This window comes from Zingiber officinale, chromosome 2B, assembly GCF_018446385.1.
Source record: "Zingiber officinale cultivar Zhangliang chromosome 2B, Zo_v1.1, whole genome shotgun sequence".
Taxonomy (NCBI): Eukaryota; Viridiplantae; Streptophyta; class Magnoliopsida; order Zingiberales; family Zingiberaceae; genus Zingiber; species Zingiber officinale.
In genome coordinates this window covers 138,870,092-138,942,180 of record NC_055989.1, presented here as the reverse complement: position 1 = coordinate 138,942,180, position 72,089 = coordinate 138,870,092, and the positions used below count along the sequence as shown (strand labels likewise).

Sequence of the window (72,089 nt, the reverse complement as noted above, 5' to 3'; positions counted from 1 at the left end):
CTCCCACATATTGAGGATTTCTTGTGGTAGAGCGTTGCTCCCACATGTGTGGTGTTTCCTGTGATGGAGCGTTGCTCTCACCCTGGAGGATTTATTCTTTGGTGATTTATGTTATTGATGATCAGATTTTTTTTCGATTTATTATTGGAGATCTTATGGATAGGAATGTCTGTGATACGGACATTATGTGTATTGGTTTTTGCCATATAGGCTTACAGTGCCTTAGATGTTTTCAGGGACTCGATGATCCTAGTATGTCGAGGATGTTTGGATAGGTATCTATTATCTTTGTGGACGATGTTGTGATCTATTACGGATTCGAGGTGAATCACGTACACTACCTTTGCATAGATCTAGAGATGATTCGACGAGAACATCTACATGTGATTATCAGTAGTGCTGGTTTGGATTGTCTTTTGTTATGATGTTTGGGACACACGGTCACCGGTAGGAGTGTACCGTGGTTCCACAGGAGATAGAGGTTGTTACCGTTGGGAGCAGCCGAAATCAGGGTAGGAGATCTGCAGTCTTTTGTGACTCGCAGGATATTACAGACCTTTCGTCGAGGGTTTCTTCCGCATAGCTATGCTACTTTCACGCGTGACCCTGAAATGCGTGAAGTTTACTTGGACTGAGGATTTCAGGACCAGCTTCTAGGAGCTGAAGCGGAGACTAGTGTCGGCTTTGATTTTTGGTTTTTACCTTCAGAAGAGGACGAATTTGTCCTCTACACCGACGCGTCTCTACAGGGTATGGGTGCTGTTCTGAGGTAGCACGGTAGAGCGTTCTTATATGCTTCTCGATAGTTGAGTGAGTCTGAGAAGAAAATACTCAGTTCATGATCTGGAGTTGGCCGTTATTATTTTTGCCCTGAAGATTTGGCGGTAATACCTGTATGATATTACATTGAGATTCTCACTGACCATCAGAGTTCCAAATATCTGTTCACTCAGTAGGAACTTAATCTTCGATAGAGGAGATAGATGGAGTTCCTGAAGTATTATGATTGTACCATTAGCTATCACCTGGGAAAAGCTAATGTGGTTACCGATGCACTTAGCTAGAGGTCCAGAGGGACTTTAGCTTGCCACCGAGTTGTGGTCACAGATTTGATTCAGGATTTCTCTGAGTTAGACATTGAGGAGCAGGGACAGACAGAGCAGGGTATTCTTGTTACCATAGTTGCTCAGTCGTCGATCAGGACGAGAATCCGAGAGACCCAGTTGTTGGGACCTCATAGGGCTCAACGTGAGGCAGAGTTGGTCCATATTATCAGACAGAGGATGTCAGAGGCATAAGACTGCCAGAAGTGTTGTGCTGACCGGAGTCGGAGACCCTTAGAGTTCTCCATTTACGACCAGTTATTTCTACGAGTTTCACCCACGAAAGGGGTGAAGAGATTGGCCTCAGAAGTAAGCTAGCTCCGCGATAAATTGGACCTTTCCAGATCTCGGAAAGGATTGGAGCAGTAGCTTATCGGTTGACACTATTGCCGTCCTTGGCAGGCGTTCACGCCGTATTCCACGTATCTACGCTAAGGAGATACGTACTCGATCTGATACATGTGTTGATAGATAATCTCAGTTCTCCTTTCAGCCTGACGTCACCTATGAGGAGGTTCCGGTATGGATTCTAGACCGGAAAGAACGTCAGTTGCGGAACAAGACTATCCGGCTGGTTAAAGTCGGATGGCAGGATCATTCGGACGAGGAGGCTACTTGGGAGCTCGAGGATACGATCCGAGCTCGATATCCCCATATTTTTATGTGAGATATGTGATTCAGTTTACCGTTCAGCATTTATACTTTCTATATCTGTTGTTAGTACTTGCTGATGGTAGATAACGAAATTTGGGGACCAAATTTTTATTAGTGGGAGAGAATGTAAAATACCGGAAAAAATAGGAAATATGAATAAGGGAATTTTTCGGAATTTTTGGACATTTTTCGGGAATTTTTCGGAGCTCGTACGGACGAGTTGACGGGGACAAAAACGGGGCTCGGAAAAGCCTGTTTAGGATACCCTGTTTTAATGAGGAAAAGTTTTAATTTTTCCTTTTCCTTTTCTTTTTCTTTTATTTTTCTTTTCCTCTGGTTTTTTTTCCCCGACGCCGAACTCGTGCCATTTCCCTTTCCTCTCCCACGCGTGCCGAAGCCGAAGCCGAGCCCTAACCGCCGGAGCTCTAACCGGCTACCCCGACGGTTTTCCTCTCTCCCTCATGCCTAATCCGTGACCAAGGGAAGAAGTCGACGCCACTCCACCCAACGCCGCCGGTCCAAAAAGTCCTAGCGCCTGTGCCCTAGCGCCCAGCAGTGCTCGGCATCTCCTGGCACAACCTGACCTCTCCCTCTCGGTGTGTTGCTGTCGCGTCGCCGCCGGCCGAGCTGTTCTCCTCAGTCCTACTTCTCCGGCCGACTTCTCCTCTCGGACTTGCGATCCCTTCATTTCTTTCCTCACCAGCGCACATCTTCGACCAGGGGCAGAGCCGAGCCCTAGCCTCGCCTTCTTCTGGTTTTCTTGCGTTGTGCCCTAGGTTTTCTCTTGCTGTTGGATCCGAACAAAACAGTAGTGAGGTGAGCAGCCTACCCTTGTTGGATTCTTGGTTTTGAATTTCTGTTTTTGATCAGGATAGTGTATCTGGTTTTGGGTCTCTTGCCGGTGCGTATCTGTTTGGGTTTAGTATCAGACAGGAGCAAGCAGTGACGAGTTCTTCTTGTGTCTCTGCTTGATAGTGCCGAAGACAATACCGAGCTGTGTTTTAGCCGGATCTTGGAGGTAAGTATGGTTGGTATTGGGATTATAGTGATTTAATTCTGTACTGTGGTTGAATCTCGAATCTGTTTTGTGATCTCCCCTATTTACCTCATTTTTTTTTGGTCCGAACAGGGTACTAGAATTCCAGAAGAGGATAAATTGCTATGGGGGTTTTCTTAGATCTGGCAGTCACGGCTTCCAGCAAAATTCTTTGATTTCCAACCAAGAACGGTTGTGGAAATTGAGGTAAGATGTAGTGCAGTGGTTTCTTTTGATGTAGCATGCATTGAATTGAAGGAAAGGTTAAGAAATGGAATTTGATTCGAATTTATTTTGTTAGGCCGGATGTATATATATATATATATATAGACCTTGATCAAATTGTATAGTGGAACGAATTAGGGTTTAGGAAGCTAACCCTAGTTGGTTAAGGTTTATGGATTAAGGTTTTGCCCTAATTTAGTGTAAAGGATTTTTATTTAGCTATTTATATGGTTGTAGCTAAATAAAATATATTTCTATTCGTGACACAGGATTTTGACGCGAGACGAGTATCTCGGAGTCAGATTGGACCTTTCTATTTTCGGAGGCGGGTACTTTTGACTTTTTGCCTTTGATATGCTTAGTAATGAAATTAACATATTGCATTAATTATGTCCTTTGTTTGTTTCGGTTAGTCACTACCCAATATCTGATACATGATTGATTGATTGCTTGATTTGCATCCCATGTATACTTTATTTGCTTATACATGCTTATAGTGGGTAGTGATATACCATGCTTCACCATGTTCAGGACCTAGGTTTTTATACCTTCTGTGTACCTTGATTTGATATGATTCTTTGACCTAGGGTGCACATTTCTATATATATGGATTAGGTCGATGTTTATATGGTTATTGCCATGCATCATTTGCATGATTGCATGTCATGCGATAGTTCGCTCCATTATTCTCGAGCACATCGCCAGTTACATGGATCTGCACACACCACCACCATGGGTTAGTGGTCGATTCAGTCGAGTGTGTTAGGGACTCTGTTAGGCACCGTTGGTCCGCTCATGGGTAGTGTGACACAACGTGTTATCCGACAGGAATTCCTCCCCGTCGTACCGGGAGTTGAGAGCATTGTGCTCCCCATCTATGATTTGGGGTAGGAGGATAGGTGTACTCGACAAAGATCCCGTCCACTCGGTCACCATCGAGTAGTGACGTCGAGTGCATTGTCACACCCTACCCACTCGGCCTCACTTTTGTATGAGATGATCGATGGCGTCGGGATCAGGACGCATCATTGGCATCATATGCATGATGCATTTATTGCTTGTGTTTGTGGTTGCTGCATTTATATGCTGCATATTGTTTGGATACCTATGTTTGACATGCATACAGGATTCCTATACCCCTCGGACTGTTTGACCTTATACTCAGGACCTGGTTAGTACAACATTCTCCTGTTTACTTCATATGCATATTTATATCTTTCTTATATCAGGAGACTGTACGCATGATTAGTGTTAGGTGTTATTTCTTTACTTTGCATATCAATTGTACCTGCTGAGTGTTGGACTCACCCCGCCCCCATTGTTGTTATTTTCAGGTTGATGCTGTCAGGAGGGAGTTCCAGTCGCTGGTCCCCACAGCACGTAGTGCTACTCCTCTGCTGGTTTTTTTGAGTTGTTTCATTCTAGCTTTTCGCTATCAGACTTTGTTTTAGTTTTTTTTTTGTTTTGGACTTACATATGGATATTGTATGGAATCTTTCCGTTGGATGGACTTTTAGTATGATTTGGATTTACTCTACTACATGCCTGCCTGGATGGCAGAAGAGGTAAGAAAAATCGGATTTGGGCTTTACGAGTGTAGTTGAGTAGGGTTGATTTCGAGTCAGAGTATTACTATGTTGTTTATTTTTATTAACTGCGTGGTTGTGACAGCCAGAGGCTGAATACATATATAAACTGCGTGGTGATTGATTTTATTTACTGTTGTTATTCCAGCCGCCTGTGGCTGAGGTATTTGTGAGATGTAGAAAAGTTTCAGATTGTCCACCGTACAGGGGAGATGCTGCCGAAATTTTCTCGGACAGGGACTCCTCTGGGGGCGTGACACTCTAAAGACAGTCGGCACGCCGATGCTTCAACCGGAGATAACAATTTCTCGACCTTACTCTTTTATTTACAAGTTTATTGCATGCTTGCTTTTTTGGTGCAAACATATTACTATGTTAGTGCTCTTTTACAACAACAACTATAATCTAGATGAAAAGATGAACTCAGAAGAAATCGTAGCTAATTTTAACTAAATTTCGACCACGATCCAAAGTACAAATTATGAAAAGGACTAGAAAAAAAATTTAAAATTACGGACCAGAACATCTAATCTCTCCGTTTATAATTTAAACAAACCACAAACTCCTCAAATATACACCATTAACTCCATATCTACTAACCACTAACTTCAACATTACACACTAACGCAACCACATATCTATTACTTCAAATTCTCTGTATTCTCTTTTTAACTGCACTTAATTAGCTATTTCTTTTATCAATCAGCCCACTAAAAAAAAGAATGATAGTTCATATCAACTAAACTCTTTACCTCGTTAAAAAACAATAATTATGTCAATTTCAAACGTCAAGCAATCCATTTTCAGATTATGTGAAAATAAGTAAATCAGTTCAACTTATAATCGATCGTTAAATGACTAGGATATAAGAATTTTTCTCAAGGACATGCATTAATTACAAATTGATATCAATCTCATTGTAATAAATTTATCATCCTCTAGCTAATTAGTAAATTAGACACCGAGTTGGGACACCAAAATTGAGTTTCTGGTAGATTAACCTAGAAGATTAAATTGATTGAAATTTTACCTATAAAGGTTGCGTGATCACTCGATCTTTTAGCCAAATAGATACAATTCCCTTGCGCCATATAATTTTCAATCAAATGCATTCAGATATCTTTCCATACAAAACTTCGATAAACAAAGAAATCGGCACACATCTTCTCCCATAAATTACTTTGTAAAGCAAGCTAGCCGGATATATATATATATATATATATATATATATATATATATATATATATATATATATATATATATATATATATATATATATATATATATATATATATTCTCCTGCGATGCAATTCTTGCGGTTTTGTTGCGGTACTTGCCACGTCAGAGGCCTGGACCGATCAGGCTCCAACCTGATCGGTCTGGAAAAGCCAAAAAAAAACCTCGCCAAACCACCGACTGCCGACCTTCCACTGGACGCCCGGCCACCGTCGGCCGGATCACGACCGGATTCCGGCCAGATGGCGGCCGGAATCCGGCCGTTTCGTGGCCAAAATCTGCCGAAAACGCTAGCAGACACAGCGCTACCGATTCTAGCCGCGATCGAAGGGTAGGGGGATCGGTCTGTGGACCGATCCACCTATAGCCTGATCGGTCCACAGACCGATCAGGCTTCGAAGGTTGATCGGTCTGGGGACCGATCAGCCTAGGGCCTGATCGGTCCACAGACCGATCAGGAGACTCCCAGACCGATCAGGTTGGAGCCTGATCGGTCCAGGCCTCTGACGTGGCAAGTACCGCAGCAAAACCGCAAGAATTGCACCGCAGGAGAAGATTTCTCTCTCTCTCTCTCTCTATATATATATATAGAAATGTTCTCCTGCGGTGCATTTCTTACGGTTTGGTGCGGTAGAAGTGATTTGGCATTCCACGTCAAAGCCAAAAAACGCGGCATCAACTATCTTCTCGTCTTCTTCGCCGACCTCGCCAACGGCCACTGCCGACCTTCCGTTGGACGCCTAGCCACTGTCAGCCGGATTGCGGCCGGAATTCGGTTGTGATCCGGCCGAGGGGTGTTCCGCCAGCGTTAAACGCCGATCACCGGCAAAGGCCGGGAGAAGCGTTCCCTGATCGGTCACCAGACCGATCAGGAAGGCAAGTCCGCAGCGTGCGTTTTTTTATTTTTCTTGGCTTTGACGTGGAAGGCAGTATATATATATATATGACGTATATATATATATATACGTGGACTAAACCGCACCGATGCCGCAGCATAAGCACCGCAGGCTAGCATTATATATATATATATATAGAAATCTTCTCCTGCGGTGCAATTCTTGGATTTTGCTACGGTACTTGCCACGTCAGAGGCCTGGACCGATCAGGCTCCAACCTGATCGGTCTGGGAGTCTCCTGATCTGTCTATGGACCGATCAGGCCCTAGGCTGATCGGTCCCCAGACCGATCAACCTTCGAAGCCTGATCGGTCTGTGGACCGATCATGCTATAGGTGGATCGGTCCACAGACCGATCCCCCTACCTTTTTCTGCCTATGATCGTTTCAGCAGACACAGCGCTGCCGATTCTGGCCGCGATCCGGCCGGAATCCGGTTGCGACTGGATTCCGGCCGGATCGCGGCCAGAATTGGCAGCGCTGTGTTTGCTAGCGTTTTCGGCAGATTTTGGCCACGAAACGGCCGGATTCCGGCCGACGGTGGCCGGACGTCCTGTGGAAGGTCGGCAGTCGGTGGTTTGGCGAGGTTTTTTTTTTTGGCTTTCCCAGACCGATCAGGTTGGAGCCTGATCGGTCCAGGCCTCTGGCGTGGCAAGTACCGCAGCAAAACCGCAAGAATTGCACCGCAGGAGAAGATTTATATATATATATATATATATTCTACTTAATTTTTTTTTAATTCTTTTAAAGGATGTTGAACCCCTGATCTGTCCACTACGAGCACTTTCTAATTTATCCGAATGATCGATAAAAAATTTTAATAGATGATCGATTATCCAAAATTAGATATTATCCAACCTAATTAATCTTTTACCTAATTAATCTTTTTTACAATTCTTTTAGATATTTATTTCTTATTTTATTAAATTAAACGGACGGAGTAGGAAACCATGGGGCCCCCTCTGCACCAATTTCCATGAGCTCAACGTGGACGAATTAAATTCCAAATTGACTCGTCGCCCACCACAAAAGACCAAACCAGGAGCTGCCAAAAAATCCAACGCGAGGCAGAAAAAGACCACGCGTAGCGTAATCGGATGAGGAAACGGGCGGTGGAGCTGCAACGTGGTCCTATATAACAATCTACGGATCGATGCTTCTCTTCAATTAGATTGAGATCGATCGAGAAGAAGCAGCTAGCGATAATGGAGGAGCAGAAGCCGGGAGGAATCCACGACTCCGATGAATCCACTCAGAATAGCGCAGAGATCGAAGGTCTTGCTCTCTTCGCCGTTCAACAATACAACAAGACGGCGGTCAGTCTCTCTCTCTCTCTCTCTTCTGCTTGTTAAAAATTCCTTTTGAAATGTTTTTGTCTTTTTGTAATTATAAACAAGAATTACTTCTCTGAATTTTGCTCCAACGTCGAGTAAACACTTTTACTGCGTTCAGAATGGTCCTCCAGTGGAGCTGGAGAGGGTGGTGAAAGTGAAGGAGCAGGTGGTGGCCGGTGTGATGTACTACCTCACGCTGGAGGTGAAGGAGGGCGAGGAGAAGAAGCTGTATGAAGCCAAAGTCTGGGTGAAGCCATGGATGAACTTCAAGGAGCTGCAAGAGTTCAATCCTGTAGAAACACAAAGTCAAGTTGATGCTGCTGCTGCTGCTGCTGCTGCTGCTGCTGCAGTAATTAATTAATAGTTCAGGTAAACAGCTTAAAATTGAAGAAATAATCCGAACATTACCATTAAATAAAAAATAAATAGGGAATTAATGATATCATATATCAAACGAGTCAAATGAAATATCATATTCAAAGTCATATTCAATGTAGTAGTTGATTTAATATGATGATGTATAATTTTGAAACTGATGCGTCTTCTGATTTTACAGGTGTGCAAGAATAAAGAGAGAGAGAGAGAAGAATCATTGTGAAATGTGTTGTGCTTATTTGTAATGTGAGACTGATATTAATTAAGTTTACTATTGTGAAAAAAAAAATGATCATGGCTGGATGTTTATTTTGTATGGAATAATCTTTGTAAAGAGACTTTATGTTATTGGTATGAACTTGACTGGAATAATCTTTGTATGAACTTGTTTCATTAATTGTCAAGATATTTTTATTGTTCCTAACTTTGTAGTGCAAATTAAGGAGAGCCATAGAATTGACTCGTTCCATTAAATAATTTAAATGAGTTGTGGGTCCAAGCAGACCGACCTATGGCAGACTTAGGTTGGCTCATCTGTTAAGAAGAATTTCTTTTTTCTCTCTAACACTCAAAACTAAAATAGAAAATTCAATAGGTATGTGTGTTGATCTGCTTAATTAATTCACAATTTAAATTTAAATTTAAATTTAAAATTTTTAACATTTTTTATATATTTTTAATTTTTTTTAGTGAATTTGTTCGCAACTGTTTAATCCGCAATCAACTTTGAGTTACGCTATGTTAATGGTTTTTGATGGACAAATTGTCCTTTTGTCTTTTAATCTGAGTTAGCCTCATTAATTATTTATGGGGTGACTGGTCTGATTCCACGAAAGTTTCTTACCGGCCATCAGAGTAAATTAGGAAGTGCACGCGACGGCTAGTCCAAAAATCCAGCATCATTTAATTACAGCTTCTATTTGGAGAAAAAATTTCTACAAATACACTGTAGCTAAGATTCAAATTATGAATATCTATGTGACAATCTGAATATCCTACAATATCACCATGGCCCGGGGACACAAATTGTCCTTCTACGAACTGACCGTTGACAGCTATAATGCAAATGATTTTATTTTACAAGTTCAAAATAATTTTATGGCCTTCCGAAAGAGTGGCGACTATCACACGATTTAAGTGCAATGGCAAAAGCTTTCCTTAATGAAGTTTAAAATAAATATTATTTAAATTTTTTAGTTCAAATGAATCACAAAAGATAAAACTAACAAGCGGGTTAGAGATCATCAACTAATCGTGATGAGTCGACGATGTGAAATAGACAATGGCTGTAATTGCATAAGGTTTAGGATGAACTCAATTGATTGGAACTATTTTTAGTCAATTAAACACAGGATAAAAGAGAGCCATTAGAAGCTTACTTATAAAAACCTTAGAGATTGTTTGAGTGGTCCAGGGCGCACAAAATTTATTGAGTTTTGTTGTAACCAAATGCACAAGTAAAAGATCACTTTAATTCAAGGGCTTGAAATCTAAGAGACTACAAGCTCTTTGTAATTAATCTCCCCTATTTAGTTATTCATTCTTTTCATTTCACTTTTTATTGAAAAGAGAACTATCTGTAAACTTGGATTGAAATGATACTATTTTGATATCATGCTCTCATTCCGATCTATAAAAAAATAATAATCTCAGTTAGTCTCATTAATTATTCTTGGGGGACCAATCTGGCCCCACGAAGGTTTCTCACTAGCCACCAGGGTAAATCAGGAAGTGCACGCAATGGCCAGCCGAGAAGCCCAACATCCTTTGATTGCAACTCCTATTCGGAGGAAAAATTTTTACAGATACGCCATAGCTGGGGATCGAACTATGAGTACCTGGGTGATAACCTGGATGTCTTACCAGGTTATATATATATATATAGATATTGTTATTGTATCAATCATATTAGTTATTTTTTTTTCTCTTCCCACCTCTAGCTAATACTATACATCAGAATGAGAGCCCCCGGAGCTATGGTGGTGTGGCAAGACATTCAGATTATCACCCAGGTACTCACAGTTTGATCCCCAACTATGGCGTATCTGTAAGGATTTTTCCTCCAAATAGGGGTTGCAACCAAAGGATGTTGGGCTTCTCGGCCGGCCACTGCGTGTACTTCCTGATTTACCCTGGTGGCCAGTGGAAAACCTTCGTGGGGTCAGACCGGTCACCCAAGAATAATTAATAAGACTAACTAAGATTATTATTTTTTTATAGATCGGAATGAGAGCATGATATCAAAATAGTATCATTTCAATGCAAGTTTACAAGTAGTTCTCTTTTCCATAAAAAGTGAACTGAAAAGACTGAAATGAATAGCTAAATAGGGGAGATTAATTACAAAGAGCTTGTACACACACATTGTGGATCGTACATTGTGTGCCCGTGCGTGTGTGTGTGTATGCTGTGGATCGTACATTGTGTGCTCGTGCGTAACAGTGGTCTAGTGCCTGGATTTGATTTTTTTTTTAATCATCATTTTCTTAAAGAAACACTGTACCTGTAAGCATATAAAATTTGTAATCTTGAATACTGTAACTCAATAGGGAAGCCTGAACCCTATAGGGAAAATCTTATTAACTTAAGTCCATTATAACCCAACCTTTAAATTCTAAAATTTTAAACCCTAAATATATATAATATACCATGTGACTATCTAAATTTTTTAATTTTGAATACTATAACCCTAAAGGAAAGCTATTTTAAACCATGATTTGGGAGTATAAAAGGCTTGCTTTATTGCCTTGTCTGAAGGAGTTATGGACAATAGAAATATCGTGAGTGACTCACCTTCAAAGGCCAAGCTTAGGCCGACTAAGCCACGGCTGGCCCAGCTGAGGCCGCCCAAGATGAGGCCATCCTTGGCAGGACCAGGACTGAGGCCAAGAGCTTGGCTGGCCTAGCTGAGGCTGCCCAAGCTGAGGCCATTCTTGGTCGCGGCTAGGGTTGAGGCCGCGAGCTTGGTCGGCCGCAACCAAGCTTCCAGCCAGCCTCACTGTTAGGACCGAGGCACGTCATCCACGCAGCCTAAGGCTGTGGTAGGAGAGGAGAGTAGATTGGCGACAAAATAGAGAAGGGGAAGTAAAAAAGATTACTGGTGCCAAAGAGGAGATCACGTTGTCGCCGAAGAGGAGAGGAGAGCAGATCGGAGGGGAGGAGAGGAGATCGACTGAGGGAGAGAGCGAGAGAGCACACGATTAGGGCTTGATAGGGGGGTCAACATTTTTGGAAATTAGAATAGCTACCAAAATTAAATTCGGTCACTAATTTACTCTAAATCCTAAAATTTTTACCCGCCACCTTAAATTAAATTAATGACCGAATTTAAACTTCAGTCCCTAAATTAGCGACCAAATAACATTTGGTCACTAAATCCTTATCCTAATTTTCAGCCCACCGCTCTATCCCTAATTTAGCCACCAAATTTTAGTTTCGATCCCTAAATTAGTGACTGGATAAATTTCAATCACTAAATCCTTACCCTAAATTTTCAGCTTGTCACACTATTCCGTAATTTAGGTACTAAAATTAAATCCGGTCCCTAAATTAGGGTAAAATTTAATCCGATCACTAAATTCTTACCCTCTAAACACATGTGTTATTCCTATTCAACATCCTAACCTCTAAGATATGGACCAAATTTATTTTCGGTTGCTAATTAGCTATAGAAATTAGATTTGGCCCCTAATTAGGGACATATTTTAATTCGGTCGCTAATTAGCGACCAAATTTATTTTCGATCTCTAAATTAGTAATCAAAATAAATTTAGTAGCTATTTCCATTGCTAATTGAGAGTTTTTTTGTAATGTTCTGAACCATAAGATATGAAGTATGTGCAGAGTCCTTATAGTACAAAACCTTTCAAGTGTTTGCATAGTTTTGTATTTGCTAGAAACATTTTAGTTTTAGATCATCATCCCCCCTTCTTATATCACCTATCATAACTTTCGCAATAATGAGACGATAAGAAATATTCGGTGCCAGAATATGTTGAATAATGGAAGGTGTATAGTCTTCCTCTGAAAATTTTTCGTTACACGTGTACGAACAGTTTTTTGTAACCTCTACAATAATGATAGAAACTAAGTGACCACTCTCATAAGAATTTTTCATTGCATGTATATATTAGATATATTGTTTGTAGAAATTGATACTAAAGAAAGGTAGTCGTCTTTATTGATGAATCCAAAAAAATGTTGTAAGAAAATAAAGAGTACAAAGTCTTATATAGTGAATTATCAGAAAACCTAAACCCTAAATTTAAAAGATAAAAGACTAAATTTCCCTCAAGACTAAAAACAAATAATTCTAATTATATAATCTAACATTGTTATTATCTGACAAGTTGTTGTGATTCCCTGATAATATTATCCCCTGGAGGTAATCTATCCAGATCTGTATCCGACCGACTATATGTAATAGGAGACTGGTAATAAAAAATAGGGAGCTATGTCCTTCCAGTCTAAATGACTATTAGGCTGATCGGGCTATATGCTGATCTTGTATTGTAGTAGTGAGAAATGAGTTGCCCTCTAGGTTTGAACGACACTGAGTCCGACCGACTGTATACTAAGAGTGTTTTTTGCTGGGAAGTGGGGAGCTCAACGTTAGGTTCATCTGACACTTTAGATCGAGTGGTCATATGTAATAAGACTTGCCCCTAAATAGTTATGCTGGGATCTAGAAGTTCAATCACATCTCATCCTAGCAAGTTGTATGCTAGGAGATTGCCTCTGTTGTGTGCTGAGAGGATACTTCTGGAGGATGAGGAGCTAAGTCCCATATGTCCGACCGACATTAGCGGTGTTCGGGTTTGTCTTGTATATCTTGGTATCAAGTGGAACGATAAGTCCTCCCAGTCCGGCTAGTCCTTGCGGTCGGTCGATTGTATATAGAGAGACTTATACCCAAAGAATGGGGAACTAATTCTCTTAAATCTGACCGACTACTGGGTCGACCAGCTTTATGCTGAGAGTCATATCACTAGTCCCTGTAAAGCCCTCAATTATGACAAAAGGTGATGTCTCATCCCAAGTGCCCTTCCATGTCCATTCCATGATATTTGGAAGTGAAGTAAATCATGGTGATCGAACGACGTCTCTTTAAATGAGAGGAATTTTATTTCTTAGTGGATTATTTTTTTTACAAATTTTATCTCTACTCTCTTGTGGTAATCTACCACCCAAGTATCAACTAGGTTATGCACGTGGGGCCCTATCAAGTCCTTAATAATCCTATAGTTTTTTTTAATTGACACCAAATATCCAGTTCTTCGAATTGACTAATTCTGAGGTGACCGTATTGGTCCCATGAAAGTTTTTCACCGACCATCAGGGTAAATCGGGAATCACTAATAGAGGCTCATCTAGATGACCAACATTCTTAGACCTACTTCTCACTAGAGAATTTTTTTTTATAATGTGCTATAATTGAGATTCAACCTTTAGATTCCTTGTTAACGAACCCATAGTTGATATTAGGGCATCCCCAATGAGGTGTTAAATGGGCATTATAAGAGCATCCACAATAGTGGACACCCTTAAGGAGTTCCTTCAATATCACGTCAACGCCACATCAAAAGTAAAAATCCCTATATATCTCTCTACTATCAAAAAGTCTCTTAACAACTTCTTCGTGGGTCTCATATTTTTTCATTATATATATTTTTTATCTCTCCTTCCTATTTTACCTTATATATAATTAATTTTTTTGAATTTAAATCCATAAATGGCTAACCCTCATAATAACATTAATAATTAAAAAAATAAATAAATATTACCATATATCAAATAAATAATATAATATTCTCACAATTAATAAATTATTTTTTTACTGATTACAACCATAACGTGCCTAGATATGTTCAACCAAGTCAGCTCGAAGTTGATGATGCAGTTGATTATCACATAACTCATAATTTCTCCGGAGGTATTCTTGGAATTCTTGGGTGGAGCTTTAAAATATTTGTGACGGAGGATCTCCTTCATCATCTGACCAATTTACTACTGCATCTCCCCCATTATTAATAATCATGTTGTGTAAAATAATACATGCATACATGATATCCTCCAAATTATCCTTGTACCATCGTACTAGACCTCTTATCATTGTTCATCGAGATTGGAGCACTCCAAATGCCCTCTCAACATCTTTTATGGTGGTCTCCTGTCGTTCCTTAAATAATTTTCTCTTGGGATCCTAGGGGCACTGAAAGATCTTGACAAAAGTAGCCCATTTCAGATAGATCTCATCAGTCAGATAGTATCTTTTTGTATATTGTGTATTGTTAACCATAAAATTAACCTCGGGTGCATTTCCTTGCAAAATGTTGTTAAATAAAGGTGATTTGTTAAGCACGTTGATATCATTATGCAATCCTGAAATCCCAAAAAAGGCATGTCATATCGATAAGTCTATAGATGAGATTGATTCAAGCACAACTTGCCAATGCATACAATCAAGACTACCCAACATGCCAAGGAAGTCATGTCTCTGTTCATGCATTTCAGGCAAGTGTTGGATATCAGTATCATTAGGTCTTCTCAAATATTGAGTCCCGAACACTTCAATTACACATCGATAGAAGTTGAATAAGCATTGGATGACAGTTGTTTCAGCAATCTATAGGTACTCATCATAATGATCATCAGGGACTCCATATGCCAATTGACGAATAGCCACCGTACATTTCTGAAGTGGCAACAAACCTTTTTTTCCTGTTGCATCGACCTTCCATTGAAAATATTTTGAATGATTTTTCAAGGCATTGACTATACGAAGGAATAACCCTCTTTGCATTCGCAATCGAACGTCGAAATATATCATCAGGATATACTGGCTCATCAAAGAAATAATCGTTAAAAAGATAAGCATGTCCGACTTCACGATCTTGATTTAAATACCATCTCCTCTGTGTTATGCCTGAAGAACTTTGAGCTCTTTGATGTACCATTTGTTGTTGCTCATATAGCTGGAACATTCTTTGTTCATCTATATCCTCTGCATCTTCCTTCAATTGATTTATCCAGAATTAGAGTATAGATTGATATAAATTTTTAGTCATTAACTCTTCTAAGATATTTTTGTGGTTGATAGAAATCGAGAATTGAGAAAATGATAAGAAGAATGAAATATTGAGAGTATATTTATAGAATTTTTTTTTTAAATAAAAAATTAATCGTTGAATAGTTGTTGCTCAACGGTTCAAATTGAACATTCATTAAAATGTTCACTAGCACATACTTTTTAAGTATTTAAATATTTTTATTTTTTTAAAAGAAAAACTAAAAAAATGAACGTTGAAACAGTAAAACTCTAGACGTTGTTAGGTGTGTATTATTTTTTTTATAATAAATATTTTAAAAATAATTAAAAAAAAAAGACAACGACGAAGCGGCTCTGCAGAGCCGCTCCGTCGCTATGGGAGGGAGTTTCCTCCCTCATGCCACGTCACCAGTGGGAGCTCCGAAGGTGATGCTCTAATGTCCATTTAACACCTCTTCTCGATTGTGAGTGAGCATTATAGAGAGAGGGGGAGTGTTCTCTCTCTCTTCTTTTTTTTTTGTTTTTTTTGTTTTTGTAAATGGTAAAAAATATATTAAAAAATTCAATATTATTTTTTAAAAATAGTAAAATTATTTTTTTAAAAAATTATTATTAAAAACAATAATAATAATTTAAATATTTTAAAACATATTTAAATTATATTCATTTAATATGTATTAATTTTAAGATGATTAAGTAAACTGTGTGACCCATAAATAATAAGTTTTAATGTTAAAACGAATATGAATGAAAAAATATGTTGTTATAATGAGTATATAGTAGTGGTCCCTATGCTTTTTAGTAAGATGATGGATATTCTAATGAGTTAGCGTTGTGGATGCTCTTAGAGTAAAATGCTAATTTATTTGATTTACTACCATTCAATGTGCAAAACAAGCCCAACTTGAGATACATTTTTCTTATTGGAAATACCAATAAAAAAAAGGTGTTACATTCATATAAGTTGTCATAGTCAAATACGTTTTTTTTCTTCTATGAGTTAACATTTTCTTCCTTGTTATTAATAGTCTCTCGCTATTTTTTAATCATTGTATTAATGAAGTGATGTATCAAATACAGCGAAAATAATAATTCTAAATTTAAATAAAATTAATATAATTAACTTCTAATTACAATTTTAGGTGATATTTCCCAAATAATTAAGATTCAATTTATATATAGGATATTCCAATCAAGATTGAACCACTAATTATAAAATTAGGGTGAGCCACCTGCTTTCTGGATTTACTAGGTTTTTAGATTTATTTGGTGAACTGAATGTGGGATTGGACTATCTAGTCTAGAATTAATCGGATTGTAAAATTTGGATACCTACTACTACTACTACTACTACTACTACTACTACTAATAATAATAATAATAAAGAAAAGAAAATTGGAATTTACTCGATGGTCGATGAAAAAATTTCCATGAGATAGATTCGATCCCTTTAAGATAAATGGAAGATAGAAATATCTAGGCATTTGAATTCTTAAAAAAAAAAAAAAAAAAAAAGGGAAATTTATCCTTGGGCCATGGTTTGATATTTGGATAATTAAAAAAATGTCAAAATAAAGAATATATATAGTAAATGAAGAACACCGTGCTTTCTAGATTCATAGGATATGTTGGACCCCCGTGGTTGTTTTGATGTGATCAACCAAGTTTAAGTTAGGTCCTGTTTGTCTGATCCCTGTGTCTAAGTGTGCAGAAGCTTAGGAGCACAGGAAGTCGAGCGGAAGACATAGCTAACGAGAAGGACGACATGGGAAGGGAGCCGACGGGCTCGGTGCGCCCGAAGGACGAGAAAGCTGCGGAAGAGTACACCGGTGGGCGTGAAGAACGTGCGCGGTGTTCGAGGGACGTAAAGTCGGGACAGAAGACTGCTCGAGGAGAAGGCCGGGAATTGGGTTCGGGTGAGCCCTATTCCGGTTGGTCGAAATCACCCAAACAAAACGAACTAGAGCAAGTCAACCGGGAGTTGACTTGACAAGTGTTCGGTCGACCGAATGCCATGATCGGTCGACCAAACCCCTATCAACAGAAGGCAGCCATTGGTGACACAGCAGACACATCAGCAACCAGCTATTGGCTGATCGACCGACCGGATCCTCTGATCGGTCGACCGAACCAGAGATAAACCCAAGACTCAGTCAAGCATTTTGATCTGGCCAGCTCAGGGAAAGACCGTTGGCTGATCGGTCGACCGAACAATGGGATCGGTCGACCGAACAATGGGATCGGTCGACCGAATGCAGGCTCGATCCATACCGTCTGCATCTGGACGGAAAGCTGGCCAAGTACGCAAGTTCGGTCGACCGAACCTGGGGATCGGTCGACCGATCCCTCTCGAGTCAAAACCTGATTATGAAGATCAGGTGATCTGATAAGCTCTGAAACCCCTATATAAAGGGGTCTCGAACAACAACGAAAAACAACAACTCTATACTTTCATTTCTTAGCAACTTCTGTGCTTTCCAATTGTGTAGAAGGCTTCTCCGCCTTCAGAGATGGAGACTCTACTAGTGCGTCTATTCAATCGCCTTGGATTAACAACCTTCTTGGTTGTAACCAAGTCAAAACCGCTGAGTCATCTCTTTTCTTTTCTGTTATTTATTTTATTATTCTTGTTGCTTTATCTTAGAGTTGAAAGTATGAAGAGGGTATACTTTAAATTTTTTGTTACAGACAATTCACCCCCCTCTTGCCGGTCTCACTGCACCAACAGGATATTTGTATCAATAGTGAACTACTAGTAAAATTGGTGTGAGCCACCATGCTTTCTGGATTTATTAGGATTTTTGATTTATTTTGTGGATCGAATGTGGGATTGAACTATCTAGTCTAGAATTAATCGGATTTTAAAATCTAGATACCTACTAATAATAATAATAATAATAATAATAATAATAATAATAATAAAGAAAAGAAAATTAGACATTCTCCTAGGGTCCATTTGTACTTTACAAATGTACTCGATGGTAAAAATTTATGATCAATGAAAAAATTTTCAAGAGACATAATCGATCACTTTAGGATAAATGAAAGATAGAAATATCTCAACATTTGAATTCTTCAAAACCAAAAAAAAAAAAAAAAAATTATCTTTGGGCTATGGTGTAGTGGTAAATGGTGGAACTAACTCACTAGATACATGGTTTGATATTTGGATAACTAAAAAAAAAATTAAACAATTTCAAATATTATTTATTATCGCCCAAACATGGAGTTTTTTTTTTTTCGAAAAATCCTCCCGAATTATATCATTCCAAGATTAACTAGATTGTGTGATCATATTCAGATCTTAATTAGATTGCGATTAAAATTTGAGTTGCAATCCAATTCAGATCTCAATCGTAGTTTGAATACCATAAATAACTAACTTAGATTTTGCAATCCAATTCAGATCTCAATCGGAGTTTGAATACCATATATAACTAACTTAGAATTTGCAATCCAATTCAGATCTGAATCGGAGTTTGAATACCATATATAACTAACTTAGATTTTGCAATCCAATTCAGATCTCAATCGGAGTTTGAATGCCATATATAACTAACTTAGATTTTGCAATCTAATTCAGATCTCAATCGGAGTTTGAATGCCATATATAACTAACTTAGATTTTGCAATCTAATTCAGATCTCAATCGGAGTTTGAATGCTATATATAACTAACTTGTCTCGGGTTGGCGTGTTGTCGAAGGAAACAGAATTTGGAAGTGGCGATGAAGAAGACGAGCAGAGGCCGTCAAAGGATCGCGATGGAGGCGATCGAGAATGCGGCTGCGCGGAAGGTGTGCTTCTCCAAGCGCCGCGCCGGCGTTTTCAAGAAGGCGGCCGAGCTCTCCGTCCTCTGCGGCGCCGAGATCGCCGTCCTCGCCTTCTCCCCCAGCGGCAAGCCCTTCTCCTTCGGCCACCCCTCCGTCGACTCCGTGCTCGCCCGCTTCTTCTCCGCCTGGCCTGCTCCCCCTCGGCACCACCCCCTCGCTGGGGCCCTGCTTCAGGCGCTAGGACGGCAGGAGTCGCAGCTCGCGGAGCGGCTCGAGGCGGAGAGGAGGAGGAAGGCGGCGCTCGAGGCGGCGATTTTCCGGCCTTGGGGCACCGTGGCGGACCTGCTGGACGCCGACGTCGAGGCGCTCGGGATGCCGGAGCTCGGCCTGCTGCAGAGAGCGCTGGAGTGGGTGCGGGAGGAGGCGGCGGGCAGGGCGGAGCAACTGGCCTTCGAGGCTTTGCAGCCGTCGAACGTGGCGGTCAACGCCGGTGTCTTTGTCACCGCCGACGCCCCCACGGGGGCGGCGGCTCCAAATTTGTTGGAATTTGGCTATGGCTTCTAGTGTTGTTAATTAACCACTTAATCTTGGTTATGTTTTTTAATAGTTTCTACATTTGAAAGTCATTTGTAAGTTTTTTTTTTTAAAAAAAAAATAGATTGTCCCAACTTCATCTAATTAATCATAAAGAAAGATGACCATCAAGGTTCGTTCTTTCTGAAAAATAAAGCAATTAGCATTCACTTGATAGTATTAATATATGATTTTATTATGATTTCACTCAATTCATGATTTTATATGAGTTTATTAGTCAATTCATAATTTTGATAACATTATGCCACCCATTAGTTTATTACTGATACTTTATGCTGATTCAATTGAGGTCAGATTATGTTGGTCAAAAGAGTCTTCGGCATCAATTGTCATGAGTCTCATCTACTGGTAGTAAAAAGTGAAATTGTCGCTTTGACAATACGACCTCCACGAATGACCTTTCTAGATAATAACATGACAGGGTGCGTCATCTCTCAATCTAGAAAAGTATTAGGATTTGATTGCTGATCAAGATAATTGTGTGATGTTTAGGTCTGTATTGATTTCTATTTTCAACATGCCAGATTGAACTTTCTCTAAACACTAGAATGAACAGAGAATGAGAAATCTCATCCCGAGATTTGAACTTAGACCTTAAGTTAATATTACCTCATATGCTAGCAATAGCGACTGGATTATTATAGCATATTTCAAAGTCATATTCAATGTAGTTGATTTAACACGATGATATATGATTTTGAAACTGATGGGTGTTCTGATTTTACAGGTGTGCAGGAATAAAAAGAGAAAGTAAATTCATTGTGGAATGTGTTTTGCTTAGATAACTGTTGTCTGCTCTTTGTAATATATGAGACTGGCTATTAATTAAGTTGGCTATTGTGACCAAGGAAAAAAAAAAACCTTTGTAAAGAGACTTTATGTTATTGGCATGTCACTATATGAACTAGTTTTATTAATTGTCAAGATATTTCTGTTGTTCCTAACTTTATAGTGCAAAGGAGAGCCATTAATTTGAGTAAGGTTTGTCAAATTGACTGCTCCGTCAAATAATTTAAATAACTTGTGGATCCAGGTGGACGGATACATGAAGGACTTAGGTTGACTCACAGATTGAAAAGAATATTTGTTCTTTTAACACTTAAAAAGTAGAAAATTTAATGCGTTTATAATCCCATCCATCAAATTCACAATTCAAACTTAATTTTTTTTGACTTTTATATATATATTTTTTATTTTCTGCCGCTCGGAGCTGACCCGATAGCCACAGTGCAAAGGATTTTTTTACAAATTCTAAATAATTTTATGGCTTTCGGAAATGGTGGCGACTATTGCACGATTTAAGTAAGTGCAATGGCAAAAGCTTTCGTAATGTTGTCGTTAATGAAGTTTAAAATAAATATTATTTAAATTTTTTAGTTCAAATGAGTCACAAAAAAATAAAGCTAACTAATGGGTTAGAGATCATCAACTAATCGTGATGAGTCGACAATGTGAAATAAACAATGGCTGCAATTGCATAAGGTTTAGCATGAAGCCAATTGATTGGAACTATTTTTAGTCGATTAAAACATAATAAAAGAAAGCCATTAGAAGCTTACTTATAAAAACCTTAGAGATTGTTTAAGTGGTCAAGGGAGCACAAAATTTATTGAGATTTTGTTGTAACCGAATGCTCAAGTAAAAGATCACTTCAAGGGTTTGAAATCTAAGACTACAAGCTCTTTGTAATTAATCTCCCCTCTTTAGCTATTCATTTCAGTCTTTTCATTTCACTTTTTATTGAAAAGAGTACTACCTGTAAACTTTGATTGAAATGATACTATTTTGATATCATGCTCTCATTTCAATATATAAAAAAAATAATAATTTTAGTTAATCTTATTAATTATTCTTGGATGATCGACCCGACCTCACGAAAATTTCTCACTGGCCACTAAGGTAAATCAGGAAATGCACGTAGTGGCTAGCTGAGAAGCCCAACATGATCCTTTGATTGCAACCCCTATTTGGAGAAAAAGTTCTTACAAATACGTCATAGTTGGAATCGAACTGTAAGTGTCTAGGTGATAATCTGGATGCCCTATCATGCCACCATAGCCCCGGGGACTCTCATTCCGATGTATAGTATTAGTTGGAGGTTTGGAAAGAGAAAAAATGACTAATATGATCGACACAATAAAATATATATATATATATATATATATATATATATATATATATATATATATATATATACACACTCTGTGGATCGTACATTGTGTGCTCGTGCGTAACAGTGGTCCAGGTGTCTGGATTCGATTTTTTTTTAAAAAATCATCATTTCCTTAAAGAAACATTGTACTCGTAAGCATATAACATTTTTAATCTTGAACACTATAGCTCAATAGGGAAACCTGAACCCTATAGGGAAAATCTTATTAACTTAAGTTCATTATAACCCAACCTTTAAATTCTAAAATTTTAAACCCTAAATACATATAATATACCCTATGACTATCTAATTTTTTTAATTTTGAATACTATAACTCAAAAGGAAAACTATTTTAAACATTGATTTGCGAGTATAAAAGGCTTGCTCCATTGCCTTGTCTCAAGGAGTGACAGATAATGGAAATATCGTGAGAGACTCACATTCAAAGGCCAAGCTTAGGCCGGTTAAGCCACGGTTGGCCCAGCTGAGGCCGCCCAAGCTGAGGCCATCCTTGGCTACACCAGGGCTGACGCCGAGAGCTTGGCTGGCCTAGCTGAGGCTGCCCAAGTTGAGGCCATTCTTGGCCGTGGCCAGGGTTGAGGCTGCGAGCTTGGCCGACCGCAACCAAGCTCATGGCCAGCCTCACTGCTAGGACCGAGGCACGTCATCCACGTAGCCTGAGGCTGTGGTAGGAGAGGAGAGTAGATTGGCGACAAAATAGAGAAGGGGAAGTTGAGAAGATTACTAGTGCCAAAGAGGAGATCACGCCGGAGGAGATCACGTTGTCGCCAAAGAGGAGAGGAGAGCAGATTGGAGGGGAAGATCGGGATCAACAGAGGGAGGGAGCGAGAGAGCACACGATTAGGGCTTAATAGGGGGTCAGCATTTTTGGAAATTAGAATAGCTACCAAAATTTAATTCGGTCCCTAATTTATGGACTGAATTTAAATTTGATCCTTAATTAGTGACCAAATTTAATTTCGATCACTAATTTACTCTAAATCCTAAAATTTTTACCCACCACCTTAAATTAAATTAACAACTAAATTTAAACTTTAATCCCTAAATAGCGACCAAATGTTACCAAATAACATTTGGTCGCTAAATCCTTATCATAATTTTCAGCCCACCGCCCTATCCCTAATTTAGCCACCAAATTTAATTTCGATCCCTAAATTAGTGGCTGGATAAATTTCGATCACTAAATCCTTACCCTAAATTTCAGCTTGTCGACCTATTCCCTAATTTAGGTACTAAAACTAAATCTTGACCCTAAATTAGGGACAAAATTTAATTCGATCACCCAATTCTTACCCCCTAAACACATGTGTCATTCCTATTCAACATCCTAACCTCTAAGGTATGGACCGAATTTATTTTTGGTTGCTAATTAGCTATCGAAATTAAATTCGGCCCCTAATTAGCGACAAAATTTAATTCGGTCTCTAATTAGCGACCGAATTTAATTTCTATCTCTAAATTAGCGATCGAATTAAATTCAGTAGCTATTTCCTTTGCTAATTGAGAGTTTCTTGTAATGTTCTGAATCATAGGATATGAATTATCTGTAGAGTCCTTATAGTACAAAACCTTTCAAGTGTTTGCAGAGTTTTGTTTGCTAGAAACATTTTAGTTTTAGATCATCATCCCTCCTTCTTATATCACCTATCATAATTTTCGCAATAATGAGACGACAAAAAATTTTCGGTGCTAGAAGATGTTGAATACTGGAAGGTGTATAGTCTTTCTCTGAGCAATTTTCCGTTACATGTGTATCAACGATTTTTTATAACCTCTACAATAATGATAGAAACTGAGTGACCACTCTCATAAGAACTTTTTGTTGGTGCAACATCCCTCAGGTCAAGGTTGACCTGGTTGACCAAGCTGAGTCTTGGTTTGGGTTTAGATGTTTGACAATAAGATATTGATTGAAGAAGAGTCAAGTAGGTCAAGGATGACCGGATACTTGACTGGGAAGTCCTAACTGGGATGTTAGGCAGGAGGAAAATCCTGGTGAGTGAAGCCAGGTGAAAGACCTAGTGAGTGAAGCTAGGCAATTGGGAAGTCCTAGTGAGTGAAGCTAGGTAGGAGAAAAATCCTGGTGAGTGAAGCCAGGTGAAAGACCTAGTGAGTGAAACTAGGCAATTGGGAAAGTCCTGGTGAGTGAAGTCAGGCAAGAGAAATCCAGATGGGTCAAGGTTGACCAGACATCTGGTGAGAGTCCAAGTAGGTCAAAGGGATTGACCGGATACTTGGCACGAGGAAGAAAAGTCCAAGTAGGTCTTAGGGAGTGACCGGATACTTGGCAAGAAGAGAAAAGTCCAAGTGGGTCAAAGGGATTGACCAGACACTTGGTGAGAGAGTCCTAGCTGGCCAAGGGTGACCGGATGCTAGGTCTTATGTACCAACAAGTCATGGTTGACTAGATGTTGGTTTAGGGGGCTTTGGGCTTGGTTTTGGGCAAAAACCAAGGTTTGGATTGATCCGTGGATTGATCCAGCAGGTTTGGATTGATCCGTGGATTGATCCAGCAGGTTTGGATCGATCCGTGGATCGATCCAGAAGATCTGGATCGATCCACCGATCGATCCGGTGAGTCCCCACGAACAGAACCTCTCTGGATCGATCCGTGGATCGATCCAGAGGTCCCAATCGATCAGTGGATCGATTGGGACGCTGCTGCTTCGCGCGATAAGTGCTGGATCGATCCGTGGATCGATCCAGAAGTTTTTCCAGAGCACAGAGGCGCTCTGGATCGATCCGTGGATCGATCCAAAGCCTCCCCAATCGATTGGGAGCAATCCAATCGATTGGGATTCGACCGTTGGCGTCGTTTATAGCTGTTGGCGTGCGATTTCTTCAGCAGAACTTCACCGATTCACTCCAGATCTCTCGCCAACTCCTCCACAGCGCTCTCAAAGATCAGATCGCCAGTTCTTGAAGGATCTTGGAAGCTTTCCAAGTCAAGAGGCGGATCAAAGGCAAGAAGAGAAGCTAGGGTTAGGGTTTCTGTACTCATTGTAAGCTTTGCGCTTGTATTTTGTTTCCCTTTCCTTTCTTCTTGTACTGAGAGTCTTGTAGGGCTTCTCCGCCATCGGTAGTTACCGAAAAGGAGTGTTTTCATAGTGGAGGGTGCGTGCGTGGTGTGGATCCTTGGACTAGTCACCTCTTGTGAGGTGGATACCAAGTAAACCAACCGTGTTAGCGTTGTGTGAGTTGTTTCTGTATTTTCCGCTGCACATCTTAGGAGAAACAAGCAACGCCGAGCAACGAGCGAGCGACGAGCTATTCACCCCCCCCTCTAGCTACTTTTGGTCCTAACACTTTTCATTGCATGTATATATTAGATATATTGTTATTATCTGACGAGTTGTTACGATTCCCTAATAATATTGTCCCCTGGAGGTAATCTAACCAGACCTGTATCAGACCGACTATATGTAATAGGAGACTGGTAATAAACAATAGGGAACTAAGTCCTTCCAGTCTAAACGACTATTAGGTTGATCGGGCTATATGCTGATCTTGTATTGTAGTAGTGAGAAATGAGCTGTTCTCTAGGTTTAAACGACACCGAGTCCGACCGATTGTATACTAAGAGTGTTTTTTGCTGGGAAGTGGGGAGCTTAACCTTAGTTCCATCTAACACTTTAGATCAAGTGACTATATGTAATAAGACTTGCCCCTAAATAGTTATGCTGGGATTTGGAAGTTCGATCGCATCTCATCCTAATATGTTGTATGCTAGGAGATTGCCTCTGTTGTGTGCTGAGAGGATACTTCTGGAGGATGAGGAGCTAAGTCCCATATGCCCGACCGACATTAGGGTCGTTCGGGTTTGTCTTGTATATCTAGGCATCAAGTGAAACAATAAGTCCTCCTAGTCTGGCTGGTCCTTGCGATCGATCGATTGTATACAAAGAGACTTATACCCAAAGAATGAGGAACTAAGTCTCTTAAATCTGACCGACTACTAGGTCGACCAGCTTTATGTTGAGAGCCATAGCGCTAGTCCCTGTCAAGCCCTCAATTATGACAAAAAGTGATGTCTCATCCCAAGTGTCCTTCCTTGTCCATTCCAAGATATTTGGAAGTGAAGTAAATCATGGTGATAGAACGACATCTCTTTAAATGAGAGGAAATTTATTTCTCAATGGATTATTTTTTTAGGGATTCTATCTCGACTCTCTTATGGTAATCTACCACCCGAGTATCAACTTGGTTATGCTCATGGGAGCCTATCAAGTCCTTAATGATCCTATAGTTTTTTTTTAATTGATACCGAATATCCAGTTCTTCAAACTGACTAATTCTGGGATGACCGGATTGGTCCCATGAAAGTTTTTCATCGAGCATCAGGTAAATCGGGAATCACTAACAGAGGCTCATCTAGATGACCAGCATTCTTAGACCTACTTCTTACTAGAGATTTTTTTTTATATAATGTATTATAATTGAGATTCAAACTTTAGATTCCTTGTTAACAATTCCATAGTTGATATTAGGGCATCCCAATGGGGTGTTAAATGGGCATTATAAGAGCATCCATAATGGTGGACACCCTTAAGGAGTTTCTTCAATATCACGTCAATGCCACGTCAAAAGTAAAAATCCCTATATATCTCTCCATTATTAAAAAGTCTCTCAACAACTTCTTCGTGGGTCCCATATTCATTATGTATATTTTTTTTAATCTCTCATTCCTATTTTACCTTATATTTAATTTTTTTTTTTTGAATTTAAATCCGGCTAACCCTCGGAATAACATTAATAATTTAAAAACAAATAAATATTACCATATATCAAATAAACAATATAATATTATCACAATTAATAAATTATTTTTTTTTACTAACGTGCCCAGATATGTTCAACCAAGTCAGCTCGAAGTTGATGATATAATTGATTATCACGTAGCTCACAATTTCTCTGGAGGTATTCTTGGAATTCTTGGGTGGATCCTTTAAATATTTGTGACAGAGGATCTCCTTCAGTGTCTGACGAATTTACTATGCATCTCCCTAATTCTCAATAATCATGTTGTACAAAATAATACATGTATACATGATATCCTTCAAATTATCATTGTACCATCGTACTGAACCTCTTATCATTGCCCATCGAGAGGAGCGCTCCAAATGTCCGTTCGACATCCCTTCTAGCGGTCTCCTGTCATTTCCTTAAATAATTTTCTCTTGGGATCCTGGGGGCACTGAAAGCTATTGATGAAATTAGCCCATTCCGGATAGATCTGATAAGTCAGATAGTATCCTTTTGTATATTGTATATTGTTAACCATAAAATTAACCTCGGGTGTATTTACTTGCAAGACGTTGTTAAATAAAAGTGATTCGTTAAGCACGTTGATATCATTATGCGTCCCTGAAATCCCAAAAAAGGCATACCATATCCATAAGTCTATAGATGCGACTGCTTCAAGCACAATTGTTGGAACACCATGATCTCCCCGAGTAAACTGGCCTTTTCAAGTGACGGGTTAATTTTTTTCATTATCAATGCATACAATCAAGACTGCCCAATATGCCAAGGAAGTCATGTCTCTATTCATGCATTTCAAGCAAGTGTTGGATATCGACATCATTAGGTCTTCTCAAATATTGAGCCCCAAATACTTCAATTACACATCGGTAAAAGTTGAATAAGCATTGGATGACAGTTGTTTCAGCAATCTATATGTACTCATCATAATGATCAGTAAGGACTCTATATGTCAATTGACGAATAGCCATCGTACATTTCTGAAGTGACGACAAACCTTTTTTCCCATCGCATCGACCTTCCATTGAAAATATTTTGAATAATTTTTCAAGGCATTAACTATACTAAGGAATAACCTTCTTTGCATTCAGAATCGATGTCGAAATATATTATATATCATCAAGATATATTGGCTCATCAAAGAAATAATTGTTAAAAAGATGAGCATGACCGAGTTCACGATCCTGATTTAAATATCATCTCCTCTGTGTTCTATCTAAAGAACTTTGAGCTCTTTTACGTACCATTTGTTGTTGCTCATATAACTGGGGCATTCTTTATTCAGCTACATCCTCTGCATCTTCCTTCAATTGATTTATCCAAAATTCATAGAGCATAGATCGATCTAAATTTTTAGTCATTAAGTCTTCTAAGATATTTTTGTGATCGACAGAAATCGAGAATTGAGAAAATGATAAGAAGAATCAAATATTGAGAGTATATTTATAGAAAATTTTTTAAATAAAAAAATTAATCATTGAATAGTTGTTACTCAACGGTTCAAATTCAACGTTCATTAAAACGTTCACTAGCACTTACTTTTTAAATATTTAAATATTTTAATTTTTTTAAAAGAAAAACTAAAAAATGAACGTTGGAACTGTAAAACTCTAGACGTTATTAGGTGTGTATTATTTTTATAATAAATATTTAAAAAATAATTAAGAAAAAGACAACGACAGAGTGGCTCCACATTTGCAGAGCCGCTCCGTTACTATGGGAGAGAGGTTCCTCCCTCAAGCCACGTCACCAGTGGGTGCTTCGAAGGTGATGCTCTAATGCTCATTCAACACTCCATCTCCATTGTGAGTGGGCATTATAGAGAGAGAGGGGAGTGTTAAGAGGGATGAACACTTCCATCCCCCTCTCTCTCTCTTTTTCTTGTCATTTTTTTTTGAAAATGGTAAACAATATATTAAAAAAATTTAATATTATTTTTTAAAATAGTGAAATTATTTTTTTAAAAAAAGATTATTATTAAAAAATAATAATAATTTAAATATTTTTAAACATATTTAAATTATATTTATTTAATATGTATTAATTTTAAGATGATTGAGTAGATTGTGGAACTCATAAATAATAAGTGTTAATGTTAAAATGAATATGGATGAAAAAAAATATTATTATAATGAGTATGTATTAGTGGACCCTATGCTTTTTAATAAGATGGTGGATGTTATAATGGATTAGTGTTGTGGATGCTTGTAGAGTAAAATTCTAATTTATTTGATTTACTACCATTTAATGTGCAAAACAAGCCCACTTTACTTTGATGAGATACATTTTTCTTGTTAAAAATATCAATAAAAAAATGTGTTAAATTCATATAAGTTGTCACATTCAAATACGTTTTTTTTTCACATACAACGAAAATAATAATTCCAAATTTAAATAAAATTAATATAATTAAATTCTAATTACAATTTTAGATTATATTTCTCAATTAATCAAGATTCAATTCATATGTAGGATATTCCTATCAAGATAGAACTACTAGTAAAATTAAGGTGAGCCAATGTGCTTTCTGGATTTATTAAGTTTTTAGATTTATTTGGTGGACTATGGGATTGGACTATCTACTCTAGAATTAATCGGATTTTAAAATTTGTATACCTACTACTACTACTACTACTACTAATAATAATAATAATAATAATAATAATAATAATAATAATAATAATAATAATGAAAAGAAAATTTGAGTTATTAAATTCTGTAACTTTTATCCTCATCACGTAAATTCTCAATTCTACAAATTTACTAGATTTTGCAATCCAATTCACGCAGCCTTAAGCGATGGCAAGAAAGGAGAGCAGATTGGTGATAAAATAGAGAAGGGAAAGTAGAGAAGAATATTGGTGCCGAAGAGGAGCTCACGCCGAAGGAGATCACGTCGTCGCCGGAGAGGAGAGGAGAGCAAATCGGAGGGGAAGATCGGGATCAACAGAGGGAGGGAGGGAGTGAGGAGGGGAAGATCGGGATCAACAGAGGGAGGGAGGGAGGGAGGGAGGGAGGCAGTGAGAGATCACACGACTATGACTTGCCAGGGGTCAATATTTTTGGAAATTAGAACAACTACCAAAATTTAATTCGATCCCTAATTTAGGGACCGAATTTAAATTCGATCATTAATTAGTGACCAAATTTAAATTCAGTCACTAATTTACTCTAAATCCTAAAATTTTTACCCGTCACCTTAAATTATATTAGCGACTGAATTTAAATTTTCGTCTCTAAATTATTGACCGAATAACATTTGGTCGTTAAATCCTTATCCTAATTTTCAGCCCACCACCCTGTCCCTAATTTAGCCACCAAATTTTAATTTCGATCCCGAAATTAGTGACTGAATAAATTTTGATCACTAAATCCTTACCCTAAATTTTCAGCCCGCCGCCCTATTCCCTAATTTAGGTAGTGAAATTAAATTCGATCCCTAAATTAGGGGCCAAATTTAATTCGGTCGGCAAATTCTTACACCCCACCCAAAGACATGTGGCATTCCTGTTCAACATCCTAACCTTTTAGGTATTAACCGAATTTATTTTCAGTTGATAATTAGCTATCTAATTTAATTTCGGTTGATAATTAGCTATCGAATTTAATTTCGATTGATAATTAGCTATCGAATTTAATTTTGGTCCCTATACTAGCAACCGAATTAATTTTGATCATTAAATTAGGGACCGAAATTAAATTTGACCCCTAATTAGCCATGAAATTTAGTTTGGTCATTAATTAGCGATCGAATTTAATTTCAATTTCTAAATTAGTGGTCAAATTAAATTCGGTAGCTATTTCTGTCGCTAATTGAGAGTTTTTTTGTAATGTTTTGAATCATAAGATATGGAGTATGTGCAGAGTTCTTACTGTACATAAATTTACAAGTGTTTGTATAGTTTTGTATTTGCGATAAACATTTTAGTTTTAGGTCATCATCCCCCTTTCTTATATTACTTATCATAGCTTTCGCAATAATGAGATGACAAGGAATATTCGATGCCAGAAGATGTCGGGTAATATAAGGTGTATAGTCTTCCTCCAAGCAATCTTCCATTACACGTGTACGAATAGTCTTTTGTAACCTCTATAATAATGATAGAAACTGAGTGACCGCTCTCATAAGAATGTTTCATTGCATGTATATATTAGATATCAGAATACTCCTTGGTGAATAGCTGTTATTATCTGACGGGTTGTTGGGATTCCCTGGCAATTGTGTTGCCTGGAGGTAATCCGACCGGACCTGTATCCGACTGACTATATGTAATAGGAGAGTGGTAATAAAAAATAGGGAACTAAGTCCTTCAACTCTAAACGACTATTAGGCTGACCGGGCTATATGCTGAGCTGTATTTTAGTAGTGAGAAATGAGCTGTCCTTTAAGTCTGAATGGCACCGAGTCCAACTAGATGTATACTAAGAGTGATTTTTACTGGGAAGTGAGGAGCTCAACCTTAGATCCATCTGATACTTTAGACCGAGCAGTCATATATAATAAGACTTGCCCCTGAATAGTTATGCTGGGATCTGGAAGTCCGATTGGATCTCATCCTGGCAGGTTGTATGCTAGGAGATTATCTCTGTTGTGTGCTGAGAGGATACTTCTGGAGGATGAGGAGCTAATCCCCGTATGCCTAGCCGACATTAGGGTCGTTGAGGTTTGTCTTTTATATCTTGGCATTAAGTGGAATGATAAGTTCTCCCAGTCCAGCTGGTCTTTGGGATCGACCGACTGTATACAGAGACTTGTACCCAAAGAATAGAGAACTAAGTCCCTTAAATTTGACCTGCTACTAGGCCGACATGCTTTATGCTGAGAGCCATAGCGCTAGTCCCTGTTAAGCCCTCAATTATGACAAAAGGTGATGCCTCATCCCAAGTGCCCTTCCATGTCGGTTCCAAGATATTTGGAAGTGAAGTAAATCATGGTGATCAAATGACGTCTCTTTAAATGAGAAGAATTTTATTTCTCAGGGGATTATTTTTTCAAGGATTCGATCTCTGCTCTCTTATTATAATCTACCACCCGAGTATCAACTTGGTTATGCTCGTGGGGGCCTATCAACTCCTTATTGATCCTATAATTTTTTTTTTAGAAAAATGATTTGCAGAGGGAAAAATCTCAAGGAAGAGCTCAATGATAAAAACATAAAATGATGGCCCACAAAAGTCTTTTTTTTTAATTGACATCAAATATCCAGTTCTTCGAACTGATTAATTTTGGGGTAATCAGACCGGTCCCACGGAAGTTTTTTATTGATCATCAGGGTAAATTGAAAAGTACTAATAGAGGCTCATCTAGATGACTAGCATTCTTAGACCTACTTCTCATTAGAGAGAAATTTTTTTATAGTGTGTTATAATTAAGAGTCAAACTTAAATTATTTGTTAAAAATCCCATAGTTGATATTAGAGTAAGATTCTAATTTATTTGATTTACTACCATTCAATGTGCAAAACAAGTCCACCTTACTTTGATGAGATACATTTTTCTTATTGGAAATATCAATAAAAAAAAGTGTTACATTCATATAAGTTGTCACATTCAAATACATTTTTTTTTTATTCTATGAGTTGACATTTTCTTCCTTGTTATTAATAGTCTCTGGTTGTTTTTTTATCATTGTATTAATGAAGTGAGGTATCAAACACAAGAAAAATAATAATTACAATTTTGGATAAAATTAATATAATTAACTTCTAATTACAATTTTAGTGATTTAAATAATGATTCTTAACTCGAACTCGGAAGATTATTTCAGCAACTAAATTTTGGAAAAAGTTTTAATAATAATAATAATAATAATAAAGAAAAAATTATTTAAAAAATAAAGAAAGAAAAATTGATCTCACAAGACTTGTGGTATTTTCTAAGTAATCATGATGTGAGCCACCGTATTTTTTTTTGGATTTACTTAGTTTTTTAATTTATTTGATGAGTTGACGTGGGGTTGGATTATCTAATCTAAAATTAATCAGATTATAAAATAATAATAATAATAATAATAATAATAATAATAATAATAAAAAAGAAAATTAGGTCTTCCTTATTCTATCTGTACTTTCTCAATTTAGTGGACCGTTGATGGAAAAAATATATGGAGAGAGAGTAAATAACAATTCCAAATATTCTTTATTATCACCTAAACATGATTTTTTAAGAAAAATCCTCCCGAATTATATCATTCCAACAATTTATTGGTTTCGAGGGGAAGATCGAGATCAATAGAGGGAGCTAGGGAGGGAGCGAGAGAGCACACGATTATGGCTTGGCAAGGGGTCAACATTTTTGGAAAATAGAACAACTACCAAAATTTAATTTGATCCCTAATTTAGGGATCAAATTTAAATTCGGTCATTAATTAGTGATAAAATTTAAATCCGATCACTAATTTACACTAAATCCTAAAATTTTTACCCGCCACCTTAAATTAAATTAGAGACTAAATTTAAATTTTAGCCCCTAAATTAGTGACCGAATAACATTTGGTTGCTAAATCCTTATCCTAATTTTCATCCCACCGCCTTATCTCTAATTTAGCCACCAGATTTTAATTTCGATCCTGAAAATAGTGACGGAATAAATTTCGATCACTAAATCCTTATCCTAAATTTTTAGCCCGCCACCGTATTCCCTAATTTAGGTACTGAAATTAAATTCGGTCCCTAAATTAGGGACCAAATTTAATTCGGTCGTCAAATTCTTACCCCCCTAAAGAGACGTGTCATTCATGTTAACATCCTAACCTTTAAGGTATTGACCGAATTTATTTTTGGTTGCTAATTAGCTATTGAATTTAATTTTGGTCCCTAAAATAGCCACCTCGATCATTAAATTAGGGACCAAAATTAAATTTGGTTCCTAATTAGCCATGAAATTTAATTTTGTCACTAATTAGCAATCAAATTTAATTTCACTTTCTAAATTAGCGATCGAATTAAATTTGGTAGTTATTCCTATCGCTAATTGAGAGTTTTCTTATAATTTTCTGAATCATAAGATATGAAGTATGTGCAGAGTCCTTACAATACATAAACTTACAAGTGTTTGCATAGTTTTGTATTTGCAATAAACATTTTAGTTTTAGGTCATCATCCCCCTTTCTTATATCACGTATCATAGCTTTCACAATAATGAGACGACAAGAAATATTCGGTGCCAGAAGATATCGGGTAATAGAAGGTGTATAGTCTTCCTCCAAGCAATCTTCCATTACATATGTACGAATAGTCTTTTGTAACCTCTATAATAATGATAGAAACTAAGTGACCATTCTCATAAGAATGTTCCGTTGTATGTATATATTAGATATCAAAATACTCCTTGGTGAATAGCTGTTATTATCTGACGGGTTGTTGCGATTTTTTTACAATTGTGTCCCTTGGAGGTAATCCGACTAGACCTGTATCCAACCGACTATATGTAATAGGAGACTAGTAATAAAAAATAGTGAACTAGTCCTTCCACTCTAAACGACTATTAGGCTGACCGGGCTATATGTTGAGTTATATTGTAGTAGTGAGAAATGAGCTGCCCTCTAAGTCCGAACGACACCGAGTCCAACCTGTTGTATACTAAGAGTGATTTTTACTGGGAAGTGAGGAGCTCAACCTTAAGTCCATCTAACACTTTAGACCGAGTAGTCATATGTAATAAGACTTGCCCCTAAACAGTTATGCTAGGATCTGGAAGTCCGATCGGATCTCATCCTGGCAGGTTGTATGCTAGGAGATTGTCTCTGTTGTGTGCTGAGAGGATACTTCTGGAGAATGAGGAGTTAAGCCCCGTATACCTAGTCGACATTTGGGTCATTCGGGGTTGTCTTTTATATCTTGGCATTAAGTGGAATGATAAGTCCTCCCAGTCTAGCTGGTCCTTAGGGTCGGTAGACTGTATACAGAAAGACTTGTACCCAAAGAATGGGGAACTAAGTCCCTTAAATTTGACTTGCTATTAGGTCGACATGCTTTATGTTGAGAACCATAGCGCTAGTCCTTGTCAAGCCCTCAATTATGACAAAAGGTGATGCCTCATCCTAAGTGCCCTTGCATGTCCGTTCCAAAATATTTGGAAGTGAAGTAAATCATAGTGATCGAACGACGTCTCTTTAAATGAGAGGAATTTTATTTCTCAGGGGATTATTTTTTCAAGGATTCGATCTCTACTCTCTTTTGGTAATCTATCACCTTAGTATCAATTTGGTTATGTCCGTGGGGGCCTATCAAGTCCTTAATGATCCTATATTTTTTTTTTTAGAAAAATGAGTTGCAGAAGAAAAAATCTCAAGGAAAAGATCAATGATAAACATATAAAATGATAGGTCCACAAAAGTGAAAATGATGATCGTGAATTTATGTGTCTATCCCTGAGATTTTATCCCTCTGTATATCATTACTCTTTTTTTTTAATTGACATCAGATATCCAATTTTTCGAGCTGACTAATTTTGGGGTGACCAGACCAGTCTCATAGAAGTTTTTCATCGACCATTAGGGTAAATTAGGAAAAATCTCAAGGAAAACTCAAATGATAAACATATAAAATGATAGGCCCACAAAAGTGAAAATGATGGATCATGAATTTATGTGTCTATCCCTGAGCTTTTTCCTGAGATTTTATCCCTCTGCGTATCATTACTCTTTTTATTAATTGACATCAGATATCCAGTTCTTCGAACTAACTAATTTTGGGGTGACCAAACAGTTCCATAGAAGTTTTCACTAACCATCAGGATAAATTAGAAATCATTGATAGAGGCTCCTCTAGATATCTAGCATTCTTAGACCTATTTTTCACTAGATAGAATTTTTTTTTATAGTCTGTCATAATTAAGAGTCAAATTTTAACCAATCTCATAGTTGATATTATAGTAAGATTCCAATTTATTTGATTTACTACCATTCAATTTGCAAAACAAGCCCACCTTTCTTTGATGAGATAATTTTTTCTTATTGAAAATATCAATAAAAAAAACGTTACATTCATATAAGTTGTCACATTCAAATTGGGTTTTTAGTTTATAAGTTAACATTTTCTTCCTTGTTATTAATTTATATTAATGAAGTGATGTATCAAACAAAAGGAAAATAATAATTACAATTTTGAATAAAATTAATATAATTAACTTCTAATTACAATTTTAATGATTTAAATGATGATTCTTAACTCGAAACTCGAGATTATTTCAACAATTAAATTTTGGAAAAAGTTTTAATAATAATAATAATAAAGAAAAAAATTATTAAAAAATATAAAGAAAGAAAAATTGGTATCACAAGACTTGGTGGTATTTTCTAAGTAATCATGATTGGTGAGCCACCGTATTTTTTTTGGATTTACTTAGTTTTTAAATTTATTTGATGAGTTGAACGTGGGGTTGGATTATCTAATCTAAAATTAATCAGATTATAAAATAAAAATAATAATAATAATAATAATAAAAGAAAAGAAAATTGATCTAACTATACTTTCTCAATTTAGTGACGGTTAATGGAAAAATATATGGAGAGAGAAAGTAAAAAACAATTCCAAATATTATTTATTATCACCTAAACTTGATTGTTTTAAGAAAAATCCTCCCGAATTATATCATTCCAAGATTAACTAATTGTGCAATCATATTCTTTTATCCTCAAATTGTAAATTTGCAATCCAATTCGGATCTGAATCGGAGTTTGAATACATTTGAAAGTCATTTGTAAGTTTTTTTAAAAAACTAAGTTAGATTGTTCCAACTTCATCTCATTAATCACAAAGATAGATGACCATCAAGGTTCGTTCTGATCGGAAAAATAAAGCAATTAGCATTCTTTGCTTGATAGTATTAATATATATACATCGATGAACACGAAATTCACTTGATATTGGGGTTGATTAGTGAATCAATCTCCCTTTTTTGGTTTGATATAATTCAATTCCAAGGGTTTATGTGGTCTTATAATCATTCAAAAATTCGAGTGCATTCACTACTTATCTTTAGTGTCGCATCTCAAAGAGAATATATGCATGCTTAGCTTGGTGTGTGATGCATATGGTCGCTATTTAGTGTGTATTCAGCAAAAGAATTGGATGTCGTCTCAGCTAGAAATGCTTCACAATCAAGTATACTATTGTAGTAAGGTTGGGTATTTAACTAGCAGGTTTACGATTCAAGGGTTATTTAACTAGTAGGTCAGATGAAAAAGAGTAGCTTGGTTAGATGAACAAGGGCGGTGCTTGAGCAAAGTAACCCTATCGTGATTCATAGGTCGATCAAAGAAGTGACATATACCTTTCTCTATTTTAGGAGTGGTACTTTTTAGGCAAATCTATCAAGAATTAATCGGATTGTAAAATTTGAATACCTACTACTACTACTATTAATAATAATAATAAAGCAAAGAAAATTGGGCATTCCCTTGTGGTTCATCTGTACTTTCCAAATTTACTCGATGATCGATGAAAAAATTTATAGTCGATAGAAAAATTTTCATGTGGTAGAATTGATCACTTTAAGATAAATGCAAGAGAGAAATATCTAGACATTTGAATTCTTAAAAACCAAAAAAAAAAAAGGAAAATTATCCTTGGGCCATGGTTTGATATTTGGATAATTTTAAAAATATCAAAATAAAGAATATATATATGGTAAATGAAGAACAATTCCAAATATTATTTATTTTCGCCCAAACATTGTTTTTTAAAAAAAAAATCCTCCCGAATTATATCATTCCAAGATTAACTAGATTGTGTAATCATATTCAGATCTTATTTATTATCGCCCAAACATGATTATTTTTTTTTTTGAAAAATCCTCCCGAATTATATCATTCTAAGATTTAGAAGATTTTGCAATCCAATTCAGATCTGAATCGGAGTTTGAATACCATATATAACTAACTTAGATTTTGCAATCCAATTCAGATCTCAATCGGAGTTTGAATACTATATATAACTAACTTGTCTCGGGCTGGTTTGTTCGAGAATTTGGGAGTGGCGATGAAGAAGACAAGCAGAGGCCGTCGAAGGATCGCGATGGAGGCGATCGACAATGCGGCTGCGCGGCAGGTGTGCTTCTCCAAGCGCCGCGCCTGCGTGTTCAAGAAGGCGGCCGAGCTCTCCGTCCTCTGCGGCGCCGAGCTCGCCGTCCTCGCCTTCTCCCCCAGCGGCAAGCCCTTCTCCTTCGGCCACCCCTCCGTCGACTCCGTGTTCGCCCGCTTCCTCTCCGCCTGGCCTGCTCCCCCTCGGCACCACCCCCTCGTTGGGGCCCTGCTTCAGGCGCTCGGACGTCAGGAGTCGCAGCTCGCGGAGCGGCTCGAGGCGGAGAGGAGGAGGAAGGCCGCGCTCGAGGCGGCGATTTTCCGGTCTTGGGGAACCGTGGCGGACCTGCTGGACGCCGACGTCGAGGCGCTCGGGATGCCGGAGCTCGGCCTGCTGCAGAGAGCGCTGGAGTGGGTGCGGGCGGAGGCGGCGGGCAGGGCGGAGCAACTGGCCTTCGAGGCTTTGCAGCCGTCGAACGTGGCGGTCAACGCCGGTGTCTTTGTCACCGCCGACGCCCCCACGGGGGCGGCGGCTCCAAATTTGTTGGAATTTGGCTATGCACCTCACGGCTATGGCTTCTAGTGTTGTTAATTAATTACTTAATCTTGGTTATGTTTTTTAATAGTTTCTACATTTGAAAGTCATTTGTAAGTTTTTTAAGTTGTATAGCTGATGTAGCTTGGCGTCCAAAGTCGCCCCTTTTCGCTCATGCCCTATGAATTACGCAGGAAATCAGTTTATTGTTGTCACCGTTTTAAGCTGAACATATGTGATCTCTTCTTGCATGCTTTGGATGATGTTTTGGTTTGGAAAAAGTTGGACTTTTTTCTGCATCGAGCTTTAGTATTCTCAATCTTTCGGAATGCAGGTGGATAAAATTGTTGAAGCATAGGTAGTTTCAGATTCTCACATGTGGTTGGTGTACTTCATGTAAAATCTCTTTATGACCGGTATAAAGCTCCTAATTTGTGACAAGAAGGCTGAATCCGACATGGCCATGGATAGGAATAATTCAACAGAAAGAGACATTGCCTTGGATCTAGAAAGTTGCATGAATTCTGTGAAAAAAGAACAGGAAGGAGTACAGGATATAGGAATTCTGAGTAGCTTTGACATTGATGCATTTTTAAAACCGGACAGAGATGGGCAATCGGAACATAGTCGATCTAGCTCTTCTGAACATTCTTACACAGATGAGGAGGCTTTGGTTGACAAGAGGGTTGAACCAGAGGAAAATGTAAGCCTTTTGGAGAAGAAAATTGGACTTGAGAAGCCAAACAAGAAAGGGCGCAAGAAGCCACCTAAGCCACCTCGTCCTCCCAACTCTCCGCCTCTAATTGATGCTACTAACCAGAAGCTGATGAAGGAGATCGAGGAAATTGCAAGGTTGAAGAGAGAGAGGATTCAACGAATGAAAATCAAGATGAAGAATGCTAAATCAACACATTCTAATAGCAGCCTTTGGGCCTTGCTCGTCACCATTCTTTTCATCCTTGTTATAATCTGGAAAGGATTGATTCATTTTTGATTGCCACTAGATAATTTGTGGATTAAGTGCTGATATTTGTAATTTGAAATAACAAGGCCATTGGAAACTGACAGCCAATTTTCATGCTTCGTGATAATGTGGATGCACTGCCACTGTTTTAAATTGTATTATTATCTTTGATTGTATACATTACTTGTACAGAGCACAATTTAACTATATCCTATGGCTTGGCATTCTGTAGCTTAGCGACCAAGGCATATCGGGCCCAACTATTATTTGGGTCACTACAGTTAAGCCTTTTGTCTTCTAAGCCAATTCCTCCGCATTGGTGCTTGTATTTGCATCTTTGTTTTCCATCCTGGTGTTTGTAATATGCAGCTGAAGTTGGATGATGCAATAAGGGAGATTACTTTTCCAAATATTAAAATTTTCCCTCTCACCAAAATTCTATGTATTCTACATTCAATTGCATTTCAACACATACTTTTGTATCTTGACATTTAATATATGTAATATTTAGCCTTTCTTCTATTTTATGGTTTATAATCTTGACATGGAATTGTAGGCATGGTATTACCAATTGACACAACTTTAATTGGACATGGAATTGGACAACCTAATGCACAACCTTAATTGGACAACCTTAATTGGGCACAACTTTAATAACCGATAGCCCTGGAGATTCCCTAATGCACAACCTTAATTGGACATGGAATTGTAGGAATCTGCACAACCTTAATTGGACATGGAATTGTAGGCATGGTATACCAATTGACACAATTACTTGATGCTAAATCATCATTATAGAGAGAGATTTTGAAAAAGTTTATGTGAACAAGTTTAAAGCTATTTTAAAGCCAAGAAGAGAAAGGCAGCTTATCTTTAAAAGCTATCTATGACTTAAAAAAACCTCCAAGAGCATAGAACAGTACGGAAGAAAACAATCTTAATAGGTATTTCACAACTAAAGAAATTAATCATTCTCTTTACGTAAAGAATACCTAAAATATTGAAATAGGAAAGGAATACATGACTAAAACAAAGAAAGCTGCATGAGAATGTTTTTTTCTGCAAGTATAAGGATGAATAGGATAAGAAATAAATAATAGGTAGAAAATTAGGATTACATATATTGAGAAAATTTTAAAATATATATATTTAAAATGGTATGAACACTTACTTAGACATCCAATAAATACCTCAATTAAGAGATATAAGATTATAACAAATAGACATATTAATAAAGAAAAAAATTAAAGAAGACTTAGATAGTAATATAAAGAGTAGTTTGGTGCACGAAACCCCATTAATATGAGGTCTCAAAAAAAAGCTGGACTATATTAGATTTATTAAACATAATTTTACTCTTTATTGCAAGAGATTATTTTTACAACTCAAATACATAAACTCCATGTCACACAATAACTTTATCGTTATATCAAACGTCTTCTTCAATAATAATAATAAAATAAAACTAATGATATAAAAGGATTTATATACTGATAATGACAATTTCAAGATGGAGGTCTAAGGAATTATAGTAAATGACCTCTCATTGGGAAGTAAAAAAATAATAATAAATTCAGTCAGTCTCATTGACTATCTTTAAGATGATTGATCCGATCTCATGAAAATTTTCCATCGACCATCAAAGTAAATCGGCCTCACATGTAGAAGCAAACACTCTACCTATGCGTTTATCAAAGTTTATGTAAGAGATAATGTTAAAATGTAACTCCTTAGAGAATCCACATCAGTTCCCTAATACTATATCTAAAATTTAGAATAAATGACTCACTTTATTAAATTTAGACAATCACTTTTTACTACACACTACATCAACTACTCTAAATTTCCATCATCCTTATTTTTTTATTATTATATTTATCGAATAAGTGGAAGGAGATAGATTGAAAATTTTGAATGGAAAGAGAGAGATTAAAAAGAAATATTATTTTATTTTTAAGATAGAGGTTTCATTCCCTAAATTTAGAGAATCATTATTCATCAAATTTAAATTTAGGGAATAGATAGGGTAACTAATGACATTAGCTACCCTATCTAAAATTTAATGTGAAATCTTTATATAAGGTAGCTTATATGAATACTCCTACATAATAATAATAATTCTACCGAGAAACAGTGCCAAGATGAGTGGCTCTTTTTAATCAAAATTGTGTACAAAATTCTGTTTACAAGAAGCAGCCGTTTCGTCAAATGGTCCACAACTGAATCATCCTCACTGGTTGAACGGTTATCTTCTTTTAGATAAACATTATTCATATAAAATGTACGTATCAAAATAAAACAAAAGTCAGGATGGCCGAGTGGTCTAAGGCGCCAGACTCAAGTTCTGGTCCTCTAACGAGGGCGTGGGTTCAAATCCCACTTCTGACATTTAATTTATTAATTTTCTTTTTACAAGCAGAGCGATCTCGATCAGGTCCACGCATTATTAATTTTCTTTAATAATAATAATTTATTAAATCTATGTTCGTCATCATTAATTTGGACACAAGTAGTCTTAGCCTTTTTAGATAACCTAGAACATTCAAGCATTTAAAAGTCTAAAATTATTATTATTATTTTTGCTTTAAACGTAGACACGAGTTGATTTACAAATTAATTTTAAACTTTTAAACAATGAAATATTTACCATAAAAAACAAGTGCAAATCTAAATCCTTCCTAAAATGATATCGTTTTATCTAAAATAATTCTCTTTTATTAATGATATAAAATTGATAAAATTATTTAAAAATTATATTTTTATAAGTTTAAATATAATTTTATCATTTTGATCCGATTTTATTTTAATATACAATTTTATCATAATCTCACTCGCTTTTTTATATGAAGAAAATTTCATTGATTCTTTATTGTGAATCGTACAATTTTGATTGATTTTTTTTCACCATTTTTTCGCTACTAATACTAATCGAGACCATTTGCTCTGAGATAAATTATATGCATAATTACCCTTTAACCAGTTTTTCCATTCATTCATTCCAGGCTTCTTTATTTTCTTATACTTATACCTTGATTTGGAGTTAAATATTCCTCGGGTTATAGAATAATACTTTATCTTGTCCTTAATAAAAGGATGGGTACCGCGATATTGAAGTACAGATCTAAAGTGATGGTTGTTAAGTAATTGGGTTTGTGAATTTTTATAAATAAATTTATAATTTTATATGAGTTTACAAGTTATTAACTTGCGATTTTAATAACATCGGTGACACCCATTAGTTTATTACTGACAAATTATGCTGATTCAATCGAGGTCAGATTGTGTTGGTCAAAATTAAAGAGTCTTCAACATCAACTCTCATACTAGTAGTAAAAAGTGAATTGTCGTTTTGACCGTCCAACCTCCATGTATGACCTTCCTAGACAATAACATGACAGGGTGCGTCATCTCTCAATCTAGAAAAGTAATAGGATTTGATTGCTGATCAAGATAATTGTGTGACGTTAAGGTCTGTATCGATTTCTATTTTCAACGTGCCAGATTGAGCTTTCTCTAAACACTGGATAGTATTTTAAAAAATAAATAGATAATGAGAAATATCATCCGAGATTTGAACTTAGTCCTTCAGTTAATATTACCTCATACGATGATATATGATTTTGAAACTGATGCGTTTTCTGATTTTACAGGTGTGCAAGAATAAAAAGAGAAAGTAAATTCATTGTGGAATGTGTTTTGCTTAACTAACTGTTGTCTGCTCTTTGTAATATGAGACTGGTTATTAATTAAGTTGGCTATTGTGATAAAAAAAAAAAAAACCTTTGTAAAGAAACTTTATGTTATTGGTATGTCACTATATGAACTAGTTTTATTAATTGTCAAGATATTTTTGTTGTTCCTAACTTTATAGTGCAAAGGAGAGACATTAATTTGAGTGAGGTCTGTCAAATTGGTCGCTCCGTCAAATAATTTAAATAAGTTATGGGTTCAATCGGACAGATACATGAAGGACTCATGTTGACTCACACATTGACAAGAATATTTGTTCTTTTAAAACTTAAAAGTATAGTAGAAAATTTAATAGGTTTATGATATTTTTAAAATTTAAATTTTTTAATTTTTTTATAATATTTTTTTTATTTTCTAATGAGCTTGTGCGTAGTCCATTTAATCCACAATGCACCTTGAATTAAGTTGATTGAGAATTTCTCAGCCCATTCTACCCTATTAGATGATGATTTTTGATGGACATGTTCGTCCCGCTCGGAGCTGACCCGATAGCCATAGTGCAAAGGATTTTTTTTTTTTTTTACAAACTCAAAATAATTTTATGGCCTTCAGAAATAATGGCGACTATCCCACGATTTAAGTAAAGTGCAATGGCAAAAGCTTTCATAATGTTGTCGTTAATGAAGTTTAAAATAAATATTATTTAAATTTTTTAGTTCAAATGAGTCACAAAAAATAAAGCTAACCAATGGGTTAGAAATCATCAACTAGTCGTGATGAGTCGACAATGTGAAATAAACAATGGCTGCAATTGCATAAGGTTTAGCATGAACTCAATTGATTGGAACTATTTTTAGTCGATTAAAATAAGATATATAAAAGAGCGCCATTAGAAGCTTACTTATAAAAGCCTTAGAGATTGTTTGAGTGGTCAAGGAAGCACAAAATTTATTGAGATTTTGTTGTAACCAAATGCTCAAGTAAAAGATCACTTCAAGGGCTTGAAATCAAAGACTACAAGCTCTTTGTAATTAATCTCTTCTCTTTAGCTATTTATTTCACTTTTTATTGAGAAGTGAACTACTTTTAGATATCTAAAAAGTTTGAGACAATAGTTTGAAATCTCGAGCCATATACACGTGATCATCTTTGATTGAAATGATGCTGTTTTAATATCCCCGTTGGTGGCAAGTTAGAGATGGAATGAGGAATATTTGAAAAAGAAAAGGATAAACAACTCTACATTTATGTTTTCCATTTGAAATGCTATCATTTTGATATTATCATGTATAGAGATATATTATAAAAAAACAACATTTTCATAATTTTAGCATGCTAATGAGCATTGAGGGTTGACGTGAAATATTATAGCAAAACGTAATTAGCTTAGATTTCCGATATTTTTCATAGTCCAATCCCTAAATTATATAAAGAAAGATAAATTATAAGATTAATTTATAATCGATTGTCAAGTGGTTAAGTGGTGGAAGAGATTTATTTTTTCTCGAGATCATGCATCTGTCGAAGATTAACCTTTTTTCCTATTATAATAAAGCTACTACCCTCTAATTAACTAGAGACATGTTGACATGAAATGTTACTTATTGATATGATTGACATTGTATTAGATATCGAGTAGCTAGTATCAATTTTCAATAATTTATTACGATAAGATATTTTGATTGTCTCAATTAACACGACAAGATAACAAACTATGATTTGGGAGTATAAAAGGGTTGCTCCATTGCCTTATCTAAAGGATTGACGGACCTCATATGTTATGAAGTTTGAGCGGAGTTCTTAAGTCCATTTGGGATGGTCTAGTGGTTAACACATGAGAAGTTGTCAATTTAAGGTCTGAGATTCAAATCTCGATATAGCTGAGGTAAGTGTCTTCCTCATATGTCAGTCATTATTCAAGGACTAGTAACCACCAATGATTTATCTCCTTTATATTGACCCTGAGATGAATTAATCGAGGTGTTAACACTGGAACAAGCACAATCATCTTTTATCAATCTGAGCAACGTCCTTAAAGTACCTACAAAAACTATGAAGTGTTTGCAGAGTTGCTAATTTATATCAAGTTCAACTTTACCGTCTCTGTCGGATCACTGAATTTAGACTTTGGGTTGCTTGGATCCTTTTCTAGTCACTTAAAAATCTAGCCTAATTGAAACTTCTCGCATGACTTGGTCTAATCAAATTTATCTGCTTCAAGTCATCTGGACCTCTTTCGGTCACCTATATCTCTAAGTTAATTCCTTTACCATAAAGTTAGTTCACACAATATTTTCTAGGATTTAAACAATAACTGTTGCACTTCAAAATATAAGGCGATTTCTCAATCAGGTTTACACTTAGCTATTTAGACACTCTCGACTGGAGAAAGGAAAGCAAGAGCACTCTTCACCGCAGTCTATTATGTGGTTAGGTGACTATTAAGCTTTTTCTCTTTTCTTGATATCTAGTCACCTGACCTATTAAGGTTGGTTTCACCTTATGAAATTTCTTTCACTTGCACACTTGACAAGTACATTCGATCACACAAAATTTAATTTTAAAATTTTTAATCACACATCAAAATATAGATTTAATGTGTTGCTCTCTGCATCAATAATCATTCCGTATTTTAGTTTGTGAAAATTAAATTTAAAGTTAGAAAAATAATACATTGTTAAAGTTTAAAATAATACACTTCTATAATATTTCTCCTGAATAACATATTCTTTGCTCCCTCTTTTTCTTAACTCTTTTAATGCTAAGATATCTAGAGAGCTAGAGTGAATAACTTAGGATCACTTCTTTCAATTTGATTTACAATGGAAAACTTAAAGTAATACTAACATATTCATTTTACTTAGTATCTACTTCCTTAAGATGACTAATCCAAAGGTCATTTAAGATGCACTATAAAAACTTCCTTTTCATAAGAGAGAAGTCTCATACAAGCTCAAGGACGAGAATACAAAAAGAGAACACAAGAATACAATAGGAATAAGGAAGTAAATACAAATACAGTGAGCACCTTGCTCCTGATCTCTTCTGTTTGGAAATGACTCTTGTTGACTCAGAAATGTAGCAACACTTTGCTCTAAAATTATCAAGAACTAGTGTGAACAACTCTGTCTTCAAATATTCATGAAACACATTTTCTATGGTTACTTTAACATCTCCTAATTGATTAACTTATCCCCAATCAATTGTCACTTCAACTTGTCCGTTCAAAACTTATAAAACGACTCTTGTTCGCCCATCTAATTGATTTGTGAGTTATATCAATCGATTCAACAACTTCTAATCGATTGCCCCAATCGATTTAGAAGCTTTATATTCTCACGAAAAATCTCTCAATCGATTTCAGCACTGTTGTGCTCTTGTGAACAGACTTTAATGGATTGCCCTAATTGATTGGTGAACCTAAATTAATTGAGCTAATTGATCAGACATCTGTCTATGTTGTTGCGAAAACACAACCAATCGATTACCCAACCCAAACTCCCTTAAACAGAGTTTAGGGGTTCTTTGCCCAACCTTCCGTCGACCTTGACTTGTTAGGACTTTTCCACCAAATGTCTGGTCGACCCTTGACTCACTTGGACTTTCTATCTCATGCTAACTTCTCATTGGACTTTCAATCACTAAATATTCAATCAATCTTTGACTCACTTGGACTTTTATCTTGCTAGCTCTTATAGACTTCTATTACCTAGTTCCCAACTAGGTCGTCACTGTCTACCCTGGTTAGGATATCAATTGTCTAGTTCTCAATTAGGTCTTCTCTGTCTAGCCCCGCTAAGACTTCCACTGCTTAGTTTCATTGACTAGGATTTTTCCATTGCCTAGTTCCCAACTAGATCTTCACTATATAGCCTTGCTAGGACTTCCACGGTCTATCTTCACTGACTAGAATTTTTCTATTACTTAGTTCCTAACTAGGTCTTCACTGGCTTACTTCACTCATTAGAGTCTTTCCGTTACCTAACCTCCAGTTAAGACTTTCCATTACTTAACCTTCAATTAGTACTTTCCTAAATAAGTATCTGGTCCTCCCTTAACATGCTCTATCACATATTGTCAAATATCGAAACTTAAGCTCGAGCCAACTTGAGCTTAGTCAAATTGGTCAACTTTGACCCAAGGATGATTGCATCAACATTTAATTTAAAAATCTTAAATAAAACTTATTAATAGACTTAGACTTATAAAATTCAATCCAAATCAAAATTCATGTATTCTTGAGACTCTCTTGACTATAACCATGTCTTTCCATCTTAATTCCACAATCTATTTAGCTCCCATTGTGAGTTTTTTTTTTAAAATTTCTTTAGTTTTAATACTATAACACAAATCCTAAATATTAAAAATTAAATCCTAAATTTTAAATCCTAAGCTCAAAAAATAATAAAATATATATAGTTGGTGTATGTGTGTGTATATAGCTTTTTTTTGAATGAGACAACCACTTCTGGCTGAAGGCATAGGGCCCAATAAAATTGGAGTCATTATTATTATAAATTTTTGAAATGGATGAGTCATCATTATTTTTTGTAAAATCTTTAATTGTTAAGCTATCCCTTTTAATTTAACGTTAATATATGCATGTTGCTTCGATTCCCCTTCCCATTTACACCTTCCATCTATCTCTTATTTTCATATAAATTGCATCCTCTTATTTTCTCCTAAATTTCTAACATATTTTATAAGATCCAATTTTATTTTATTTTTTCCACTATATTTTGTAATTAGACAACACTAATCCATTTAATTATATGCCTTATTTATAAGAATATATTATTTTTTTAAAAAATAAATCCTCCATCGTTGTTGAATGAAACAGGATGATAAATTTTTTTTTAAAAAAAATATTAAAGATCTAAAGAACCTTGAGACGGTCCTAGAAACAAACAATGATTTCAAAATGTAGGGATATAAATGAATCAAACGATTCGTGAGTTATTTGGATCTCGATTCGATAAAAATAGAGATGTAAACGAGCCGAACCGAGCTAAACAGTATCAAGCTCGAGCTCGGCTCGTTTAAGTTATATTCGGGCTCGAGCTCGACTCGTTTTAGAATTATCAGGCTCGCGAACAGTTCGAGCTCAGCTCGTTATTAGCTCGATTATCAAAGTTAACGAGCCTAACTTGTTAAGCGAGCTCGGACTCGTTTTCAGGCTCGTTTAGAGCTCGTTTTTGGCTCGTTTTAGAACTCATTTTTTTGGCTCATTTTAAGGCTAGTTTTAGAGCTCGTTTTTTTGGCTCGTTTTAGAGCTCGTTTTTTGGCTCGTTTAAGGCTCGTTTTTTTGACTCACGAGCCTATAGACGAACATGTTCGTGAGCTCATGAGCTGAATATCCTTAAGCTCGAGCTCGGCTCGATAAAATAAACGAACGAACTCGAATGAGCTTTTTACCGAATCGAGCTCCGAATAGCTCGCAAACCGTTTTGTTCATTTACTGCATCCCTAGATAAAAAGCTCGTTCGAGTTTGTTCGTTTATCTTATCGAGCTGAGATCGAGCTCAACAGTTTTATCGAGCCGAGCTCGAGCTTAAGGATATTCGGCTCATGAGCTCGTCAACATGTTCGTTTATAGGCTCGCGAGCAAAAAAAACGAACCTTAAAACGAGCCTTAAATCAAGCAAAAAAATGAGTTATAAAACGAGCCTTAAAATGAATTTTAAAATGAGCCAAAAAATGAGCTCTAAAACGAGCTAAAAATGAGCTCTAAATGAGTCCGAAAACGAACCCGAGCTCGCTTAACGAGTTAGGCTCGTTAACTTTAATAATCGAGCTAATAACGAGCCGAGCTCAAACTGTTCGCGAGCTTGATATATAATTCTAAAACGAGTCGAGCTCGAGCTTTGTGATAAAAACTCGATTCGAACTCGAGCTTTGTGATAAAGGTCGATTCGAGCTCGAGCCCGAATATAACTTAAACGAGCCGAGCTTGAGCTTAATATTGTTCGACTCAGTTCGGATCATTTATATCCCTATCAAAATGTATAAAACAAAACGTTGTCTATTTTTTGAGATGATATTTTAAATGTCCTTAGACAAGAAGGGGTATTTTAAGAAAAAGTTATGTGATTTGGTAAATTAATTTTAAGAATAATCCTTGACAGAATCCTTTTCAATTGTTTTAATTCATAATGCTTCATCAAGCAACATAACTTAATCCCTAATGCAGTCGCAGGAGTCTGCGATCCACATCCAGCAATTTCTTCTCCGACCATGCCAAACTAACTCACGCAAGATCCACCGACAGCAGCGAGCCTTGCGAGCGGCCCGATGGCGAGCGAGTTGATGTAAGTGCAGGGCTCCAGCATGGACGACTCCCACCGCTGGTCGTTGAAGTTATCGTACCGATCCGGCCCGCCGACGATCGCCCCGGTGAGCTCATTCGGGTTGGCCTGGTCCTTGTTGAACCACTTCACGAAGCTCATCGGGCAGGCGACCGCCTTCCCCTCCTCCGCCGACATTACCGGCACCGACGCCCCGCGGTGGTGCGCCTGCGTCGGCGAGTTCTTCCCGAACCCGACCATGTAAGACCTCCCCGTCGGGTTGCTCCCCAACAAATAGTCCATCTGTCTCTTAGCGAACTCCTCGAGCCGACAGGGTTCGATTCGTTGGGTCCCACATGACACGGTCTGGTTGCTCTTCATCAGGATGCGACCGTACACGTCGAGTAAGAAGGCAGTGCTGGTCACGTACTGTGTGTTCGCTCCGTCTCGGAGATGAATCAGTCCTCCTGCATCAGGTTAATTATATATATAGACAATGCTATTGATTAATTAATTAATTAATTAATTACCTGGAGAAATGTAGATCTGTCGAAATGCAGTGTCAGGCAGCACTGCACAGACGAAGTTATCGGCTTGTGTTTTGAAGTCATTTAGCCCGAGCTCTCCGGTTAAGTGTAGGCCGGTGAGGAGGACTTGCGCGCCGGCGTACTTTAGGTCCCAACTGAACTCGGCCACGCTCGCGGATATGCCCTCTTTGATGTGGCTTCGGTATTTGGGGCTTTTGGTGGCGACGTAGAGCCACGAGGCTGCCCACAGCAGTTCATCATTATAACCAGAGAAAGAACAGTAGAATGGGCATTCCCCATCGTAGGTTCCCTTGTAATTCCTAGCAAATTCATAGAGCTGCATGCGAGGAGAGAGAGAGAGACGTTAGAGAGAGAGAGGAAGAAGAAGACGTTACTGATAGTACTGAAAATCCTCCTCACCAGCTTTGCTTTGTTAAGAAGGCTTCTGGAGTAAGTATGGTTGTGCTTCCTGAACACCACGGAGGAGGCGGCCATGGCGGCGGCGGTCTCCGCCGCGATCTCTGTTCCCGGCGTCTTCTCGTCGATCTTGTAAAGCGTTCTCGGAGTCTTCATGTTCTCCGGCCGAACCCAGCAGTCATGGTCGGCCACCGGATCTCCCACCTGAACCCATAGTTGATTCTTCTTGGCACTGGCTTTCAGGAAGTAATCCGTTCCCCAGCGTATGGCGTCCTGCACACTCTCCATTTCTCCGGCGGCACGGAGCTCCGGGCCGAAAGCGAGCGCAGTCCAGGCCAAGGTCGTGACGGTGAAAGCCATCGGCAGTCCGTACTTGACGTTGTCTCCTGCGTCGTAGAACCCCCCGACGAGGTCCACCTGCACGATCGATCAAACACAGAATTATATTCTAACAATTAATTATATCAATGATAATGGAGATGAGATTATTGTATATTAGGAGGAAGGAAGCTAAGCCCAACGTTGCCGAGCTTTCCGTCGTCCAGGCCGGAGTCGCCTCTCCAGGGAATCCGAGAGTCGGGCGGGAGCTTCCCTGACCTCTGAGCGTCGAGAAAGAGTATGGACTTTGTGAGGGCGTCCTTGTAGCTGAATTGGCCTCGCACCATGGCGGCGGTGTTGAAGGAGAAGAGAGTCAAACATGAAAGAATGAGAGTTGCTGCGGTTTCTCTTAGATTTCTCCTCATTTTGATTTCCCTGAAGATCATGCAAAAAGGAAGAGGTGCAATAGGATTGGGAGGATGGAGATTGAGGGAAGAGTGGAGGGCATTTTAAAGGGTAATTAAGGTGAGTGGGATTGGTTGCGAGAGTCCCAACTGTTTTTTGCTTTAATTAGGAGCGATCTGTTATGGTTTTACAGGCGCCACACCTTATTAAAGAGGGTTTTAGTTTTTAATGACAGGAATTAGGGTATTATATATAATGAGAATGTCATATATATATATTTTTTGGAGCAGTGAATATCGCTCACCCTAAATAGTACAGTATTGTTGGCCCCTCGATAAGATATAGACAAATAAATCATGAGAATATTTTATCCTATCACATTGATCTTTTGTGTGGGGAAAGATTTCTTTTTTAGTTCATTAATATATCAGTTAAATTATCTTAATTTTCTTTTATTCTATATTTATTTTAACTAATTTATAATGGATTGTGTAATTGTGTGGTTAAGTGATGCAAGGGGGATGCGTGATGCGGAATATCAAAGCCTAAAGTTTTGGGACTGTTCAAAAGAAAACCACATATATTGGATACCACATGTTAGACTTTTTATAGGAAAGAAGTATGTACATAATTACATAAATACTCCTATAAATATATTACCTATTCTAACACTCCCTCTCAAGCTGGAGAATATAGATTATATGCACCAAGCTTATTACATATGTAGTCAATTCTAGGACCTCTCAGTGACTTAGTAAATATATCTGCTAGTTGATCATGTGAATTGACAAAACTAGTAGATATTTCTCCAGATATGACTTTCTCTCTGACAAAGTGACAGTCAACTTCAATATGCTTTGTCCTTTCATGGAAGACTGGATTTGAGGCAATATGCATAGCGGCCTGGTTGTCACATATGAGTGACATTTGTGTAACCTCTCCAAACCTTAGTTCCTGAAGCAACTGCTTTACCCATATAAGTTCTTGACTGGCTATAGTCATAGCTCGATATTCTGCCTCTGCACTGGATCTTGCCATAACATTCTGCTTTTTGTTTTTCCAAGAAACAAGGTTACCTCTGACAAATATATAAAATTCAGAAGTAGATCTTCTATCAAAGGGAGATCCTGCCCAATCTGCATCAGAATACTTGACAACTTGAGTATGTCCTTTGTCTTCATATAGAAGACCCTTTCCTGGTGCACCCCTGATATATCGAATAATGCGAGTCACAACATCCCAATGTTCTTTGCACGGAGAGTTGAGAAACTGACTTACTACACTTACTGCAAATGAGATATCTGGACGGGTGACAGTAAGGTAGCTTAGTTTCCCTACTAATCGTCTGTACCGTTCAGGATCTGAAAGAGGCTCCCCCTGATTTGGCAGGAGCTTGACATTATGATCCATGGGATTATCGACTGTCTTTGAGTTTAACATTCCTATTTCTTCCAGAATATCCATTGCATACTTCCTTTGGGATATAATGATCCCATCTTTAGACTGTGTCACTTCTATCCCTAGGAAATATTTGAGTTTGCCGAGATCCTTTGTCTGAAAATGTTTAAAAAGATGTTGTTTTACTTGTGAAATCCCAAGATGATCATTACCTTGATGACAATATCATCAACATAAACCACTACATAGATGCAACCAGTAGATGAATGGCGATAAAAGACAGAATGATCAGCCTCGCTTCGAGTTATGCCAAACTATTGAATTACAGTACTAAATCTACTGAACCATGCTCTAGGTGACTGCTTGACACCATATAAAGATTTCCACAAGCGACATACAAGACCAGAAGACTCCCCCTGAGCAACAAAACACGGAGGTTGCTCCATGTAAACTTCCTCAAGCAGATCACCATGTAAGAATGCATTTTTGATGTCCAATTAATGAAGGGGCCAATGGCGAATTGCAGCAATAGACAGAAAAAGACGTACAGAAGACATCTTGACAACAGGAGAAAAAGTGTCTCCATAATCCAATCCAAATACCTGAGTATAGCCTTTAGAGACGAGACGAGCCTTAAGTCGATCTACCGTGCCGTCTACACCAACTTTCACCATAAACACCCATCGACAACCAACCACTGACTTCTCAGGCGGTAGAGGAACGAGGTTCCAAGTCCCACTGCTCTGTAAGGCACTCATTTCATCAAGCATAGCTTGTTTCCATCCTGGATGGGCAAAGGCATCACCTGCAGTCTTTGGAAGAGAAACAAACGACAAGGAAGACAGACAATAATAATAGGATGGAGAAAGATGATGATAGCTGAAAGAAACATAGTGAGGAGAAGGATTGCGAGTGGAACGCATACCCTTTCAAAGTGCAATAGGAACATCAGAGTCAGGAGATGGGAGCGGAGGAAACGACGAAGGACTTGTCTCCAAAGATGTGCCCACAGTAGTGTCAGTGTTGGTCGGCGGCAAAGCAGAACGAGGACGACGCTGATAAACCTGCAAAGGAGGAGACGAGGCTGGAGATGATAGAGGCACCTCCGGAGGACAAAAGATAGTTACTGGTGTAGGTGGAGAGGGAGAAACCTCGGACTGTGAAGCGAAAGGCCCAAAAAAAGAAGCTGACTCAAAGAATGTGACATCAGCAGAGATAAAGTATCGACGAAGAGTATGGGAATAACACTTGTACCCTTTCTGAGACCGTGGGTACCCAAGGAAGACACACTTATGAGACCGGGGAGAGAGTTTGTCAATGCCGGGATCAAGAGCATGAACAAAACATATAGAACCAAAGACTCGAGGTGGTAAAGGATGAAGAGACTGATGCGGATAAAGTACCTGATGAGGTATTTTATCTTGGAGAGTAGATGAAGGCATGTGATTAATGAGATAACACGCAGTAAGTATGACATCACCCCAAAACTGATGAGGGACATGAGAATGGAGAAGAAGAGCCCGAGTGGTCTCAAGGAGATGACGATTCTTACGTTCTGCTACCCCATTCTGTTGAGGGGTATGAGGGCAAGACGTGCGATGCAACACACCATGAGATGTCAAGAAGGTACGAAACTGAGTAGATAAATACTCGCGTACATTATCACTTTGCAAAGTTCGAAGGGAAGTACCAAATTGAGTTTTTATTTCAAGGAAAAAGGATTCAAAAATAGAAAATAATTCTGAACGATCCTTCATCAGATATAACCATGTACAATGGGAAAATCGTCTATAAAAGTAACAAAATACCTTGACCCCATTGTAGAAGAAACACGACTCGGACCCCAAACATCAGAATGAACCAAAGCAAAAGGAGACATAGCCCGACTCTCAATGCGAGGAGAAAAAAAACTACGAACATGCTTACCTAATTGACACGACTCACAAAATAAAGACTCTAAGTGAGAAAGACTAGGATGTAACTGTTTCAACTTATTAAGACCTGGATGTCCCAACTGAGCATGAATAAGAAGTGGAGATGCCGCCGTTGAACCAACAAAAGAGGGTTGTTGAAGCCGATATAGGCCATGAGACTCACATTCGAAGCCAATCATCCTCCCCGTCCTCCAATCCTGTAAGGAAACAGATGTGTTAGTAAAAAAAATGACACAATCAAGATATCGAGTAAGTTGACTTATCGACAATAAATTAAAGGGGGCTCCGGGAACATAAAGAACATTATGAATGGAATGAGATGAAAAAGGATGAACAATGTTAATACCCTGGGATTAAGTTTGGGAACCATTGGCCATGGTGACCATTGGTAAATTACCAAAAGTAGTGATAGAGGAAAATAGGAATTTATTACCAGTGATATGATCGATAGCCCCAGAATCAAGAACCTAAGGACCCGAAGAACGAGATATGCCAGCAAAGGAAGTACCAAAGTGTGCAATGGGAGCAGCAGTGGAACCAGAAGCCTGACGATCCTCAAACCATTTCAAAAAGTCAGTATAGGAAGGTGTAGGAGTCGGATCAGGTGTTAACTATGAAGTGGAAGCTGAAGAAGCAATAGAACTCTGAACAATCTGAGCAGCACGAGGAGGACGACCATGTAGACTCCAACACTTATCAATTGTGTGTCACGGTCAGTGGCAATGATCACACCAAGGATGTCCTTTGCCACCTTTGCGAGGTGGAGGTCCTTTGTGTCGAGAGACCAAAGATGACGAGTCGACAGGAACGGAAGAAGGCATCGTAAAGACTTTAGCCGGGACACGGAGAAGAGTCGCCCAAGTATTGTCCATGGTAGCTTCTGTGGGGCTGCCCAAGATCTGATCACGGACATGAGAATAATCTATGGGCAGACCATATAAAGCTAGAGACATAAAAAATTTCTTCCGATTTTCAAGTTCTTCAACAGGAGTGGCCACAGGCGGTAACAATTCATTGAAGTCACAAAGAAGGCTAGAGACCGAACCCAGATAAGTTGACATTGAATCCTTAATCTGATGGTCACTGAGGATGACCATGAGATCTTCACAAACCTGATAGAGTCGCCGAGAGGTGTTTGTAAATAGTTGTTGAGCTTATGTCCAAACGGCTTTGCAGGTTTTGTGAGTACGGAAGACATTTCTAAGAGATGAATGGATGGTAGCTCGGATAATACAACACAACTGAGCGTCAACCTTCTTCCATAGAGGGCGATCAGCAACTGGAACATCTTCTTCAGTTTGAGTGAGATGTATCTCATATCCCTGTCCAACAAGCCAAAGCTCAATGTGAGATGCCCAAGAGACGTAATTTTTACCATCCAACTGCTCGGAAGAGAGGGGTGCAGTGATGTGATTGGTAAAGATTGAGGTATCCGGCTTTGGAACGCCGGATGTAGCCATTGATTAGGTTGGACTCTCCGCCCTCTCAAACTTCAAATATGTTTGTGTTGGTTATTCCGTATTTGTAAACAGCAAAGATTGCTCCATTCAAAATCAAGAGAATGCTACTAAATTGCCTTTCTGTGCTGATCTTGAGCTATTAGTGGATAGAAGGACATCAACAGAACTTGTGCCTATTCATGTGCAGAATACAGAAGAAGCTCCTACTCACTTCCAACCAGCCAAAGCTAAACCAGAGTATGCATCAAGGAGCAACTTCTTCGACCTTCTTTATCGGCTTCCAACTCAGATTCTCCTACAATGTAGCTAAGAAGGTACAGCGAGAACACAATCCCCAGAACCTTCTAGGCGAGTTGATGTGGCTCTGGTGGGTCACAGGGGAAGACGCACAGGGAGAAGCAAGGAATTAGTCCGAAGAAGGTCAGGTCGCAGGGGAAGATGCCTTGATCTAGGTCATGGTGTCAGCGACGGAGAAGAGCCGCGGCTGTGGTGCTCGCGTGAGGAGAGAAGGGAGTCGCCGGCTGAGAGGCGACTGTAGCTCGACGACTAGTGCCCGCGTGAGGAGGCGGAGAGGTCGGCGACTCCGATTGCGGGAACACGTGAGAGGGAGAGGGAAGCGGAAGCAGGGGAGGGACTCCACGACAGCCTTGTTGATGTCGCCCGAGGAGGGATGGCCTGCGGCGTCGGCAGCTTGCAGGGCGAAGCGACGATCGCGACGACGCTTGAGGTATGCGAGTAGGGGTTTTGAGCACAGAGAAGAGGGAGCTCGGCAGGGTTTATAGCGGCGGAGAAAACTTAAAAAGGAAATTAGGGTTTTCTTAAGAAAATAGGGTTGGCTCTGATACCATGTTCAAAAGAAAACCACATATATTGGATACCACGGGTTAGACTTTTTATAGGAAAGAAGTATGTACATAATTATAGAAATACCCCTACAAATATATTACTTATTCTAACAGAGACTATTTTGATTTTTGAGACTATAACTTTTAATTCAGATTGGATCACAGAATGTATAATATATCAAATCAAAATTAGTTCAGATATCTACATTTGATATCCTCGTCTTACGCCCTAAAAACATCGTTTAAAGTTTTGTCAGAGGCTCCCTAGGATTTTAGTCTTTTTTTTTATTAAGGTTATTTTTATCTTTTACATCGTTAGGATTTTAGACTATTTAAAAATTTGCTTAGTTGATGTTAGGGTATTATCTTTATTTGAGTTGATATTATTCAGTTAAATCGAGAGAAGAATTCTCCATCAAGGTTGGCATGCTATTTTGATATGTTAAGGAAAAGATTTGAATTAGAGTTGCTCGTGTTATTGATGTGTGTGTTAAATTGTGTTATGACTGAAGGATATTCACATATCTCTATAATGATATGATATTGACCACTTTTGGTCTAAACTCTCATGACTTTGGTCTTGGGTGTAGGACCGTTGCGGCCGGCTAGAAGGGGGTTAGATAGCCTGCAAACACAAAACAAAAACTAACCCTTCTCGAACTCTTAAACTAATACTTGCATAAAGAATAAGCAGAAAGTAAATAAAACATTAAAAGAAGAGGCACAAGTATTTATTTGGTTACAACCGATGTGGTTGTTAATCCAAGGAAGTTGAAGCACTAAATACTCCTTCAGGCGGAGAAGCCTCTTACAACGTTGAAGCGCAGAAAATAGAAGCTTAACTCTAAATTACAGCACACAAGCGTTGGAAGTGAATTTCTGAGTTCATCCTTTTCTTTTTCCCCTACGGATGGTTAGTAGATCTAGATTTACAAAGTTTTTTGAATCTTCTTACCATCATTACCATTTCCTCGTCATTGAAAGAAGATTCCGACTCAGGTTCGTCTCTCGAAGCTTTGAGGGCGACGTTGTTCTTGGGCTCCTTCGAACCTGCACATCTTGATTCGTGCACTTCAAAAGTCGAGAAAGATTCTTCTAATGAAATTTTTTCTAAATATTTTGAAATGTAAAAGGCATCTACTAGTGATGCCCATTTTGAATTTCTCAGAAACGAATTTAACGTGTACCTTAGCGAATCTTGATTACTTATCTTTTCTCCGAGATTTGACAGTCCGGTGATGATCTCTTTGATTCTTGAGTGTAGATGCACAACTGTCTCGTCTTCCCCAAGTCACAGGTTGGTGAGCTGATTGCGAAGTAGATCTCTTCTGGCGAGCTTGGCTTCGAACTTTCCTTCGTGCAGCTAGAGGAACTTCTCCCAAAGTTCCTTTGCCGAGTCGTAGTTCCCGATTTGATTAACTTCTTGTGGCAGAAGAACGCTTTGTTAGGATGTATACTAAAAGCCTAGCTTTTGGTATAAACATTTATCTAGAAATAAGAATCACATTGGTCAAATGTCTACATTTATGATAAATATAGTTGTTCAATTAATTTATATTGTAGATAACATAGTGTGTGGTGTCACACACAGAGGATCATGTTATCAGTACCTTATAAATTATAAACAGTAGCTCACGATCAAGATAGAAAGGAACAAACCATTGGAAGATCGTAGTGTAATAATGTATTAGTTTATCTTAACTATATAATTACACTAGTACACTTAGAGTGTATTGAGTAGGACCATTAGAGGTCGTTTCTTTTATACTGACTTTATAAAGGAACAAAAGACCACAGTTATTATGGAAGTGTGTGCTCTTAATCCTAATATAATAACAAGCATATATATTTGATATTTATTTCTTTAATTTATCAATGGGTGAGATTTAGTTCGATAAATCAATAAGCCCGATAAGTTGGGAAATGATATCACTTATAGTGTATGTTGTTGATTATAGAAGGAAACTGTGTCCTAGTAATCTAGGTTGAGAATGTCCCCAAGAGGAGCTCATAAGGATTGCCATGTTAAACCCTGCAGGTGGACCTAGTCCAACATGACAATAAAGTTGAGTGGTACTACTCTTGGAGCTAGATATTAATTAAATGAGTTGTCAGTAACTCACTTAATTAGTGGACATTCATAATCTTAAACACAGGGAGACTAACACACTCATGATAAGAAGGAGCCCATAATGTAATTTGGGATTGGTGCGGTAGTGCGGTAATAACTCTATAGTGGAATGAGTTATTATCGATGAACTTGAGTTGTGTGTTCGGGGTGAGCACGGGATACTCAAGCTCATCGGAAGGCCAAAACCAATTTCTCCTCTAGGTCCCTGTTGTAGCCTCAATAAAGCCTCAAGTCCATCCAAAGAAAAGCCTATCTTGGTGTCCAAGAAGGGGCCGGTTCATTGCTTGGTGACCAAGCAATGACCGGCCACATATTCTCTAGAAGTGGCCGGCCCTTGCCTTGGGCAAGGGGGCCGACCGCAATATTTAAATTAGGAAGGTTGTTTTTGAATTTTTAAATTTCCTCAGATATTTACAATTTGTAAAAAGAGAGATTTTAAAAATTTATAAAATTTTCCTAATTTAAATTAGGCCACAAGGTTTTAAAAGAGAGTTGTAAAATTTATAAAACTTTCTTTTAAAAAGAAATATTATTAGAGATGTTTTAAATTTTAAAACTTGGTTTTAAAACTTTCCTTTTAATATCCACATTAAAAAAAAAAGAGTTTGTAAAATTTTATTAGAAGTTTTCTTCTTTTAAAATTTTATAAAAATTTTTTCTTTCTTTCTCTTTTAATAAGTGGCCGGCCACCTTGCTTGGTGCCCAAGCAAGGGGCCGATCAAATAATTAAACATCAACAAATAGTTGTTTAATTAATAAATCAATCTAGGATTGATTAATTAAAAGGAAAGAAAAAGAAAAAATTAAAAGGAAATAGGAATGAGTCTAATTTTTTATAAAACTCTTTTCATAATTTTTCGTTGGGAAACTAATATAAAAAGGGGGGAAGGGGAGGCCTTGAAAAACAGAACAATTGATATTGTGTTGTTGGAGATCATCAAGTGGCCGGCCCCTCTCCCTCTCTTCCCTTTGCTCTCTTTTGCTCCTTTGTGGTGGTGGTGGCCGAATTCTAGAGAAAGAGGAGAAGCTCTCCGGGTGGTGTTCGTCTTGGAGGATCGTCGCCCATACGACGTCCAAGAGGAGGCGAGGGATACGGCAGAAGATCTCGAGGTTTTTAGCATACAAGGAAGAGGTATAACTAGTATTTAATTTCCGCATCATACTAGTTAATTTTTCATTGTATAAATACCAAATACAAGAGGCATTCGATTCTTATTTTTCGAATTTAATTTCGATGTTGTGTTCTTTTTCTTTTTCCCTTGTGATTTGATTGTTCCTTTTGGTTAACCTAGAGTTATATAAGGAAATTAAATATTAACTTTCCTTAAAAGGCTTTGTCTAGTCGGTGGTGGTTGCTCCCATATCCAAGAAGGCCAAGTGCCTCGTCATGCAGTACTGGAAGCCAATTTTGGAAACTAATATTTAATTGAATTTATAACCTAGGTGATTTGGATCAAACGTGTTAAGTTCCGCAGGAGATCCAAATCTAAACCTAAAAGAACATATAAGTTAAACTTGGAATTAAACGTGTTAAGTTCCGCAGGAGATACAAGTTTAACTTAAAAGAACACGTGGTAGCTAGGAAAGGTTCAGATCACGTACAAAATTTTTGTACAGTGGAGCCATTGGGTTTTCCGAGTAGCAACCAACACGCTTAACAGATGATATTCTACTTTGCCGTTCGCCACAAAGTTAGCCTGCTCCTTTTTCGTCCATTGATATTTTTCCTTACCCTCTGGAGCTACAAAGCCAAGTTCCATTGTTAAAATTAAATCAAAATCTGTTGTGAAAAAAATACCTACATCAGTTTTTTCCAGGTTGCGAAATCCCCTTCGTATTTCGTCGGGTAGATGCTTGGTCCGGTCATTATGTTTGCTTCGCTTGGCGGTTAGTCCTCCTGAAGCGCCTTGGCTCTGATACCACTTGTAGGACCGTTGGCGACCAGCTAGAAGGGGGGTTGAATATCCCTGTAAAATAAAAATACCCTTCTCGAACTTTCAACAAAACACTTGCATAAAATAAATTGAATAGAAACTAAAGAAAGGAAGAGGCAAAAGGATTTACTTGGTTACAACCAAGGAGGTTGTTAATCCAAGGAGTGTCGCACTAGTATCTCCTTTGGGCGGAGAAGTCTCTTACAGCAGTGAAACCGCAAAACAAAGAAGCTAATCTAAAACTGAAGCGTACAAGCGTTGGAAATGAATTGCTCTAAGTTGTTGAAAAGCTTCTGGACCAAGGCTATATTTATAGCCTTGGTCGGGGCGCCCTGAGGGTTCCGGGCGCCCTGGGGGGATAAAACTTTATCCCCCAACGTTCAGATCGAGTCAAAACTCGATCTGGTCAAAAGTCAACTCCGGGCGCCCCGGTACGGTCCGGGCGCCCCGGGCGCCCCGGGCGGGAAAGTCACTTTTTTTAGCCTGGGTCTCCTGCTCTGGTTCCGTTCGCCTTAGACCGAGTCTTTCGATCGCTTGGGTGATCTCTGCCACCTGAATAGGGCTCACCCGAACCCAACTTCCGGTTTTCTCGAGCAGGCTTCCGCTCCGGCTTCTCATCCCTCGGAATCGTCGCGTGGTTCCTTCTCGTCTGCCAGCGTACTCATCCGCAGTCTTCGTCCCTCAGTCGCACCCCGTGCCGACCTTCTCGCTAGCTGCGTCTCTTGCTCCTCAAGCAGTATTCCGCTCTAGCTTCTCGTCCCTCGGAACTACCGGACGCTTCCTTCTCATCCGCTGGTGTACTCTTCCGCAGCGCCTCATCCCTCGGACGCACCGCGTGTCATCCTTCTCGCTAGATGCGTCTTCCGCTCGACTACCTGTGCTCCTAAGCTCCTACACACTTAGACACAAGGTTAGAAAAACACATGACCTAACTTAACTTGTTGATCACACCAAAATAACCTTGGGGTTCCAACATTGGGCTCTATCCGAAATGTCTCATCTCAATAGAGATATCTTACATCCTTTTAAACCTATAATCTTTTCCATATCTTTCTAATGTAGGACTTTGATTTAATCTCTAGCAATCCTCCCCTCAAACGAAGGACCACCATTACTCTCATGGTTTAGACTTTTCCGCTAGCATTGTAGGATCGTAAAGTCACTAGAGGGGGGAGGGGGTGAATAACAATTTTTTAAAATCGAGAGTGAATTACGCAGTAAAGAAAAAGACTAGAAGGAAAAAAAATAATCACGCGCTAACACAAGTAGTTTTTACTTGGTTCGGAGCCTTTAACGACTTCTACTCCAAGGTCTGCAGTAGTCGAGTGCTTTCATTGGGCAATCCACTAATAGTTTGAATGATTACAAAAGTTAAGTACAAGAACTAAAAACAATGTTACCGACAATAGAGAAAATAAGAAGATCTTGATTGCAAGTTGTCGGAGGAGCTTTACAGCGTAGGAGCTTTTCCAGAGAAGTACACAAGAATGAAAGTCGTAGAAGATGTTGTTCTGAAGCTGTTGGTCGAAGGCCCTTATATAGGTCCATTATGAGCGCTTGGACCATTGTTAACGTGGTGATCTCTAGTCGAAACTTCATCCGCAAAGTTTATCCACTTTTGGGCGCCTGGACCCCTTCCGGGCACCTGGACCATTTATGTGAGTTCGACTAGTTATCACACTCCAACTCAGCTTCGAGATAACTTTTATGGTCCGGGCACCTAGATTAATTCCTAGCACCTAGATCGTCCAAGTACCTGCGGCACCCACCTGGGCAAGCTGGTCCGAGAGCTCGGACCAATTCCGGGCACCCGGATCCCTTCCGGGCCCTCGGACCAGCTCCGAGCACCCTGATCCCTTCCGGGTGCCCGGAGTTCTTTTCTTTTCAGATTGAATTCCAGCAAAAATAAGTTAGTCTAGATAAGTAAAAATATATTTGTCCTACAAAATCTAGTTATCACAATATAATAAAATAGGAGTAGTAATTAGATTCTGTCTCCCCGAGATCATGATCTAGTCAAAGTCTTAGCTTAGGTTTTCAAATGGACATAAGCTGGACTGATGCCTATAGTTCCCTCAACGGGGAACACGTCATCACTGAATCTCTCCCCCAGTTGCTTTTCTCCACTTACCAACACTACAATAGAAATAATTTCCTGTAGCGTGCAACTATGCTATCCGTAGCGCACATCGCATGCTGCACAATTCCATGCTGTTAAAAGTCATAACACATTCGCAGCGCGCGGCCACGCGCTACGGTAAATTGCATTTGTAGCACACAACCGCAAGCTGTGGTAAATTGAATTTGTAGCGCATAGCTGCGCGTTGTGGTAAATTGCAGTCGTAGCGCGTAGCTGCGCACTGTAGTTAATATCATTCGCAGCGCGTAACCGCACTCTACGGTTAATTACATATAAAATAAAAAAATATCACATATAATTATCAATATCGTATAATTATCACTAAAGGAATAACTGTATTACAGGCATATAAAAATAAAATAAATAAATATCATATAATTTTTATTTCCAATAAGAATAACTGTATTACAGGTTGATAAGGTAAAAAAAAATTATGAGCAGCAAGCCTTTCCTCTCCTTCTATGCTTCTCTGAATTAGTGCAAGTAGTTCAAAGTTCACATTGATTTCTGATGGCTGCGTTGGTTCTTCTAACTCTTTTGCATTGGAATACATAAAATAGTCACAATATTAATAGATCACTTGGTTCTCACAGGCTAACATTCATGAGACTAGTCCTATAAGAATTAAATGACATAAGTTAGCATAAGATAACCAACCACTAATTCATGTGTCTGAAAAGAATTAAACGATAGTTTTCTTATTCCGAAATAAAGGGAGTTAGAAACACATTAATAATATAACAGATTTTTTTTTTTTGATAAGGGGCATTTACTAACCTTCTGTTCTTTTACAATTAAAGTCTGATCGGCTTGATGCTCCCCAACTGTAAAGAAAGACAGATAAGATATTAACATGATCAAGAAAAATACAAACATAAATAAGAAATAATTACCAAGCATTATAAATATATAGAGAAAAAAGTATAATGCAAGAAAAAAGAACAAAATGCAATGGAAAGAGAATGAGGATTAGCAAATTTCTACCCAAGATTTATCAATCCGCCTTCTCCATAAGAATTCTCAGATAGTATTCGTATGAGTTGAATCCAAAACTAAGAATACATGCAGGAAGTAGGAAAAAGAGTTACCTACCTTTCTAGCAAATTTCCCCTTCTATCTACTTTTGGATGGAAACAGAAATAGGGAAAGGAGATCCAAGTTGCTCCGTTCCTTCTTACTTTTTCTTCTTCAACCCAATAGATAAGGAAATTTAATTGCTTTCCCTCTCTCTCCAATACTTTTACTCCTTCACACCTAAGTAGGCACGCCCTTGACCTTTGTTCACCTCTCAAGTTCCATACTCTTTCTAACTCCTAACCACAAGCAACTTTCTTAATCTCATTTAATCACCAACCATTTTCTTTTAATCACTTTCTTGAATGCTTCCAAAGTTCAGATATGTTAAAAAGTTAAAACTATATATGTTTATTCTTTTAATTTTCCCTCACCTAAATTTACTTACCTCTATTTGTAGTTATGGTAGGAAATGGAAATAAAGCAACAACATAGCATTGCTATTCCATAATACACAAGTATAGAATCACATAAATTAGAAATATAATAAGACTAAGTAGAAGTATAAAATTCCTTTTACCTACTAAGTAGAAGTAGACTAATTAGAAATTCAACAACATAGTGATTATATGAGCAAGTTTTCAGTTATAGAATTCCTTTTACCTTCTAAGTAGAAGTATCCCTTTTTAATTGTTATCATTATCACCTATTGTAAGATCTCCCAAATTATTATTAACTTAAGGACTAAAGGCACAAATAGGTTTAACTATTACATTTAGGATTATCATACCTCTGCAGCATTGAAGATGAACCTTTGTTTGTCAAAAACCAACAAGACTGATGGCAAAGTATCTTGTGTTTCCATGTCAATTCCAAAGATCTACAATAAAAAGCAATTACATTCCAAAGTATCTTTTTTACTTTTTAAGAATTTTATCCAAATGAATCTTGAGTAATCATCAATTATTACTAGATAATAAAAATTTCCATTAATAGATTTTATCCCATGTGAGTTAAATAAACCTATGTGTAATAATTCAAGTGTTGAATTGGTTTGAATTTTATTAGTTGGTTTGTGAGTTGATTTGGTCTGTTTTCCTTGTTGACAAGCATTATAAATTGTTGAGTCTAAGTTAGGTAATTTTGGTAGTCCTCTAACTAAGTCATTTAATTTGGTGAGATTTCTAAAATTAGTATGGGACATTCTCCTATGCCACAGCTAGGTTTTCTCTTTTTGTGTCAAGTGACACTTAAGTGAGGAGCTAGCTAGGTTAATTGTATAAATGTTATTATTCTTAAGTCCTTTTAATTTTATTGTAGGGTCTTTCATATGTTTAATTAAGCATTCAGTGGATGTAAACCTAGCCTTATATTCTTAATCACATAATTGACTAACACTGAGTAAATTGAATTTAAATTTTTTGATAAGGAGTACTTTATTTGTAATAAAATTAGATTCTAATTCAATGTTATATATTCCAATTACCTTCAATTTACCGCTATTTTCAAAGGCAACTGTTCTTACTCTTTTGAATTTTAACTTTGTGAACATTATTTGATCACCGGTTATGTGTCGGGAGCAACCACTGTCCAATATCCATTTAGATTCCAAAAAAAATTAGGAAAAATAAACTTTTAGCTCTAAGTGTAAACTTAATTCTGATTTTAATTTTAATTTAATTTATTTTGATTTAATTCAATTTATTTTGATTTAATTCAATTTATTTTATTTTAATTTAAGTTAATTAATTTAATTTAATTCATTGTAATTTAATGTTTTAATTCAATCCTTATTCATCTCACCCGATCTATGTTTTCAATCAGGGAATCCTATGATTTTGTGAGATGAGTTAAGTTAAATTTCAAAGTTCGGGTTAACTTGTATTAGATTCAAGTTTAGCTTTGGATTCAATAAATAGACATTCTTTGGATAAACTTCTAAGCTGTGATGAGTCACCTACACATCATTAGAGTAACAACGTCTTCGAAAATTTTCAAATAGTCTTATCCACTAAACTTAATAACAAAACTTTGGTCTAACTAGCTAGGATTGGTAAGGGGTAGCTTTAGTTAGTTCCACTAAGCCAAATGCACCAGGTTGAAGTCATTTTTTCCTAGACATGCATAGACATAGTTTTCCTAATCTACTATCATCCAAAACTTCTCCAGTACTGTTTGTCAGGTTAAGCTAGTCCTAATTACCTAGTCAGATAAATTATTATTTTTGGAGGTGCCAACTAATTTGGTGCCTCCCCTTGAATTATTGAATTTGTGTTTAAGTTTTAGGTTTATGTCGATTATTTTATAGTTATAATAGACTTGATTATAACTTGAATTTAAATTAACTTTATAGTTATTTGATTTAAATTTATTTTTTTGTTTTAAGTTTGAATTGTGTGACTTCGTTTTACATTTTAGGTTTAAGTTTAATTTAATTGTATTCTTTAGTTTGGAATTTAGTTTTGAAGGTTTATTTTGGCTTAGTTTTGAATTAATAGGTTTAGTTGGATTTGGTTTTAGATAATGAGTTTTATTTTTAGGTACATAAAATTGATTGAGTCCTACTTGCGTGGTTAAACACGCTTTTGGAACTCATGCTTTAGTTTGTTTCTTATTTTGGCTTATAAGTGATATAAAGGTTTTGTTAGTTGAGCTGGACTTGTATCCGAGTCTGGACTTATTATACACAGCTCTTTGTAATCCAAGTATCATATCTAGGTATTTGGATCTGGTTGTGAATTTTTCTAAAAATTCTTTTAGATTGGTTATTTTAGTTTTCAATTTAGCATTTTCTTCCTCAAGTCTTTCAACTTGAGTTGAGTAAGAGGTTTTCATTTAGGAGTTAAATTATTCCTTAAGGAGTTGATTTTCCTCATGGAGAGTGTCATTTTTTTTTCTTCAGATTTTATTAATTTTTTATTTAGGCATGCAATTATTTAAAAAAATCTAGCAGTTAGGATAGTTGATATCTCGTTGGAACCTTCAAAAACGAGTGTAGACTCATGGCTTGATTCGTATTCGGACTTGTCATCTTGTTCCGTCTCACTTTCTGATTTCGCTCTGGTTGCCATCAATATGAGGTAGTTGCGTTGCTTTCGATTTTCAACGTCCGATTCTTCATCCCAAGTCACCTTATGTTCTTCCTACATTTCGGTGTTAAATAATTTATTCATAGGTGAATTTATTTCAGTTACCTTTGCATCGTTTGTTTCTTCGTGTAACTCGACGAGTTTATCCCAAAGGTCCTTTGCATTTTCGAAAGGTTCGATCCGGTTCAATTGTTCTTTCGTTAGCTTGCATTGGAGGGTGTTTAGGGCTTTGTTGTCCATCTGGGCCTTCTTTTTCATTTCCGGGTTCCAGTCCTCGGGTTCGAGTGGTTTTTCGGTGTTTTCTGTCAAGATCGTGTAGCCTTTGCGGATGTTGAACCACTGCTCGATATCTGTCTTCAGATACACCTCAATCCACTTCTTCCAATATGGGAAGTAGTCCCCGTTGAAGAGCGGGGGACGAATGATGTTGTATCCTTCGATTTGGACCATTTAGAGAGATTGAACCTTGCACTCAAGGAAGAGGAAAAAAGAAATTCCAAGACTAGGTTTTGGATTAAGTAATGTGGGAGGAAAGGAAATAAGGGTATTTCACCAATTTTGAGAAAAATAATAAAAAATATTATAACAAATTTTGTTAAAATGGTTATTTCACAAATTCTGACTAATAGTGAAAAAATGAAAGTGAATTTTAAAAAAAATGGAGGGAAAAAATGAAAGACATATATATAATTTTTCTTTCAAAAGGAACCCCCTGCTCGATTTGTGGTTTCACCAATCAGAATGACCTCACTTTGATACCACTTATAGAATTGTAAATTTGCTAGAGGGGGGATAGTAATTTTTAAAAATCGAGAGCGAATTACGCAGCGGAATAATAAAAGAAAAAGACTAGAAGGAAAAAGACAATCACACGCTAACACAAATAGTTTTTATTTGATTCAGAGCCTTCAACGACTCCTACTCCAAGGCCCGCACTCGTCGAGTGCTTTCGTTGGACAATCCACTAATAGCTCAAATGATTACAAAAGTTAAGTACAAGAACTAAAAACAATATTACCGACAACAGAGAAAATAAGAAGATCTTGATCGTCGGTTGTCGGAGGAGCTTTACAGCATCGTAGGAGCTTTTCTGGTGCAACATGCAGGAATAAAAGTCATAGAAGATGTTGTTTTGAAGCTGTTGGTCAAAGCCCCTTATATAGGCCCATTTCTGGTGCTTGGAACCTGTCCGGATGCCTGAACCATTGCTGACATGATGATCTCTCGTCGAAATTTCATCCGCGAAGTTTATCCACTTTCGGGTGCATGGACCCCTTCCGAGCGCCTAGATCGTTGATATGAGTTCAGCCGGTCATCGCGCTGCAACTCAACTTCAGGATAACTTTTATGGTCTGGGCGCCTGGACCAATTCCAGGCGCCCAGATTATCCAGGTACGTATGGCACCTGCCCAGGCGAGCTGGTCCGGACACCCGAATCAGCTCCGAGTGCCCGGATCCCTTCTGAGAGCTCGGACTCCTTTTCTTTACAGATTGAATTCCTGCAAAAATAAGTTAGTCCATACAAGTAAAAATATATTTGTCCTGTAAAATAGAGTTAGCACAACATTATAAAATAGGAGTAGTAATTAAATCTTATCTCCCCGAGACCAGGATATAGTCAAGGTCTTAGTTTAGATTTTTCAAATAGACCTAAGATGGACCAACGCCTATCGTTCCCTCAATGGGGAACGCATTCTCACTGGATCTCTCCTCTAGTTGCTTACCTCCACTTACTAACTGCTGTCTCTTGACTTGTCTTTGACCCACCAGGTCTTCATACTAGTTGCCAGGTCCGCAGACCCAACTGGACTTCGGTTGGTTGTTAGGTCCTGCGGATCCAACCGGACTTTCCGCCAAATATTAAGTCCCACGGACCTATCTAGACTTCGCACCAGGTATCGGGTCACATACACCTAGCTAGATTTCAGCCTGGTGTCGAGTTCTTCAGTATAGTCAACTCCTGTATACTTGGTAGAAAGGTTAGATAAATAACACATCTAACTTTAATCTATTTGTCATATATCAAAATCAGATTATTAGTACAACTTGCACCAACAACATCCAGTTATTCTCAACCTGCTTCAGGCCTTTTCATGAGTATCTTGGTCACCCTGACCTACTTTGGGCCTCCCCACAAGTATTTGGTCACTCTGACATTTTTTGGGTCTTCCACGTGAGTATCCGGTCACCATAACCTGCTCTAAGCCTTCCCCATGAGCATCCGGTCACTCTGACCTACTCTGAGCCTTCCTCGCAAGCATCCGGGTATCCTAACCTACTCTGGGCCTCCTCACGAGTATCTCGATCACCCTAACATGCTCTAGGCTTCCCTATGAGTATCCGATCACCCCGAACTATCTTGAGCCTTCCCCGCGAGCATCCAGTACCCTGACTTACTCCGTGCCTCCCCCTTGAGCATCCGCGACTATCACTTCTGACTTGCTCTCAGCCTTCCCAGCAAGCATCCGATCACCTTGACCTGTTCCAGGCCTCCCCTACTAGTATCTGATCACCCTAACCTACTTCGAGCCTCCCCACGAGCATTCGGTCATTCTAACCGACTCCAAGACTCCCCCCTGACTTTGTTCAAAGTCATCCCATATGACATCTGGTCCAGACGATGACACTGATGTTGGGACCTTGACGTTCGCTAGAGGGGGGGTGAATAGCGTCTCACCCAAATCGTCGCTTCCTACAATGGTTAGTGTGCACAGCAGAAATACAAGATAAACACTAACAATAGAAAACAAACCTAACACGTTGATTTAACGTGGTTCGGAGATAAAGCTCCTACTCCACGGCTGTCCGTAAGGTGGACGATCCCGATCCATCGGTGGATGATTCCCCGGAGAACTTTCGGCTAGCTCACGTAGCTCCTTGTGGGTGGAGGAACCTCGCCACAATCTCGTACAAGCACGCTAGATCACTTGGGCACTTGGAGACTCTAATTAGGGTTAACCACCACTAATTTCGTCAACTTCAACCAAGCTTCCAATGCTTGGTTATATAGGCCACGGGTTAGAAAACCCCGCCTACCAGTCGACTGCCAAAACATGCAGTCGACTGCCCTTCGTGGAAATTCGACCGTTGCAGCCCAACGGCTCGATACCAACCCTCTGTTCGCTACCAGTCGACTGCTACAGTACTGTTACAGTAAACCCTAATTTTGAGATTTTACCTCGAGTACATTCACTCAGCACTCGTTCTCGCCCGACCAACCTAGACCTAGCCTTCTAGTCTCCTCCATCAGCCTTGCGTCCCTCGGATGCCTCCCCATCCTTCACGTCTTGCCTTCTAGAGCTTCCATCGGCCTTGTCATTGTTGTCGGGTCTTCCTTTGCCAAGAGGTCGCGGTCCGGGACTTCATCCATTGCCAAGTCACACTTGGACTTACGTTGCCAAGACTACATGCTTGGACTTACACCGCCAAGACTCATCCTTGGACTTTCCTCCTTTGCCAAGATCACACTTGGACTTACGTTGCCAAGACTACATGCTTGGACTTACACCGCCAAGACTCACCATTGGACTTTCCTTGTTGTACCTGTATCCTGCACACTCACAATGCATATCAAATACAACAATAAACCTAACTTAAACCTTTGCCCAAACATCAAAACCTAGGGTACCCAGATTACTCCAACAACTGATACCATTTGTTAGGATCGAAGGATGTTCACATATCTCCACAATAATATAATATTGTTCACTTTGGGCATATGCCCTCATGACTTTGCTCTTGGGCTCTACCCAAAAAACTTCATGTCAGTGGAGATATTCTACATTCTTTTAAACCCATGTTCTTTTCCAAATATTTTCAATGTGAGACTTTGATTAAATCTCTAACAATCCTCCCCTCAAACGAAGGACTACCATTACTCTATGGTCTGGGCCTCCCCGCGAATATCCAGTTACCTTGACATACTCTAAACCTCTCCATAAGTATCCAGTCACCTTGACCTGCAACCGGCCTGTAGGATCAAAAAAAAAAAAATAGATATCTCCATAATAGTATGATATTGTCCACTTTGGACTTAAGCCCTCATGATTTTATTCTTGGGCTCTACCCAAAAGGCCTCATGCCAATAGAGATATTTTTTTTTCTTATAAACTCGTGTTCTTTCTGATGTATTTTTAATATGGGACTATGTTTACAACCTTGCAACCCCAACAATCCCCCCCCCCCAACAAAGGACCATAGGGTCTCCCTCAAGCATCACTCTTGACCTGCTTCCCTCAAGTATCGGGTCACTCTTGACCTGCTTAGGGTCCCCTCAAGCATCGGGTCACTGACCTGCTTAGGGCCTCCCATACTTTGTTCAAGGTTTCATCCACATGGTTTGATCTTGCATCATGGCTTTGGCTTGTACTTCTTCTAGCGATTAGTCCGGTGCAATTGTTAAATATTGGATTTTTCATTATTTAAATCGTGTATCTCCTTCGCGTGTAGTAATTTTTCATTCAATGAATGAATAAAGAACTTATTTGATCTCATCATATCAATAAAATTAGAATCCTTCTTCCTTTATAAATAAATAAAAATTAAGCATTTAATTATACCAATTGTAGAATCGAAAAGAATTTAGATATCTCCATAATGGTATGATATTGTCTGTTTTGAGCCTAAGCCCTCATGGTTTTGCTATTGGGCTCTATCGAAAAGGTTTCATACTAATGGAGATATCTTTTTTTTATAAACCCATGATCTTTCCTATATATTTTCAATATGGGACTATGTTTGCAACCTTGCAACCCCAACACGACCTCCCCCCAAGCATTCGACCATCCTGACCTAATTTGGACCTCCCCACAAGCATCCAGTTATCTTGACCTGCTCTGAGCCCACCCTTAACTTTGTTCAAGGTCACCCCACTTGACATCTTGTTTAGACTATGACTCTGATACCATTTGCTATATTCAAAGGATATTCACATATCTTCACAATGACATGATATTATCCATTTTAAGTCTAAGCGTTCATGACTTTGCTCTTAGACTCTACCCAAAAGACATTATCCTAATAGAGATATCTTATATCCTTTAAAACTAATGATCTTTTCATATATTTTTAACATAGAACTTTGGTTGAATCCTAATAAATTGTGAAAGGACTTGGTAGAGTGCATGTGAAGTTTGTGGAGCTTGTGATTCGACTAAGTTGAGTTGTCACATTGATGACCTGGTGCGGA

The 72,089-nt window shown here is 38.0% G+C and overlaps 5 protein-coding genes and 1 non-coding gene across 6 annotated transcripts; 5 read left to right on the top strand and 1 right to left on the bottom strand.

Annotated features, from left to right (window-relative positions):
• The first annotated feature begins 7,847 nt into the window (after positions 1–7,847).
• LOC122047437 (cysteine proteinase inhibitor A-like) lies at positions 7,848–8,828 on the top strand. The gene is made up of 3 exons (XM_042608743.1): positions 7,848–8,051; positions 8,188–8,438; positions 8,626–8,828. Exons 1-2 carry the CDS (start codon positions 7,941–7,943, stop codon positions 8,428–8,430), a joined length of 354 nt encoding a protein of 117 aa, XP_042464677.1. The 5' UTR covers positions 7,848–7,940; the 3' UTR covers positions 8,431–8,438; positions 8,626–8,828.
• A 10,391-nt stretch (positions 8,829–19,219) lies between these two features.
• Positions 19,220–19,828, top strand: LOC122048772 (agamous-like MADS-box protein AGL62). Its single transcript, XM_042610296.1, has one exon. It carries the CDS (start codon positions 19,220–19,222, stop codon positions 19,826–19,828), a length of 609 nt encoding a protein of 202 aa, XP_042466230.1.
• Positions 19,829–37,775: 17,947 nt separating this feature from the next.
• On the top strand, positions 37,776–38,399 carry LOC122048771 (agamous-like MADS-box protein AGL62). The gene has a single exon (XM_042610295.1). The coding sequence runs from the start codon at positions 37,776–37,778 to the stop codon at positions 38,397–38,399; it is 624 nt and encodes a 207-aa protein (XP_042466229.1).
• Positions 38,400–38,808: 409 nt separating this feature from the next.
• On the top strand, positions 38,809–39,345 carry LOC122048770. Its single transcript, XM_042610293.1, has one exon. It carries the CDS (start codon positions 38,809–38,811, stop codon positions 39,343–39,345), a length of 537 nt encoding a protein of 178 aa, XP_042466227.1.
• A 2,274-nt stretch (positions 39,346–41,619) lies between these two features.
• Positions 41,620–41,703, top strand: TRNAL-CAA. Its single transcript has one exon. It is a non-coding gene; the product is annotated as a tRNA-Leu (tRNA).
• Positions 41,704–49,247: 7,544 nt separating this feature from the next.
• LOC122048769 (endoglucanase 8) lies at positions 49,248–50,898 on the bottom strand. The gene is made up of 4 exons (XM_042610292.1): positions 50,755–50,898; positions 50,237–50,650; positions 49,820–50,153; positions 49,248–49,756 (listed from the first exon to the last, which is right to left on the bottom strand). The coding sequence occupies exons 1-4, from the start codon at positions 50,896–50,898 to the stop codon at positions 49,248–49,250; spliced, it is 1,401 nt and encodes a 466-aa protein (XP_042466226.1).
• Positions 50,899–72,089: the final 21,191 nt, after the last annotated feature.

What these genes read in the sequence shown, in the direction of transcription:
- LOC122047437 (XM_042608743.1), top strand. Translation starts at nt 7,941, where the DNA reads ATGGAGGAGCAGAAGCCGGGAGGAATCCACGACTCCGATGAATCCACT. An exon ending in AACAATACAACAAGACGGCG is followed by an intron (nt 8,052 to 8,187) that starts GTCAGTCTCTCT and finishes TACTGCGTTCAG; the next exon opens with AATGGTCCTCCAGTGGAGCT.
- LOC122048770 (XM_042610293.1), top strand. Translation starts at nt 38,809, where the DNA reads ATGGCCATGGATAGGAATAATTCAACAGAAAGAGACATTGCCTTGGAT.
- LOC122048771 (XM_042610295.1), top strand. Translation starts at nt 37,776, where the DNA reads ATGAAGAAGACAAGCAGAGGCCGTCGAAGGATCGCGATGGAGGCGATC.
- LOC122048772 (XM_042610296.1), top strand. Translation starts at nt 19,220, where the DNA reads ATGAAGAAGACGAGCAGAGGCCGTCAAAGGATCGCGATGGAGGCGATC.
- LOC122048769 (XM_042610292.1), bottom strand. Translation starts at nt 50,898, where the DNA reads ATGGTGCGAGGCCAATTCAGCTACAAGGACGCCCTCACAAAGTCCATA. An exon ending in TTCTTAACAAAGCAAAGCTG is followed by an intron (nt 50,154 to 50,236) that starts GTGAGGAGGATT and finishes CCTCGCATGCAG; the next exon opens with CTCTATGAATTTGCTAGGAA. An exon ending in ACAGATCTACATTTCTCCAG is followed by an intron (nt 49,757 to 49,819) that starts GTAATTAATTAA and finishes AACCTGATGCAG; the next exon opens with GAGGACTGATTCATCTCCGA.